General features: G+C 41.3%; 1 protein-coding gene across 1 annotated transcript; it reads left to right on the forward strand.

Annotated features, from left to right (window-relative positions):
• The first annotated feature begins 19457 nt into the window (after window positions 1–19457).
• Window positions 19458–59635, forward strand: LOC124020646 (phosphoribosyl pyrophosphate synthase-associated protein 2-like). The gene is made up of 9 exons (XM_046335887.1): window positions 19458–19544; window positions 35750–35910; window positions 36118–36170; window positions 41656–41722; window positions 45743–45915; window positions 46521–46636; window positions 47741–47796; window positions 59317–59531; window positions 59625–59635. The coding sequence occupies exons 2-9, from the start codon at window positions 35828–35830 to the stop codon at window positions 59633–59635; spliced, it is 774 nt and encodes a 257-aa protein (XP_046191843.1). The 5' UTR covers window positions 19458–19544; window positions 35750–35827.
• Window positions 59636–61400: the final 1765 nt, after the last annotated feature.

A 61400-nucleotide genomic window follows, 5' to 3' on the forward strand; every position in this document is an offset into this window, starting at 1 on the left:
TAGGAAGGGCCAGTCTCTCCAGACTGATATCTGACCTGCTGTTAGAATAGTGGGTAGGAAGGGCCAGTCTCTCCAGACTGATATCTGACCTGCTGTTAGATTAGTGGGTAGGAAGGTCTCTCCAGACTGATATCTGACCTGCTGTTAGATTAGTGGGTAGGAAGGTCTCTCCAGACTGATATCTGACCTGCTGTTAGATTAGTAGGTAGGAAGGTCTCTCCAGACTGATATCTGACCTGCTGTTAGATTAGTAGGTAGGAAGGTCTCTCCAGACTGATATCTGACCTGCTGTTAGATTAGTGTGTAGGAAGGTCTCTCCAGACTGACATCTGACCTGCTGTTAGAATAGTAGGTAGGAAGGGCCAGTCTCTCCAGACTGATATCTGACCTGCTGTTAGATTAGTAGGTAGGAAGGTCTCTCCAGACTGATATCTGACCTGCTGTTAGAATAGTTGGTAGGAAGGGCCAGTCTCTCCAGACTGATATCTGACCTGCTGTTAGATTAGTAGGTAGGAAGGTCCAGTCTCTCCAGACTGACATCTGACCTGCTGTTAGAATAGTAGGTAGGAAGGTCTCTCCAGGCTGATATCTGACCTGCTGTTAGATTAGTAGGTAGGAAGGTCCAGTCTCTCCAGACTGATATCTGACCTGCTGTTGGATTAGTGGGTAGGAAGGTCCAGTCTCTCCAGACTGATATCTGACCTGCTGTTAGATTAGTGGGTAGGAAGGTCCAGTCTCTCCAGACTGATATCTGACCTGCTGTTAGAATAGTGGGTAGGAAGGGCCAGTCTCTCCAGACTGATATCTGACCTGCTGTTGTATTAGTGGGTAGGAAGGGCCAGTCTCTCCAGACTGATATCTGACCTGCTGTTAGATTAGTGGGTAGGAAGGGCCAGTCTCTCCAGACTGATATCTGACCTGCTGTTAGATTAGTGGGTAGGAAGGTCCAGTCTCTCCAGACTGATATCTGACCTGCTGTTAGATTAGTGGGTAGGAAGGTCCAGTCTCTCCAGACTGATATCTGACCTGCTGTTAGAATAGTGGGTAGGAAGGGCCAGTCTCTCCAGACTGATATCTGACCTGCTGTTGTATTAGTGGGTAGGAAGGGCCAGTCTCTCCAGACTGATATCTGACCTGCTGTTAGATTAGTGGGTAGGAAGGGCCAGTCTCTCCAGACTGATATCTGACCTGCTGTTAGATTAGTGTGTAGGAAGGTCTCTCCAGACTGATATCTGACCTGCTGTTAGATTAGTGGGTAGGAAGGGCCAGTCTCTCCAGACTGATATCTGACCTGCTGTTAGATTAGTGGGTAGGAAGGTCCAGTCTCTCCAGACTGATATCTGACCTGCTGTTAGATTAGTGTGTAGGAAGGTCTCTCCAGACTGATATCTGACCTGCTGTTAGATTAGTGGGTAGGAAGGTCTCTCCAGACTGATATCTGACCTGCTGTTAGATTAGTAGGTAGGAAGGGCCAGTCTCTCCAGACTGATATCTGACCTGCTGTTAGATTAGTAGGTAGGAAGGTCTCTCCAGACTGATATCTGACCTGCTGTTAGATTAGTAGGTAGGAAGGGCCAGTCTCTCCAGACTGATATCTGACCTGCTGTTAGATTAGTGGGTAGGAAGGGCCAGTCTCTCCAGACTGATATCTGACCTGCTGTTAGAATAGTGGGTAGGAAGGGCCAGTCTCTCCAGACTGATATCTGACCTGCTGTTAGATTAGTGGGTAGGAAGGTCTCTCCACACTGATATCTGACCTGCTGTTAGATTAGTGGGTAGGAAGGTCTCTCCAGACTGATATCTGACCTGCTGTTAGAATAGTAGGTAGGAAGGGCCAGTCTCTCCAGACTGATATCTGACCTGCTGTTAGAATAGTAGGTAGGAAGGGCCAGTCTCTCCAGACTGATATCTGACCTGCTGTTGGATTAGTGGGTAGGAAGGGCCAGTCTCTCCAGACTGATATCTGACCTGCTGTTAGATTAGTGGGTAGGAAGGTCTTCCAGACTGATATCTGACCTGCTGTTAGATTAGTAGGTAGGAAGGGCCAGTCTCTCCAGACTGATATCTGACCTGCTGTTAGATTAGTGGGTAGGAAGGTCTCTCCAGACTGATATCTGACCTGCTGTTGGATTAGTGGGTAGGAAGGTCTCTCCAGACTGATATCTGACCTGCTGTTAGAATAGTAGGTAGGAAGGTCTCTCCAGACTGATATCTGACCTGCTGTTAGATTAGTGTGTAGGAAGGGCCAATCTCTCCAGACTGATATCTGACCTGCTGTTAGAATAGTAGGTAGGAAGGTCTCTCCAGACTGATATCTGACCTGCTGTTAGATTAGTGGGTAGGAAGGGCCAGTCTCTCCAGACTGATATCTGACCTGCTGTTAGATTAGTGGGTAGGAATCTCCAGACTGATATCTGACCTGCTGTTAGAATAGTGGGTAGGAAGGTCTCTCCAGACTGATATCTGGCCTGCTGTTAGATTAGTGGGTAGGAAGGTCTCTCCAGACTGATATCTGACCTGCTGTTAGATTAGTGGGTAGGAAGGGCCAGTCTCTCCAGACTGATATCTGACCTGCTGTTAGATTAGTGGGTAGGAAGGTCCAGTCTCTCCAGACTGATATCTGACCTGCTGTTAGATTAGTGTGTAGGAAGGTCTCTCCAGACTGATATCTGACCTGCTGTTAGATTAGTGGGTAGGAAGGTCTCTCCAGACTGATATCTGACCTGCTGTTAGATTAGTAGGTAGGAAGGGCCAGTCTCTCCAGACTGATATCTGAACTGCTGTTAGATTAGTGGGTAGGAAGGTCTCTCCAGACTGATATCTGACCTGCTGTTAGATTAGTAGGTAGGAAGGGCCAGTCTCTCCAGACTGATATCTGAACTGCTGTTAGATTAGTAGGTAGGAAGGTCTCTCCAGACTGATATCTGACCTGCTGTTAGATTAGTAGGTAGGAAGGGCCAGTCTCTCCAGACTGATATCTGACCTGCTGTTAGATTAGTGGGTAGGAAGGGCCAGTCTCTCCAGACTGATATCTGACCTGCTGTTAGAATAGTGGGTAGGAAGGGCCAGTCTCTCCAGACTGATATCTGACCTGCTGTTAGATTAGTGGGTAGGAAGGTCTCTCCACACTGATATCTGACCTGCTGTTGGATTAGTGGGTAGGAAGGTCTCTCCAGACTGATATCTGACCTGCTGTTAGATTAGTGGGTAGGAAGGTCTCTCCAGACTGATATCTGACCTGCTGTTAGAATAGTAGGTAGGAAGGGCCAGTCTCTCCAGACTGATATCTGACCTAGAATAGTAGGTGTCCAGACTGATATCTGACCTGCTGTTAGATTAGTAGGTAGGAAGGGCCAGTCTCTCCAGACTGATATCTGACCTGCTGTTAGATTAGTGGGTAGGAAGGTCTCTCCAGACTGATATCTGACCTGCTGTTGGATTAGTGGGTAGGAAGGTCTCTCCAGACTGATATCTGACCTGCTGTTAGAATAGTAGGTAGGAAGGTCTCTCCAGACTGATATCTGACCTGCTGTTAGATTAGTGTGTAGGAAGGGCCAGTCTCTCCAGACTGATATCTGACCTGCTGTTAGAATAGTAGGTAGGAAGGCCAGTCTCTCCAGACTGATATCTGACCTGCTGTTAGATTAGTGGGTAGGAAGGGCCAGTCTCTCCAGACTGATATCTGACCTGCTGTTAGATTAGTGTGTAGGAAGGTCTCTCCAGACTGATATCTGACCTGCTGTTAGATTAGTGGGTAGGAAGGTCTCTCCAGACTGATATCTGACCTGCTGTTAGATTAGTAGGTAGGAAGGTCTCTCCAGACTGATATCTGACCTGCTGTTAGATTAGTAGGTAGGAAGGTCTCTCCAGACTGATATCTGACCTGCTGTTAGATTAGTAGGTAGGAAGGGCCAGTCTCTCCAGACTGATATCTGACCTGCTGTTAGATTAGTGGGTAGGAAGGGCCAGTCTCTCCAGACTGATATCTGACCTGCTGTTAGAATAGTGGGTAGGAAGGGCCAGTCTCTCCAGACTGATATCTGACCTGCTGTTAGATTAGTGGGTAGGAAGGTCTCTCCAGACTGATATCTGACCTGCTGTTAGATTAGTGGGTAGGAAGGTCTCTCCAGACTGATATCTGACCTGCTGTTAGAATAGTAGGTAGGAAGGGCCAGTCTCTCCAGACTGATATCTGACCTGCTGTTAGAATAGTAGGTAGGAAGGGCCAGTCTCTCCAGACTGATATCTGACCTGCTGTTGGATTAGTGGGTAGGAAGGGCCAGTCTCTCCAGACTGATATCTGACCTGCTGTTAGATTAGTGGGTAGGAAGGTCTCTCCAGACTGATATCTGACCTGCTGTTAGATTAGTAGGTAGGAAGGGCCAGTCTCTCCAGACTGATATCTGACCTGCTGTTAGATTAGTGGGTAGGAAGGTCTCTCCAGACTGATATCTGACCTGCTGTTGGATTAGTGGGTAGGAAGGTCTCTCCAGACTGATATCTGACCTGCTGTTAGAATAGTAGGTAGGAAGGTCTCTCCAGACTGATATCTGACCTGCTGTTAGATTAGTGTGTAGGAAGGGCCAGTCTCTCCAGACTGATATCTGACCTGCTGTTAGAATAGTAGGTAGGAAGGTCTCTCCAGACTGATATCTGACCTGCTGTTAGATTAGTGGGTAGGAAGGGCCAGTCTCTCCAGACTGATATCTGACCTGCTGTTAGATTAGTGGGTAGGAAGGTCTCTCCAGACTGATATCTGACCTGCTGTTAGAATAGTGGGTAGGAAGGTCTCTCCAGACTGATATCTGACCTGCTGTTAGATTAGTGGGTAGGAAGGTCTCTCCAGACTGATATCTGACCTGCTGGGTCCAGACTGATATCTGACCTGCTGTTAGATTAGTGGGTAGGAAGGTCCAGTCTCTCCAGACTGATATCTGACCTGCTGTTAGATTAGTGTGTAGGAAGGTCTCTCCAGACTGATATCTGACCTGCTGTTAGATTAGTGGGTAGGAAGGTCTCTCCAGACTGATATCTGACCTGCTGTTAGATTAGTGGGTAGGAAGGGCCAGTCTCTCCAGACTGATATCTGACCTGCTGTTAGATTAGTGGGTAGGAAGGTCTCTCCAGACTGATATCTGACCTGCTGTTGATTATATCTGACCTGCTGTTAGATTAGTAGGTAGGAAGGTCTCTCCAGACTGATATCTGACCTGCTGTTAGATTAGTAGGTAGGAAGGGCCAGTCTCTCCAGACTGATATCTGACCTGCTGTTAGATTAGTGGGTAGGAAGGGCCAGTCTCTCCAGACTGATATCTGACCTGCTGTTAGAATAGTGGGTAGGAAGGGCCAGTCTCTCCAGACTGATATCTGACCTGCTGTTAGATTAGTGGGTAGGAAGGTCTCTCCAGACTGATATCTGACCTGCTGTTAGATTAGTGGGTAGGAAGGTCTCTCCAGACTGATATCTGACCTGCTGTTAGAATAGTAGGTAGGAAGGGCCAGTCTCTCCAGACTGATATCTGACCTGCTGTTAGAATAGTAGGTAGGAAGGTCTCTCCAGACTGATATCTGACCTGCTGTTAGATTAGTAGGTAGGAAGGGCCAGTCTCTCCAGACTGATATCTGACCTGCTGTTAGATTAGTGGGTAGGAAGGTCTCTCCAGACTGATATCTGACCTGCTGTTGGATTAGTGGGTAGGAAGGTCTCTCCAGACTGATATCTGTTAGAATAGTAGGTAGGAAGGTCTCTCCAGACTGATATCTGACCTGCTGTTAGATTAGTGGGTAGGAAGGGGTCTCTCCAGACTGATATCTGACCTGCTGTTAGAATAGTAGGTAGGAAGGTCTCTCCAGACTGATATCTGACCTGCTGTTAGATTAGTGGGTAGGAAGGGCCAGTCTCTCCAGACTGATATCTGACCTGCTGTTAGATTAGTGGGTAGGAAGGTCTCTCCAGACTGATATCTGACCTGCTGTTAGAATAGTGGGTAGGAAGGTCTCTCCAGACTGATATCTGGCCTGCTGTTAGATTAGTGGGTAGGAAGGTCTCTCCAGACTGATATCTGACCTGCTGTTAGATTAGTGGGTAGGAAGGGCCAGTCTCTCCAGACTGATATCTGACCTGCTGTTAGATTAGTGGGTAGGAAGGTCCAGTCTCTCCAGACTGATATCTGACCTGCTGTTAGATTAGTGTGTAGGAAGGTCTCTCCAGACTGATATCTGACCTGCTGTTAGATTAGTGGGTAGGAAGGTCTCTCCAGACTGATATCTGACCTGCTGTTAGATTAGTAGGTAGGAAGGGCCAGTCTCTCCAGACTGATATCTGAACTGCTGTTAGATTAGTAGGTAGGAAGGTCTCTCCAGACTGATATCTGACCTGCTGTTAGATTAGTAGGTAGGAAGGGCCAGTCTCTCCAGACTGATATCTGACCTGCTGTTAGATTAGTGGGTAGGAAGGGCCAGTCTCTCCAGACTGATATCTGACCTGCTGTTAGAATAGTGGGTAGGAAGGGCCAGTCTCTCCAGACTGATATCTGACCTGCTGTTAGATTAGTGGGTAGGAAGGTCTCTCCAGACTGATATCTGACCTGCTGTTAGATTAGTGGGTAGGAAGGTCTCTCCAGACTGATATCTGACCTGCTGTTAGAATAGTAGGTAGGAAGGGCCAGTCTCTCCAGACTGATATCTGACCTGCTGTTAGAATAGTAGGTAGGAAGGGCCAGTCTCTCCAGACTGATATCTGACCTGCTGTTGGATTAGTGGGTAGGAAGGGCCAGTCTCTCCAGACTGATATCTGACCTGCTGTTAGATTAGTAGGTAGGAAGGGCCAGTCTCTCCAGACTGATATCTGACCTGCTGTTAGAATAGTGGGTAGGAAGGTCTCTCCAGACTGATATCTGACCTGCTGTTAGAATAGTAGGTAGGAAGGTCTCTCCAGACTGATATCTGACCTGCTGTTAGATTAGTGTGTAGGAAGGGCCAGTCTCTCCAGACTGATATCTGACCTGCTGTTAGAATAGTAGGTAGGAAGGTCTCTCCAGACTGATATCTGACCTGCTGTTAGATTAGTGGGTAGGAAGGGCCAGTCTCTCCAGACTGATATCTGACCTGCTGTTAGATTAGTGGGTAGGAAGGTCTCTCCAGACTGATATCTGACCTGCTGTTAGAATAGTGGGTAGGAAGGTCTCTCCAGACTGATATCTGGCCTGCTGTTAGATTAGTGGGTAGGAAGGTCTCTCCAGACTGATATCTGACCTTCTGTTAGATTAGTGGGTAGGAAGGGCCAGTCTCTCCAGACTGATATCTGACCTGCTGTTAGATTAGTGGGTAGGAAGGTCTCTCCAGACTGATATCTGACCTGCTGTTAGATTAGTGGGTAGGAAGGTCCAGTCTCTCCAGACTGATATCTGACCTGCTGTTAGATTAGTGGGTAGGAAGGTCCAGTCTCTCCAGACTGATATCTGACCTGCTGTTAGATTAGTAGGTAGGAAGGGCCAGTCTCTCCAGACTGACATCTGACCTGCTGTTAGAATAGTAGGTAGGAAGGGCCAGTCTCTCCAGACTGATATCTGACCTGCTGTTAGAATAGTAGGTAGGAAGGTCTCTCCAGACTGATATCTGACCTGCTGTTAGATTAGTAGGTAGGAAGGTCTCTCCAGACTGATATCTGACCTGCTGTTAGATTAGTAGGTAGGAAGGTCTCTCCAGACTGATATCTGACCTGCTGTTAGATTAGTGTGTAGGAAGGTCTCTCCAGACTGACATCTGACCTGCTGTTAGAATAGTAGGTAGGAAGGGCCAGTCTCTCCAGACTGATATCTGACCTGCTGTTAGATTAGTAGGTAGGAAGGTCTCTCCAGGCTGATATCTGACCTGCTGTTAGATTAGTAGGTAGGAAGGTCCAGTCTCTCCAGACTGACATCTGACCTGCTGTTAGAATAGTAGGTAGGAAGGTCTCTCCAGGCTGATATCTGACCTGCTGTTAGATTAGTAGGTAGGAAGGTCCAGTCTCTCCAGACTGATATCTGACCTGCTGTTGGATTAGTGGGTAGGAAGGTCCAGTCTCTCCAGACTGATATCTGACCTGCTGTTAGATTAGTGGGTAGGAAGGTCCAGTCTCTCCAGACTGATATCTGACCTGCTGTTAGATTAGTGGGTAGGAAGGGCCAGTCTCTCCAGACTGATATCTGACCTGCTGTTAGATTAGTGTGTAGGAAGGTCTCTCCAGACTGATATCTGACCTGCTGTTAGATTAGTGGGTAGGAAGGTCTCTCCAGACTGATATCTGACCTGCTGTTAGATTAGTGGGTAGGAAGGGCCAGTCTCTCCAGACTGATATCTGACCTGCTGTTAGATTAGTGGGTAGGAAGGTCCAGTCTCTCCAGACTGATATCTGACCTGCTGTTAGATTAGTGTGTAGGAAGGTCTCTCCAGACTGATATCTGACCTGCTGTTAGATTAGTGGGTAGGAAGGTCTCTCCAGACTGATATCTGACCTGCTGTTAGAATAGTGGGTAGGAAGGGCCAGTCTCTCCAGACTGATATCTGACCTGCTGTTAGAATAGTGGGTAGGAAGGTCTCTCCAGACTGATATCTGACCTGCTGTTAGAATAGTAGGTAGGAAGGTCTCTCCAGACTGATATCTGACCTGCTGTTAGATTAGTAGGTAGGAAGGGCCAGTCTCTCCAGACTGATATCTGACCTGCTGTTAGATTAGTGGGTAGGAAGGGCCAGTCTCTCCAGACTGATATCTGACCTGCTGTTAGAATAGTGGGTAGGAAGGGCCAGTCTCTCCAGACTGATATCTGACCTGCTGTTAGATTAGTGGGTAGGAAGGTCTCTCCAGACTGATATCTGACCTGCTGTTAGATTAGTGGGTAGGAAGGTCTCTCCAGACTGATATCTGACCTGCTGTTAGAATAGTAGGTAGGAAGGGCCAGTCTCTCCAGACTGATATCTGACCTGCTGTTAGAATAGTAGGTAGGAAGGGCCAGTCTCTCCAGACTGATATCTGACCTGCTGTTGGATTAGTGGGTAGGAAGGGCCAGTCTCTCCAGACTGATATCTGACCTGCTGTTAGATTAGTAGGTAGGAAGGGCCAGTCTCTCCAGACTGATATCTGACCTGCTGTTAGATTAGTGGGTAGGAAGGTCTCTCCAGACTGATATCTGACCTGCTGTTGGATTAGTGGGTAGGAAGGTCTCTCCAGACTGATATCTGACCTGCTGTTAGAATAGTAGGTAGGAAGGTCTCTCCAGACTGATATCTGACCTGCTGTTAGATTAGTGTGTAGGAAGGGCCAGTCTCTCCAGACTGATATCTGACCTGCTGTTAGAATAGTAGGTAGGAAGGTCTCTCCAGACTGATATCTGACCTGCTGTTAGATTAGTGGGTAGGAAGGGCCAGTCTCTCCAGACTGATATCTGACCTGCTGTTAGATTAGTGGGTAGGAAGGTCTCTCCAGACTGATATCTGACCTGCTGTTAGAATAGTGGGTAGGAAGGTCTCTCCAGACTGATATCTGGCCTGCTGTTAGATTAGACGGTAGGAAAGTCTCTCCAGACTGATATCTGACCTTCTGTTAGATTAGTGGGTAGGAAGGGCCAGTCTCTCCAGACTGATATCTGACCTGCTGTTAGATTAGTGGGTAGGAAGGTCTCTCCAGACTGATATCTGACCTGCTGTTAGATTAGTGGGTAGGAAGGTCCAGTCTCTCCAGACTGATATCTGACCTGCTGTTAGATTAGTGGGTAGGAAGGTCCAGTCTCTCCAGACTGATATCTGACCTGCTGTTAGATTAGTGGGTAGGAAGGGCCAGTCTCTCCAGACTGATATCTGACCTGCTGTTAGATTAGTGGGTAGGAAGGTCTCTCCAGACTGATATCTGACCTGCTGTTGGATTAGTGGGTAGGAAGGTCCAGTCTCTCCAGACTGATATCTGACCTGCTGTTAGATTAGTGGGTAGGAAGGTCCAGTCTCTCCAGACTGATATCTGACCTGCTGTTAGATTAGTGGGTAGGAAGGGCCAGTCTCTCCAGACTGATATCTGACCTGCTGTTAGATTAGTGTGTAGGAAGGTCTCTCCAGACTGATATCTGACCTGCTGTTAGATTAGTGGGTAGGAAGGTCTCTCCAGACTGATATCTGACCTGCTGTTAGATTAGTGGGTAGGAAGGTCTCTCCAGACTGATATCTGACCTGCTGTTAGATTAGTGGGTAGGAAGGTCCAGTCTCTCCAGACTGATATCTGACCTGCTGTTAGATTAGTGTGTAGGAAGGTCTCTCCAGACTGATATCTGACCTGCTGTTAGATTAGTAGGTAGGAAGGTCCAGTCTCTCCAGACTGATATCTGACCTGCTGTTGGATTAGTGGGTAGGAAGGTCCAGTCTCTCCAGACTGATATCTGACCTGCTGTTAGATTAGTGGGTAGGAAGGTCCAGTCTCTCCAGACTGATATCTGACCTGCTGTTAGATTAGTGGGTAGGAAGGGCCAGTCTCTCCAGACTGATATCTGAACTGCTGTTAGATTAGTAGGTAGGAAGGTCTCTCCAGACTGATATCTGACCTGCTGTTAGATTAGTAGGTAGGAAGGGCCAGTCTCTCCAGACTGATATCTGACCTGCTGTTAGATTAGTGGGTAGGAAGGGCCAGTCTCTCCAGACTGATATCTGACCTGCTGTTAGAATAGTGGGTAGGAAGGGCCAGTCTCTCCAGACTGATATCTGACCTGCTGTTAAATTAGTGGGTAGGAAGGTCTCTCCAGACTGATATCTGACCTGCTGTTAGATTAGTGGGTAGGAAGGTCTCTCCAGACTGATATCTGACCTGCTGTTAGAATAGTAGGTAGGAAGGGCCAGTCTCTCCAGACTGATATCTGACCTGCTGTTAGAATAGTAGGTAGGAAGGGCCAGTCTCTCCAGACTGATATCTGACCTGCTGTTGGATTAGTGGGTAGGAAGGGCCAGTCTCTCCAGACTGATATCTGACCTGCTGTTAGATTAGTAGGTAGGAAGGGCCAGTCTCTCCAGACTGATATCTGACCTGCTGTTAGATTAGTGGGTAGGAAGGTCTCTCCAGACTGATATCTGACCTGCTGTTGGATTAGTGGGTAGGAAGGTCTCTCCAGACTGATATCTGACCTGCTGTTAGAATAGTAGGTAGGAAGGTCTCTCCAGACTGATATCTGACCTGCTGTTATATTAGTGGGTAGGAAGGTCTCTCCAGACTGATATCTGACCTGCTGTTAGAATAGTAGGTAGGAAGGTCTCTCCAGACTGATATCTGACCTGCTGTTGGATTAGTGGGTAGGAAGGTCCAGTCTCTCCAGACTGATATCTGACCTGCTGTTAGATTAGTAGGTAGGAAGGGCCAGTCTCTCCAGACTGACATCTGACCTGCTGTTAGAATAGTAGGTAGGAAGGGCCAGTCTCTCCAGACTGATATCTGACCTGCTGTTAGAATAGTAGGTAGGAAGGTCTCTCCAGACTGATATCTGACCTGCTGTTAGATTAGTAGGTAGGAAGGTCTCTCCAGACTGATATCTGACCTGCTGTTAGATTAGTAGGTAGGAAGGTCTCTCCAGACTGATATCTGACCTGCTGTTAGATTAGTGTGTAGGAAGGTCTCTCCAGACTGACATCTGACCTGCTGTTAGATTAGTAGGTAGGAAGGTCCAGTCTCTCCAGACTGATATCTGACCTGCTGTTAGATTAGTGTGTAGGAAGGTCTCTCCAGACTGACATCTGACCTGCTGTTAGATTAGTAGGTAGGAAGGTCCAGTCTCTCCAGACTGACATCTGACCTGCTGTTAGAATAGTAGGTAGGAAGGTCTCTCCAGGCTGATATCTGACCTGCTGTTAGATTAGTGGGTAGGAAGGTCTCTCCAGACTGATATCTGACCTGCTGTTGGATTAGTGGGTAGGAAGGTCCAGTCTCTCCAGACTGATATCTGACCTGCTGTTAGATTAGTGGGTAGGAAGGTCCAGTCTCTCCAGACTGATATCTGACCTGCTGTTAGATTAGTGGGTAGGAAGGGCCAGTCTCTCCAGACTGATATCTGACCTGCTGTTAGATTAGTGTGTAGGAAGGTCTCTCCAGACTGATATCTGACCTGCTGTTAGATTAGTGGGTAGGAAGGTCTCTCCAGACTGATATCTGACCTGCTGTTAGATTAGTGGGTAGGAAGGTCTCTCCAGACTGATATCTGACCTGCTGTTAGATTAGTGGGTAGGAAGGTCCAGTCTCTCCAGACTGATATCTGACCTGCTGTTAGAATAGTAGGTAGGAAGGGCCAGTCTCTCCAGACTGATATCTGACCTGCTGTTAGATTAGTAGGTAGGAAGGTCTCTCCAGACTGATATCTGACCTGCTGTTAGATTAGTAGGTAGGAAGGTCCAGTCTCTCCAGACTGATATCTGACCTGCTGTTAGATAGTAGGTAGGAAGGTCTCTCCAGGCTGATATCTGACCTGCTGTTAGATTAGTGGGTAGGAAGGTCTCTCCAGACTGATATCTGACCTGCTGTTGGATTAGTGGGTAGGAAGGTCCAGTCTCTCCAGACTGATATCTGACCTGCTGTTAGATTAGTGGGTAGGAAGGTCCAGTCTCTCCAGACTGATATCTGACCTGCTGTTAGATTAGTGGGTAGGAAGGGCCAGTCTCTCCAGACTGATATCTGACCTGCTGTTAGATTAGTGTGTAGGAAGGTCTCTCCAGACTGATATCTGACCGGCTGTTAGATTAGTGGGTAGGAAGGTCTCTCCAGACTGATATCTGATTGCTGTTAGATTAGTGGGTAGGAAGGTCTCTCCAGACTGATATCTGACCTGCTGTTAGATTAGTGGGTAGGAAGGTCCAGTCTCTCCAGACTGATATCTGACCTGCTGTTAGATTAGTGTGTAGGAAGGTCTCTCCAGACTGATATCTGACCTGCTGTTAGATTAGTAGGTAGGAAGGTCCAGTCTCTCCAGACTGATATCTGACCTGCTGTTGGATTAGTGGGTAGGAAGGTCCAGTCTCTCCAGACTGATATCTGACCTGCTGTTAGATTAGTGGGTAGGAAGGTCTCTCCAGACTGATATCTGAACTGCTGTTAGATTAGTAGGTAGGAAGGGCCAGTCTCTCCAGACTGATATCTGAACTGCTGTTAGATTAGTAGGTAGGAAGGTCTCTCCAGACTGATATCTGACCTGCTGTTAGATTAGTAGGTAGGAAGGGCCAGTCTCTCCAGACTGATATCTGACCTGCTGTTAGATTAGTGGGTAGGAAGGGCCAGTCTCTCCAGACTGATATCTGACCTGCTGTTAGATTAGTGTGTAGGAAGGTCTCTCCAGACTGATATCTGACCTGCTGTTAGATTAGTGGGTAGGAAGGTCTCTCCAGACTGATAGCTGACCTGCTGTTAGATTAGTGGGTAGGAAGGGCCAGTCTCTCCAGACTGATATCTGACCTGCTGTTAGATTAGTGGGTAGGAAGGTCCAGTCTCTCCAGACTGATATCTGACCTGCTGTTAGATTAGTGGTAGGAAGGTCTCTCCAGACTGATATCTGACCTGCTGTTAGATTAGTGGGTAGGAAGGTCTCTCCAGACTGATATCTGACCTGCTGTTAGATTAGTAGGTAGGAAGGGCCAGTCTCTCCAGACTGATATCTGAACTGCTGTTAGATTAGTAGGTAGGAAGGTCTCTCCAGACTGATATCTGACCTGCTGTTAGATTAGTAGGTAGGAAGGGCCAGTCTCTCCAGACTGATATCTGGCCTGCTGTTAGATTAGTAGGTAGGAAGGTCTCTCCAGACTGATATCTGACCTGCTGTTAGATTAGTGTGTAGGAAGGGCCAGTCTCTCCAGACTGATATCTGACCTGCTGTTAGAATAGTAGGTAGGAAGGTCTCTCCAGACTGATATCTGACCTGCTGTTAGATTAGTGGGTAGGAAGGGCCAGTCTCTCCAGACTGATATCTGACCTGCTGTTAGATTAGTGGGTAGGAAGGTCTCTCCAGACTGATATCTGACCTGCTGTTAGATTAGTGGGTAGGAAGGTCTCTCCAGACTGATATCTGACCTTCTGTTAGAATAGTAGGTAGGAAGGTCTCTCCAGACTGATATCTGACCTGCTGTTAGATTAGTGGGTAGGAAGGGCCAGTCTCTCCAGACTGATATCTGACCTGCTGTTAGAATAGTGGGTAGGAAGGTCTCTCCAGACTGATATCTGGCCTGCTGTTAGATTAGTGGGTAGGAAGGTCTCTCCAGACTGATATCTGACCTTCTGTTAGATTAGTGGGTAGGAAGGGCCAGTCTCTCCAGACTGATATCTGACCTGCTGTTAGATTAGTGGGTAGGAAGGTCTCTCCAGACTGATATCTGACCTGCTGTTAGATTAGTGGGTAGGAAGGTCTCTCCAGACTGATATCTGACCTGCTGTTAGAATAGTGGGTAGGAAGGTCTCTCCAGACTGATATCTGGCCTGCTGTTAGATTAGTGGGTAGGAAGGTCTCTCCAGACTGATATCTGACCTTCTGTTAGATTAGTAGGTAGGAAGGGCCAGTCTCTCCAGACTGATATCTGACCTGCTGTTAGATTAGTGGGTAGGAAGGTCTCTCCAGACTGATATCTGACCTGCTGTTAGATTAGTGGGTAGGAAGGGCCAGTCTCTCCAGACTGATATCTGACCTGCTGTTAGATTAGTGGGTAGGAAGGTCTCTCCAGACTGATATCTGACCTGCTGTTAGATTAGTGGGTAGGAAGGTCTCTCCAGACTGATATCTGACCTGCTGTTAGATTAGTGGGTAGGAAGGTCTCTCCAGACTGATATCTGACCTGCTGTTAGATTAGTGGGTAGGAAGGTCTCTCCAGACTGATATCTGACCTGCTGTTAGATTAGTGGGTAGGAAGGTCCAGTCTCTCCAGACTGATATCTGACCTGCTGTTAGATTAGTGGGTAGGAAGGGCCAGTCTCTCCAGACTGATATCTGACCTGCTGTTAGATTAGGGTAGGAAGGTCTCTCCAGACTGATATCTGACCTGCTGTTAGATTAGTGGGTAGGAAGGTCTCTCCAGACTGATATCTGAACTGCTGTTAGATTAGTAGGTAGGAAGGTCTCTCCAGACTGATATCTGACCTGCTGTTAGATTAGTAGGTAGGAAGGGCCAGTCTCTCCAGACTGATATCTGGCCTGCTGTTAGATTAGTAGGTAGGAAGGTCTCTCCAGACTGATATCTGACCTGCTGTTAGATTAGTGTGTAGGAAGGGCCAGTCTCTCCAGACTGATATCTGACCTGCTGTTAGAATAGTAGGTAGGAAGGTCTCTCCAGACTGATATCTGACCTGCTGTTAGATTAGTGGGTAGGAAGGGCCAGTCTCTCCAGACTGATATCTGACCTGCTGTTAGATTAGTGGGTAGGAAGGTCTCTCCAGACTGATATCTGACCTGCTGTTAGAATAGTGGGTAGGAAGGTCTCTCCAGACTGATATCTGGCCTGCTGTTAGATTAGTGGGTAGGAAGGTCTCTCCAGACTGATATCTGACCTTCTGTTAGATTAGTGGGTAGGAAGGGCCAGTCTCTCCAGACTGATATCTGACCTGCTGTTAGATTAGTGGGTAGGAAGGTCTCTCCAGACTGATATCTGACCTGCTGTTAGATTAGTGGGTAGGAAGGTCTCTCCAGACTGATATCTGACCTGCTGTTAGAATAGTGGGTAGGAAGGTCTCTCCAGACTGATATCTGGCCTGCTGTTAGATTAGTGGGTAGGAAGGTCTCTCCAGACTGATATCTGACCTTCTGTTAGATTAGTGGGTAGGAAGGGCCAGTCTCTCCAGACTGATATCTGACCTGCTGTTAGATTAGTGGGTAGGAAGGTCTCTCCAGACTGATATCTGACCTGCTGTTAGATTAGTGGGTAGGAAGGGCCAGTCTCTCCAGACTGATATCTGACCTGCTGTTAGATTAGTGGGTAGGAAGGTCTCTCCAGACTGATATCTGACCTGCTGTTGGATTAGTGGGTAGGAAGGTCTCTCCAGACTGATATCTGACCTGCTGTTAGATTAGTGGGTAGGAAGGTCTCTCCAGACTGATATCTGACCTGCTGTTAGATTAGTGGGTAGGAAGGTCTCTCCAGACTGATATCTGACCTGCTGTTAGATTAGTGGGTAGGAAGGTCCAGTCTCTCCAGACTGATATCTGACCTGCTGTTAGATTAGTGGGTAGGAAGGTCTCTCCAGACTGATATCTGACCTGCTGTTAGATTAGTGGGTAGGAAGGTCCAGTCTCTCCAGACTGATATCTGACCTGCTGTTAGATTAGTGGGTAGGAAGGGCCAGTCTCTCCAGACTGATATCTGACCTGCTGTTAGATTAGTGTGTAGGAAGGTCTCTCCAGACTGATATCTGACCTGCTGTTAGATTAGTGGGTAGGAAGGTCTCTCCAGACTGATATCTGACCTGCTGTTAGATTAGTGGGTAGGAAGGGCCAGTCTCTCCAGACTGATATCTGACCTGCTGTTAGATTAGTGGGTAGGAAGGTCCAGTCTCTCCAGACTGATATCTGACCTGCTGTTAGATTAGTGTGTAGGAAGGTCTCTCCAGACTGATATCTGACCTGCTGTTAGATTAGTGGGTAGGAAGGTCTCTCCAGACTGATATCTGACCTGCTGTTAGATTAGTAGGTAGGAAGGGCCAGTCTCTCCAGACTGATATCTGACCTGCTGTTAGATTAGTAGGTAGGAAGGTCCAGTCTCTCCAGACTGATATCTGACCTGCTGTTAGATTAGTGGGTAGGAAGGTCTCTCCAGACTGATATCTGACCTGCTGTTAGATTAGTGGGTAGGAAGGTCCAGTCTCTCCAGACTGATATCTGACCTGCTGTTAGATTAGTAGGTAGGAAGGTCTCTCCAGACTGATATCTGACCTGCTGTTAGATTAGTAGGTAGGAAGGGCCAGTCTCTCCAGACTGATATCTGACCTGCTGTTAGATTAGTGGGTAGGAAGGTCCAGTCTCTCCAGACTGATATCTGACCTGCTGTTAGAATAGTGGGTAGGAAGGTCTCTCCAGACTGATATCTGACCTGCTGTTAGATTAGTGGGTAGGAAGGGCCAGTCTCTCCAGACTGATATCTGACCTGCTGTTAGAATAGTGGGTAGGAAGGTCTCTCCAGACTGATATCTGACCTGCTGTTAGATTAGTGGGTAGGAAGGGCCAGTCTCTCCAGACTGATATCTGACCTGCTGTTAGAATAGTGGGTAGGAAGGTCTCTCCAGACTGATATCTGACCTGCTGTTAGAATAGTGGGTAGGAAGGTCTCTCCAGACTGATATCTGACCTGCTGTTAGAATAGTGGGTAGGAAGGTCTCTCCAGACTGATATCTGACCTGCTGTTAGATTAGTGGGTAGGAAGGTCTCTCCAGACTGATATCTGACCTGCTGTTAGAATAGTGGGTAGGAAGGTCCAGTCTCTCCAGACTGATATCTGACCTGCTGTTAGAATAGTGGGTAGGAAGGGCCAGTCTCTCCAGACTGATATCTGACCTGCTGTTAGAATAGTAGGTAGGAAGGGCCAGTCTGGTGCTCGATTACACTCTCAGTGTCTGTATACAACACATATGTGACACACACACACACACACACACACACACACACACACACACACACACACACACACACACACACACACACACACACACACACACACACACACACACACACACACACACACACACACACACACACACACACACACACACACACACACACACACACACACACACACACACACACACAGCACAGCTGGTGCCGTGATGAGTAAGACAACGTTAGCAGGATGGCGACACAACAAACTGAGATGGTTCTAGTTGGACAAGAGGTCGCTGATTTCACTCCAATCCCCCAATGATTTAATGGCACATCATAAACTGGGTGGTTTGAGCCCTGAATGCTGATTGGCTGACAGCCGTGTTAATATCAGACTGTATACCACGGGTTTGACATAACATGTATTTTTACTGCTCTAATTACATTGGTAACCAGATTATAATGGCAATAAGGCACCTCTGGGGTTTGTGGTATATGGACCAATATACCACAGTTAAGGGGCTGTATCCAGGCACTCCGTGTTGCGTCGTGCATAAGAACAGCCCTTAGCCGTGGTATATTGGCCGTATACCACACCTTCTCGTGCATTATTGCTTAATTATATAAAATATATCATCATCAAGCATAATGTTGTGTAGGGTAGATAGTGTTCAGCCCTGTCCCATGTCTGTCTCCTGTCCTGTTGTATAAACTGGACCCCAGGAAGAGTAGCTGCCGCCTTAGCAGGAATTAACGGGGATCCATAATAAACCCCAGGAAGAGTAGCATCTGCCTTGGCAGGAACTAATGGGGATCCATAATAAACTCCCAGGAAGAGTAGCTGCTGCCTTGGCAGGAACTAATGGAGATCCATAATAAACCCCAGGAAGAGTAGCTGCTGCCTTGGCAGGAACTAATGGGGATCCATAATAAACCCCAGGAAGAGTAGCTGCTGCCTTGGCAGGAACTAATGGGGATCCATAATAAACCCCAGGAAGAGTAGCTGCTACCTTGGCAGGAACTAATGGGGATCCATAATAAACCCCAGGAAGAGTAGCTGCTGCCTTGGCAGGAACTAATGGGGATCCATAATAAACCCCAGGAAGAGTAGCTGCTGCCTTGGCAGGAACTAATGATCCATAATAAACCCCAGGAAGAGTAGCTGCTACCTTGGCAGGAACTAATGGGGATCCATAATAAACCCCAGGAAGAGTAGCTGTTGCCTTGGCAGGAACTAATGGGGATCCATAATAAACCCCAGGAAGAGTAGCTGCTGCCTTGACAGGAACTAATGGGGATCCATAATAAACCCCAGGAAGAGTAGCTGTTGCCTTGGCAGGAACTAATGGGGATCCATAATAAACCCCAGGAAGAGTAGCTGCTGCCTTGGCAGGATGGGTCTGTCTGGTAAAAACAGAGACAGCAGTGACCTCTAGTGGTTGACCTAGGAGCATGCTCTCTGTCCTGATCTCTGCCGCGCTGAGGGATAAAGGCTGTTTGTAACCTTTCAAAAAAAACAAATGAAAAGTTAAAAAAAAAAAAGTTATCATAGCGACACGTTGACTACGTTAAAGGTGTAGAGATAGTATGTGCGTGCTGGACGCTACTATCGCTTTTTTCTTCCAGAAATATTATAACCCCTAGCACCACAAATCTGATCAACTTGGAATCTAGTCTTCTCAAGTCTGTGTGTAACCTGAACACACCCGACCAAACACCTAGCAAAATCGTTTTTGGGGGGGATGTAATAAATATTCAGAATCCAATTCAAATTTAATGTAGACGTGATGACGTCTTCCCTCTACGATCAACACGAGGGTTTGGGTGAACATTTTTATCCGTCGGGATTCCTGGTCTGTGATTGGCCGACACGCCTTGTCCATCATACTCAGTAGACCGGGCTTGGAGGAACATGTTGAGACGTTTACAAACTGCGAAATCATCCGACATCATACAACGCGTTTACACTACAAACACAAACTGGTGGGTACAGCAGGTCCGCCTGTGACGTTTCAATGTTGTGTTTTTTTTTGTGGTGTGGTTTTTAAACGTTGTATATGTTGTTGTGTTTACCGAGACTGAGCGCAAAACTAAATCTGTGCGTCCGTCCGCTCATCAGCAGACGGCGCGCTGAGCGCATCCGGGAGTCAGGAGAGGAACGCATGAATACTGAATACCGTTTATAATGGTGTCTCTGTTTTACAGGCCGTTATTATGTGGATGATGAGTCCTTCATTGCTTTCATACTGAACCATATTGTATGTTCTGTTTTCTTAGCTTTATGGTGTGATGCCATAACATGATATGATGCGTTATGTTATGATGTATTGTATTATGTATTATGATGTATTATGTTATGATGTATTATGTTATGATGTATTATGTTATGATGTATTATGTGTTATGATGTATTATGATGTATTATGTTATGATGTATTATGATGTATTATGTTATGATGTATTGTGTTATGATGTGTTATGATGTATTATGTTATGATGTATTATGTTATGATGTGTTATGATGTATTATGTATTATGATGTATTGTGTTATGATGTATTATGATGTATTATGTTATGATGTATTATGTTATGATGTATTATGTTATGATGTATTATGTTATGATGTATTATGTTATGATGTATTATGTTATGATGTATTATGTGTTATGATGTATTATGATGTATTATGTTATGATGTATTATGATGTATTATGTTATGATGTATTATGATGTATTATGATGTATTATGTTATGATGTATTATGATGATTATTATGATGTATTATGTTATGATGTATTATGTTATGATGTATTATGATTATTATGTTATGATGTATTATGATGTATTATGTTATGATGTATTATGTTATGATGTATTATGTTATGATGTATTATGTTATGATGTATTATGTTATGATGTGTTATGTTATGATGTATTATGTTATGATGTATTATGATGTGTTATGATGTATTATGATGTATTATGTTATGATGTATTATGTTATGATGTATTATGTTATGATGTATTATGATGTTATTGTGTTATGATGTATTATGTTATGATGTATTATGTTTATGTATTATGTATTATGATGTATTATGTTATGATGTATTATATGTATTATGATGTATTATGTTATGATGTATTATGATGTATTATGTTGCATTATGTTATGATGTATTATGTTATGATGTATTATGTTATGATGTATTATGATGTATTATGTTGCATTATGTTATGATGCATTATGTTATGATGTATTATGTTATGATGTATTGTGTTATGATGTATTATGTTATGATGTATTATGATGTGTTATGATGTATTATGTTATGATGTATTGTGTTATGATGTATTATGTTATGATGTATTATGATGTGTTATGATGTATTATGTTATGATGTATTATGTTATGATGTATTATGTTATGATGTATTATGTATTATGATGTATTATGTTATGATGTATTATGATTATGATGTATTATGTTATGATGTATTATGTTATGATGTATTATGTTATGATGTGTTATGATGTATTATGATGTATTATGTTATGATGTATTATGTATTATGATGTATTATGTTATGATGTTATTATGTATTATGATGTATTATGTTATGATGTATTATGTTATGATGTATTATGTTATGATGTATTATGTTATGATGTATTATGTTATGATGTATTATGTTATGATTATTATGATGTATTATGTTATGATGTATTATGTTATGATGTATTATGATGTATTATGTTATGATGTATTATGTTATATGTTATGATGTATTATGTTATGATGTATTGTGTTATGATGTGTTATGTTATGATGTATTATGTTATGATGTATTATGTTATGATGTATTATGTTATGATGTGTTATGATTATGTTATGATGTATTATGTTATGATGTATTATGTTATATTGTATTATGATGTATTATGTTATGATGTATTATGTTATGATGTATTATGTTATGATGTATTATGTTATGATGTGTTATGTTATGATGTATTATGTTATGATGTATTATGATGTGTTATGTTATGATGTGTTATGTTATGATGTGTTATGATGTATTATGTTATGATGTATTATGTTATGATGTGTTATGTTATGATGTGTTATGTTATGATGTATTATGTTATGATGTATTATGTTATGATGTGTTATGTTATGATGTATTATGTTATGATGTATTATGATGTGTTATGATGTGTTATGATGTATTATGTTATGATGTATTATGTTATGATGTATTATGATGTATTATGTTATGATGTATTATGATGTATTATGTTGCATTATGTTATGATGTATTATGATGTATTATGTTGCATTATGTTATGATGTATTATGTTATGATGTATTATGTTATGATGTATTATGATGTATTATGTTGCATTATGTTATGATGCATTATGTTATGATGTATTATGTTATGATGTATTATGTTATGATGTATTATGATGTGTTATGATGTATTATGTTATGATGTATTATGTTATGATGTATTATGTTATGATGTATTATGTTATGATGTATTATGTATTATGATGTATTATGTTATGATGTATTATGTATTATGATGTATTATGTTATGATGTATTATATTATGATGTATTATGTTATGATGTGTTATGATGTATTATATGATGTATTATGTTATGATGTATTATGTATTATGATGTATTATGTTATGATGTATTATGTATTATGATGTATTATGTTATGATGTATTATGTATTATGATGTATTATGTTATGATGTATTGTATTATGTATTATGATGTATTATGTTATGATGTATTATGTTATGATGTATTATGTTATGATGTATTATGTTATGATGTATTATGTATTATGATGTATTATGTTATGATGTATTATGTTATGATGTATTATGTTATGATGTATTATGTTATGATGTATTATGTTATGATGTATTATGTATTATGATGTTATTATGTTATGATGTATTATGTTATGATGTATTATGATGTATTATGTTGTATTATGTTATGATGTGTTATGTTATGATGTATTATGTTATGATGTATTATGTTATGATGTATTATGTATTATGATGTATTATGTTATGATGTATTATGTTATGATGTATTATGTTATGATGTATTATGTTATGATGTATTATGTTATGATGTATTATGTTATGATGTATTATGTTATGATGTATTATGTTATGATGTATTATGTTATGATGTATTATGTTATGATGTATTATGTATTATGATGTATTATGTTATGATGTATTATGTATTATGATGTATTATGTTATGATGTATTATATTATGTATTATGATGTATTATGTTATGATGTATTATGTTATTATGTATTATGTATTATGTTATGATGTATTATGTTATGATGTATTATGTTATGATGTATTATTATGATGTATTATGTTATGATGTATTATGTTATGATGTATTATATTATGATGTATTATGTTATGATGTATTATGTATATGTATTATGATGTATTATGTTATGATGTATTATGTTATGATGTATTATGTTATGATGTATTATGTTATGATGTATTATGTATTATGATGTATTATGTTATGATGTATTATGTTATGATGTATTATGTTATGATGTATTATGTTATGATGTATTATGTTATGATGTATTATGTATTATGATGTATTATGTTATTATGTATTATGATGTATTATGTTATGATGTATTATGTTATGATGTATTATGTTATGATGTATTATGTTATGATGTATTATGTTATGATGTTATGTTATGATATATTATGTATTATGATGTATTATGTTATGATGTATTGTATTATGTATTATGTATTATGTTATGATGTATTATGTTATGATGTATTATGTTATGATGTATTATATGTTATGATGTATTATATGTATTATGATGTATTATGTTATGATATATTATGTTATGATGTATTATGTTATGATGTATTATGATGTGTTATGATGTATTATGATGTATTATGTATTATGATGTATTATGTTATGATGTATTATGTTATGATGTATTATGTTATGATGTATTATGTTATGATGTATTATGTTATGATGTATTATGTTATGATGTATTATGTTATGATGTATTATGTTATGATGTATTATGTTATGATGTATTATGTTATGATGTATTATGATGTATTATGTTATGATGTATTATGATGTATTATGTTATGATGTATTATGTTATGATGTATTATGTTATGATGTATTATGTGTTATGATGTATTATGTTATGATGTATTATGTTATGATGTATTATGTTATGATGTATTATGTTATGATGTATTATGTTATGATGTATTATGTTATGATGTATATGTTATGATGTATTATGATGTATTATGTTATGATGTATTATGTTATGATGTATTATGTTATGATGTATTATGTTATGATGTATTATGTTATGATGTATTATGTATTATGATGTATTATGTTATGATGTATTATGTTATGATGTATTATGTTATGATGATTATGTTATGATGTATTATGTTATGATGTATTATGTTATGTATTATGTTATGATGTGTTATGATGTATTATGTTATGATGTATTATGTTATGATGTATTATGTTATGATGTATTATGATGTGTTATGATGTGTTATGATGTGTTATGATGTATTATGTTATGATGTGTTATGATGATGTTATGATATGTTATGATGTTATTGTGTTATGATGTATTATGTTATGATGTATTATGATGTGTTATGATGTATTATGTTATGATGTTATGATGTATTATGTTATGATGTATTATGTTATGATGTGTTATGTGTATTATGTTATGATGTGTTATGATGTATTATGTTATGATGTATTATGTTATGATGTATTATGTTATGATGTATTATGTTATGATGTATTATGTTATGATGTGTTATGATGTGTTATGATGTGTTATGATGTATTATGTTATGATGTGTTATGATTATTATGTATTATGTGTTATGATGTATTATGATGTATTATGTTATGATGTATTATGTTATGATGTATTATGTTATGATGTATTATGATGTATTATGATGTGTTATGATGTATTATGATGTATTATGTTATGATGTATTATGTTATGATGTATTATGTTATGATGTATTATGTTATGATGTATTATGTTATGATGTATTATGTTATGATGTATTATGTATTATGATGTATTATGTTATGATGTATTATGTTATGATGTATTATGTATTATGATGTGTTATGATGTATTATGTTATGATGTATTATGTTATGGTCTATTATGTTATGATGTGTTATGATGTATTATGTTATGATGTATTATGTTATGATGTGTTATGTTATGATGTATTATGATGTGTTATGATGTGTTATGATGTTATGATGTATTATGTTATGATGTGTTATGATGTGTTATGATGTGTTATGATGATGTGTTATGATGTGTTATGATGTATTATGTTATGATGTATTATGATGTGTTATGATGTATTATGTTATGATGTGTTATGATGTATTATGTTATGATGTATTATGTTATGATGTGTTATGGTGTATTATGTTATGATGTGTTATGATGTATTATGTTATGATGTATTATGTTATGATGTATTATGTTATGATGTATTATGATGTATTATGTTATGATGTATTATGTTATGATGTATTATGATGTATTATGTTATGATGTATTATGTTATGATGTATTATGATGTATTATGATGTGTTATGATGTATTATGTTATGATGTATTATGTTATGATGTGTTATGATGTGTTATGATGTGTTATGATGTATTATGTTATGATGTATTATGATGTGTTATGATGTATTATGTTATGATGTGTTATGATGTGTTATGATGTGTTATGATGTATTATGTTATGATGTGTTATGATGTATTATGTTATGATGTGTTATGATGTGTTATGATGTATTATGTTATGATGTGTTATGATGTATTATGTTATGATGTATTATGTTATGATGTGTTATGATGTATTATGATGTATTATGATGTGTTATGATGTATTATGATGTATTATGTTATGATGTGTTATGATGTGTTATGATGTATTATGTTATGATGTATTATGTTATGATGTATTATGTTATGATGTGTTATGATGTATTATGTTATGATGTGTTATGATGTATTATGATGTGTTATGATGTGTTATGATGTATTATGTTATGATGTATTATGTAATGATGTATTATGATGTATTATGTTATGATGTATTATGTTATGATGTGTTATGTTATGATGTGTTATGATGTATTATGATATGATGTATTATGTTATGATGTATTATGTTATGATGTATTATGTTATGATGTGTTATGATGTGTTATGATGTATTATGTTATGATGTGTTATGATGTATTATGTTATGATGTATTATGATGTATTATGATGTTATGATGTGTTATGATGTATTATGATGTGTTATGATGTATTATGTTATGATGTGTTATGATGTATTATGATGTATTATGTTATGATGTATTATGTTATGATGTGTTATGATGTGTTATGATGTATTGTGTTATGATGTATTATGTTATGTTGTGTTATGATGTATTATGATGTATTATGATGTGTTATGTTATGATGTATTATGTTATGATGTATTATGTTATGATGTGTTATGATGTGTTATGATGTGTTTTGATGTGTTATGATGTATTATGTTATGATGTATTATGTTATGATGTGTTATGTTATGATGTGTTATGATGTGTTATGATGTATTATGATGTGTTATGATGTATTATGTTATGATGTGTTATGATGTATTATGATGTGTTATGATGTATTATGATGTATTATGTTATGATGTGTTATGATGTATTATGTTATGATGTGTTATGATGTGTTATGATGTGTTATGATGTATTATGTTATGATGTATTATGTTATGATGTATTATGTTATGATGTATTATGATGTGTTATGATGTGTTGTGATGTGTTATGATGTGTTATGTTGTGTTATGATGTGTTATGATGTGTTATGATGTATTATGTTATGATGTATTATGTTATGATGTGTTATGATGTGTTATGATGTGTTATGATGTATTATGTTATGATGTATTATGTTATGATGTGTTATGATGTGTTATGATGTATTATGTTATGATGTTATGATGTGTTATGATGTGTTATGATGTATTATGTTATGATGTATTATGATGTGTTATGATGTGTTATGATGTGTTATGATGTATTATGTTATGATGTGTTATGATGTGTTATGTTATGATGTGTTATGATGTGTTATGTTATGATGTGTTATGATGTATTATGTTATGATGTGTTATGATGTATTATGTTATGATGTGTTATGATGTGTTATGATGTGTTATGATGTGTTATGATGTATTATGTTATGATGTATTATGTTATGATGTATTATGATGTGTTATGATGTGTTGTGATGTGTTATGATGTATTATGTTATGATGTGTTATGTTATGATGTGTTATGATGTGTTATGATGTATTATGTTATGATGTATTATGTTATGATGTGTTGTGATGTATTATGTTATGATGTGTTATGATGTGTTATGATGTGTTATGATGTTTTATGATGTATTATGTTATGATGTGTTATGATGTATTATGATGTGTTATGATGTGTTATGATGTATTATGTTATGATGTATTATGATGTGTTATGATGTGTTATGATGTATTATGATGTGTTATGATGTGTTATGATGTATTATGTTATGATGTATTATGATGTGTTATGATGTGTTATGATGTATTATGATGTGTTATGATGTGTTATGATGTGTTATGATGTGTTATGATGTGTTATGATGTGTTATGATGTATTATGTTATGATGCGTTATGATGTATTATGTTATGATGTGTTATGATGTGTTATGATGTGTTATGATGTGTTATGATGTATTATGTTATGATGTATTATGTTATGATGTATTATGATGTGTTATGATGTGTTGTGATGTGTTATGATGTATTATGTTATGATGTGTTATGTTATGATGTGTTATGATGTGTTATGATGTATTATGTTATGATGTATTATGATGTATTATGTTGCATTATGTTATGATGTGTTATGATGTATTATGTTATGATGTATCGTGTTATGATGTATTATGTTATGATGTATTATGTTATGATGTATTATGTTATGATGTATTATGTTATGATGTATTATGTTATGATGTATTATGTATTATGATGTATAATGTTATGATGTATTATGTATTATGATGTATTATGTTATGATGTATTATGTATTATGATGTATTATGTTATGATGTGTTATGATGTATTATGATGTATTATGTTATGATGAATTATGTATTATGATGTATTATGTTATGATGTATTATGTATTATGATGTATTATGTTATGATGTATTATGTATTATGATGTATTATGTTATGATGTATTATGTTATGGTGTATTATGTTATGATGTATTATGTTATGATGTATTATGTTATGATGTGTTATGTTATGATGTATTATGTATTATGATGTATTATGTTATGATGTATTGTATTATGTATTATGCTGTATTATGTTATGATGTATTATGTTATGATGTATTATGTTATGATGTATTATGTATTATGATGTATTATGTTATGATGTGTTATGATGTATTATGATGTATTATGTTATGATGTATTATGTATTATGATGTATTATGTTATGATGTATTATGTTATGATGTATTATGTTATGATGTATTATGTTATGATGTATTATGTATTATGATGTATTATGTTATGATGTATTATGTATTATGATGTATTATGTTATGATGTATTATGTTATGGTGTATTATGTTATGATGTATTATGATGTGTTATGTTATGATGTGTTATGTTATGATGTATTATGTTATGATGTATTATGTTATGATGTATTATGTTATGATGTATTATGTTATGATGTATTATGTTATGATGTATTATGATGTATTATTTTATGATGTATTATGTTATGATGTATTATGTTATGATGTATCATGTTATGATGTATTATGTATTATGATGTATTATGTTATGATGTATTATGTATTATGATGTATTATGTTATGATGTATTATGTATTATGATGTATTATGTTATGATGTATTATGTATTATGATGTATTATGTTATGATGTATTATGTATTATGATGTATTATGTTATGATGTATTATGTTATGGTGTATTATGTTATGATGTATTATGTATTATGATGTATTATGTTATGGTGTATTATGTTATGGTGTATTATGTTATGATGTATTATGTATTATGATGTATTATGTTATGATGTATTATGTATTATGATGTATTATGTTATGATGTATTATGTTATGGTGTATTATGTTATGATGTATTATGTTATGATGTATTATGTTATGATGTGTTATGTTATGATATATTATGTATTATGATGTATTATGTTATGATGTATTGTATTATGTATTATGCTGTATTATGTTATGATATATTATGTTATGATGTATTATGTTATGATGTATTATGATGTGTTATGATGTATTATGATGTATTATGCTGTATTATGTTATGATATATTATGTTATGATGTATTATGTTATGATGTATTATGATGTGTTATGATGTATTATGATGTATTATGTATTATGATGTATTATGTTATGATGTATTATGTTATGATGTATTATGTTATGATGTATTATGTTATGATGTATTATGTTATGATGTGTTATGTTATGATGTATTATGTTATGATGTATTATGTTATGATGTATTATGTTATGATGTATTATGTTATGATGTGTTATGTTATGATGTATTATGTTATGATGTATTATGATGTATTATGTTATGATGTATTATGTTATGATGTATTATGTTATGATGTATTATGTTATGATGTGTTATGATGTATTATGTTATGATGTATTATGTTATGATGTATTATGTTATGATGTATTATGTTATGATGTATTATGTTATGATGTGTTATGTTATGATGTATTATGTTATGATGTATTATGATGTATTATGTTATGATGTATTATGTTATGATGTATTATGTTATGATGTATTATGTTATGATGTATTATGTTATGATGTATTATGTATTATGATGTATTATGTTATGATGTATTATGTTATGATGTATTATGTATTATGATGTGTTATGATGTATTATGTTATGATGTATTATGTTATGGTCTATTATGTTATGATGTGTTATGATGTATTATGTTATGATGTATTATGTTATGATGTGTTATGTTATGATGTATTATGATGTGTTATGATGTGTTATGATGTGTTATGATGTATTATGTTATGATGTGTTATGATGTGTTATGATGTGTTATGATGTGTTATGATGTGTTATGATGTATTATGTTATGATGTATTATGATGTGTTATGATGTATTATGTTATGATGTGTTATGATGTATTATGTTATGATGTATTATGTTATGATGTGTTATGGTGTATTATGTTATGATGTGTTATGATGTATTATGTTATGATGTATTATGTTATGATGTATTATGTTATGATGTATTATGTTATGATGTATTATGTTATGATGTGTTATGATGTGTTATGATGTGTTATGATGTATTATGTTATGATGTGTTATGATGTATTATGATGTGTTATGATGTATTATGATGTATTATGTTATGATGTATTATGTTATGATGTATTATGTTATGATGTATTATGATGTATTATGATGTGTTATGATGTATTATGATGTATTATGTTATGATGTATTATGTTATGATGTATTATGTTATGATGTATTATGTTATGATGTATTATGTTATGATGTATTATGTTATGATGTATTATGTATTATGATGTATTATGTTATGATGTATTATGTTATGATGTATTATGTATTATGATGTGTTATGATGTATTATGTTATGATGTATTATGTTATGGTCTATTATGTTATGATGTGTTATGATGTATTATGTTATGATGTATTATGTTATGATGTGTAATGTTATGATGTATTATGATGTGTTATGATGTGTTATGATGTGTTATGATGTATTATGTTATGATGTGTTATGATGTGTTATGATGTGTTATGATGTGTTATGATGTGTTATGATGTATTATGTTATGATGTATTATGATGTGTTATGATGTATTATGTTATGATGTGTTATGATGTATTATGTTATGATGTATTATGTTATGATGTGTTATGGTGTATTATGTTATGATGTGTTATGATGTATTATGTTATGATGTATTATGTTATGATGTATTATGTTATGATGTATTATGATGTATTATGTTATGATGTATTATGTTATGATGTATTATGATGTATTATGTTATGATGTATTATGTTATGATGTATTATGATGTATTATGATGTGTTATGATGTATTATGTTATGATGTATTATGTTATGATGTGTTATGATGTGTTATGATGTGTTATGATGTATTATGTTATGATGTATTATGATGTGTTATGATGTATTATGTTATGATGTGTTATGATGTGTTATGATGTGTTATGATGTATTATGTTATGATGTGTTATGATGTGTTATGATGTATTATGTTATGATGTGTTATGATGTATTATGTTATGATGTATTATGTTATGATGTGTTATGATGTATTATGATGTATTATGATGTGTTATGATGTATTATGATGTATTATGTTATGATGTGTTATGATGTGTTATGATGTATTATGTTATGATGTATTATGTTATGATGTATTATGTTATGATGTGTTATGATGTATTATGTTATGATGTGTTATGATGTATTATGATGTGTTATGATGTATTATGTTATGATGTATTATGTAATGATGTATTATGATGTATTATGTTATGATGTATTATGTTATGATGTGTTATGTTATGATGTGTTATGATGTATTATGATATGATGTATTATGTTATGATGTATTATGTTATGATGTATTATGTTATGATGTGTTATGATGTGTTATGATGTATTATGTTATGATGTGTTATGATGTATTATGTTATGATGTATTATGATGTATTATGATGTGTTATGATGTGTTATGATGTATTATGATGTGTTATGATGTATTATGTTATGATGTGTTATGATGTATTATGATGTATTATGTTATGATGTATTATGTTATGATGTGTTATGATGTGTTATGATGTATTGTGTTATGATGTATTATGTTATGTTATGATGTATTATGATGTATTATGATGTGTTATGTTATGATGTATTATGTTATGATGTATTATGTTATGATGTGTTATGATGTGTTATGATGTGTTTTGATGTGTTATGATGTATTATGTTATGATGTATTATGTTATGATGTGTTATGTTATGATGTGTTATGATGTATTATGATGTGTTATGATGTATTATGTTATGATGTGTTATGATGTATTATGATGTGTTATGATGTATTATGATGTATTATGTTATGATGTGTTATGATGTATTATGTTATGATGTTATGATGTGTTATGATGTGTTATGATGTATTATGTTATGATGTATTATGTTATGATGTATTATGATGATGTATTATGATGTTATGATGATGTGTTATGATGTGTTATGTTGTGTTATGATGTGTTATGATGTGTTATGATGTATTATGTTATGATGTATTATGTTATGATGTGTTATGATGTGTTATGATGTGTTATGATGTATTATGTTATGATGTATTATGTTATGATGTGTTATGATGTGTTATGATGTATTATGTTATGATGTGTTATGATGTGTTATGATGTGTTATGATGTATTATGTTATGATGTATTATGATGTGTTATGATGTGTTATGATGTGTTATGATGTATTATGTTATGATGTGTTATGATGTGTTATGTTATGATGTGTTATGATGTGTTATGTTATGATGTGTTATGATGTATTATGTTATGATGTGTTATGATGTATTATGTTATGATGTGTTATGATGTGTTATGATGTGTTATGATGTGTTATGATGTATTATGTTATGATGTATTATGTTATGATGTATTATGATGTATATGATGTGTTATGATGTATTATGTTATGATGTGTTATGTTATGATGTGTTATGATGTGTTATGATGTATTATGTTATGATGTATTATGTTATGATGATGTATTATGTTATGATGTGTTATGATGTGTTATGATGTGTTATGATGTTTTATGATGTATTATGTTATGATGTGTTTGATGTATTATGATGTGTTATGATGTGTTATGATGTATTATGTTATGATGTATTATGATGTGTTATGATGTGTTATGATGTATTATGATGTGTTATGATGTGTTATGATGTATTATGTTATGATGTATTATGTTATGTTATGATGTGTTTGATGTATTATGATGTGTTATGATGTGTTATGATGTGTTATGATGTGTTATGATGTGTTATGATGTGTTATGATGTATTATGTTATGATGTTATGATGTATTATGTTATGATGTGTTATGATGTGTTATGATGTGATGTGTTATGATGTATTATGTTATGATGTATTATGTTATGATGTATTATGATGTGTTATGATGTGTTGTGATGTGTTATGATGTATTATGTTATGATTATGTTATGATGTGTTATGATGTGTTATGATGTATTATGTTATGATGTGTTGTGATGTATTATGTTATGATGTGTTATGATGTGTTATGATGTGTTATGATGTTTTATGATGTATTATGTTATGATGTGTTATGATGTATTATGATGTGTTATGATGTGTTATGATGTGTTATGATGTATTATGATGTGTTATGATGTGTTATGATGTGTTATGATGTATTATGTTATGATGTGTTATGATGTGTTATGTTATGATGTGTTATGATGTATTATGTTATGATGTGTTATGATGTATTATGTTATGATGTGTTATGATGTATTATGTTATGATGTGTTATGATGTATTATGTTATGATGTATTATGTTATGATGTGTTATGATGTATTATGTTATGATGTGTTATGATGTGTTATGTTATGATGTGTTATGATGTATTATGTTATGATGTGTTATGATTATGTTATGATGTGTTATGATGTATTATGTTATGATGTGTTATGATGTGTTATGATGTGTTATGATGTGTTATGATGTATTATGATGTGTTGTGATGTATTATGTTATGATGTGTTATGATGTGTTATGATGTGTTGTGATGTATTATGATGTATTATGATGTGTTGTGATGTGTTATGTTATGATGTATTATGATGTGTTGTGATGTATTATGTTATGATGTGTTATGATGTGTTATGATGTGTTGTGATGTGTTATGTTATGATGTATTATGATGTGTTATGATGTGTTATGATGTGTTATGATGTGTTATGATGTGTTGTGATGTGTTATGTTATGATGTATTATGATGTGTTATGATGTGTTATGATGTGTTGTGATGTGTTATGTTATGATGTATTATGATGTGTTATGATGTATTATGATGTGTTGTGATGTGTTATGTTATGATGTATTATGATGTGTTATGATGTGTTATGATGTGTTATGATGTGTTATGATGTGTTATGATGTGTTATGATGTTATGTTATGATGTATTATGATGTGTTATGATGTGTTATGATGTATTATGTTATGATGTGTTATGATGTGTTGTGATGTATTATGTTATGATGTGTTATGATGTGTTATGATGTGTTATGATGTATTATGATGTGTTATGATGTGTTATGATGTGTTATGATGTGTTATGATGTATTATGATGTGTTATGATGTGTTGTGATGTGTTATGTTATGATGTGTTATGTTGTGTTATGATGTGTTATGTTATGATGTGTTATGATGTGTTATGATGTGTTGTGATGTGTTATGATGTGTTATGATGTGTTGTGATGTATTATGTTATGATGTTATGATGTGTTATGATGTATTATGTTATGATGTGTTATGTGTTATGATGTATTATGTGTTATGATGTGTTATGATGTGTTATGATGTGTTATGATGTGTTATGATGTGTTATGATGTTGTGATGTGTTATGTTATGATGTGTTATGATGTGTTATGATGTGTTATGATGTGTTATGATGTGTTGTGATGTGTTATGTTATGATGTATTATGATGTGTTATGATGTGTTATGATGTGTTGTGATGTATTATGTTATGATGTGTTATGATGTGTTGTGATGTATTATGTTATGATGTGTTATGATGTGTTATGATGTGTTATGATGTATTATGATGTGTTATGATGTGTTATGATGTATTATGATGTGTTATGATGTGTTATGTTATGATGTGTTATGATGTGTTATGATGTGTTGTGATGTGTTATGTTATGATGTATTATGATGTGTTATGATGTGTTATGATGTGTTGTGATGTGTTATGTTATGATGTATTATGATGTGTTATGATGTGTTATGATGTGTTATGATGTGTTATGATGTGTTATGATGTGATGTGTTATGATGTGTTATGTTATGATGTGTTATGATGTGTTATGATGTGTTATGATGTGTTATGTTATGATGTGTTATGATGTGTTGTGATGTATTATGTTATGATGTATTATGATGTGTTATGATGTGTTATGTTATGATGTGTTATGATGTGTTATGATGTGTTGTGATGTGTTATGTTATGATGTATTATGATGTGTTATGATGTGTTATGATGTGTTGTGATGTATTATGTTATGATGTGTTATGATGTGTTGTGATGTATTATGATGTTATGATGTGTTTGATGTATTATGATGTGTTATGATGTGTTATGATGTGTATTATTGTGATGTGTTGTGATGTTATGATGTATTATGATGTGTTATGATGTGTTATGATGTGTTGTGATGTGTTATGTTATGATGTATTATGATGTGTTATGATGTGTATTGATGTGTTATGATGTGTTATGTTATGATGTATTATGTTATGATGTGTTATGATGTTATGTGTTATGATGTGTTATGATGATGTATTATGATGTGTTGTGATGTTATGATGTATGTGTTATGATGTGTTATGATGTGTTATGATGTGTTATGATGTGTTATGTTATGATGTGTTATGATGTGTTATGATGTGTTATGATGTGTTATGTTGGTAGTAACACTGTTCCAGATTATGAGTGGATTGATTGATTAACTGTTGTGATTGATTGTGTGTGTGGGGTCCCTGGTTCCGCTGTAGGAAGGGCTGAGTGCAGCGTGGGTGCCCAGGGATAGGCCGTCTGAGGCTGGGGAGCAGAGTGGCCAGTCCCCCCCGGTTATGAACCACACCGAGGGAGGCCTGGTCATCTTCAGCGCCAACTCACACCCCTCCTCCAGGGAGATCAGCAAGAGGATAGGAGAGTCAGTACACACACGCACACGCACGCACACACACACACACACACACACACACACACACACACACACACACACACACACACACACACACACACACACACACACACACACACACACACACACACACACACACACACACACACACGCTGGCTTTTCATTGGTCAGCTCTCCCTGTGCTCTGTTTTCATTGGCTATGTCTCCCGTGTGCAGGCGTCTGGGGGTGGAGCTTGGGAAGGTTCAGGTGTACCAGGAAGACAACAGAGGTGAGACTCTGACCACTGACTTCTGACCTTCAGACCTCTCTGTCACACGCCATTACCCTCTTCTTCATTACCCTCTTCCCCATTACCCTCTCCCCCATTACACTCTCCTCCATTACCCTCTCCTCCAACAGTCTGATCCTCTCCTCCATCCCCCTCTCCCTCAGCACCATCGCGCCCTCCCAATCCTCCATCCCCCTCTCCCTCTCCTCCATTCCCCTCTCCCTCTCCTCCATCCCCCTCACCCTCTCCTCCATTCCCCTCACCCTCTCCTCCATCCCCCTCACCCTCTCCTCCATCCCCCTCACCCTCTCCTCCATTTCCCTCTCCCTCTCCTCCATCCCCCTCTCCCTCTCCTCCATCCCCCTCTCCCTCTCCTCCATTCCCCCCACCCTCTCCTCCATCCCCTTCAGGGGGTGTTGTTGTGCTGGACTGTTGTTTGGGTCTGTGCAGACTGGAGTGTTCCAGCTCCACCTGCCTTACCTCCAGCTGGGTGAATGTATCCTTCATTTCAATGAGGGAGTAGTAGTCCGTGCTGGGAGGTTGACTCTCCGCTGGGGGTGGCTCGTCTGTGGGGTTATACAATGAAGAGGTCTGGTCTGACCTGCTCGGGGTGGAGGGTATCTTTCTCAAGAGAGAGATTATCTTGCTGAGCTATCTCTATGATTATGTGAAAGTAAGCATTTCACATGTGCTGTTGAATTCAGCACGTGACAAATTAAAACATGTATTTGATTTTGATCTGATTGGGTTGATAATGTTACAGACGTGTCCAGGTTGATATCCTCGTTGTCTAGTATCCTGAGTTTCCACCCCTTCACTTAACACCCCCCCACCACCTCTTAGGATGGTACTGATAGAGATGGCACTGATGGAGATGGCACTAATAGAGATGGCACTGATAGACATGGCACTGATAGAGATGGCACTGATAGAGATGGTACTGATAGAGATGGTACTGATAGAGATGGTACTGATAGAGATGGCACTGATAGAGATGGTACTGATAGAGATGGTACTGATAGAGATGGTACTGATAGAGATGGTACTAATGGAGATGGCACTAATAGAGATGGTACTGATAGAGATGGTACTGATAGAGATGGTACTGATAGAGATGGTACTGATAGAGATGGTACTGATAGAGATGGCACCGATAGAGATGGTACTGATAGAGATGGTACTGATAGAGATGGTACTGATAGAGATGGTACTGATAGACATGGCACTGATAGAGATGGTACTGATAGAGATGGTACTGATAGAGATGGTACTGATAGAGATGGTACTGATAGAGATGGCACCGATAGAGATGGTACTGATAGAGATGGTACTGATAGAGATGGTACTGATAGAGATGGTACTGATAGAGATGGTACTGATAGAGATGGTACTGATAGACATGGCACTGATAGAGATGGTACTGATAGAGATGGCATTAATAGAGATGGCACTGATAGAGATGGCACTGATAGAGATGGTACTGATAGAGATGGCAGCTTTGCTTCTCGTCCTTAAAAGTTTTATCGAAGTTTTATCACATACAACCGGGAAGAGCTATTGGATATCAGAGAGATGTCAATTTACCAGCATAACCAGCATTACGACCAGGAATACGACCAGCACTACGACCAGGAATAAGACCAGCACGACAAACAGGAATACAACCAGCACTACGACCAGGAATAAGACCAGCACGACAAACAGGAATACGACCAGAACTACGACCAGGAATAAGTCCAGCACTACAAACAGGAATACGACCAGCACTACGACCAGGAATAAGTCCAGCACTACGACCAGGAATACGACCATCACTACGACCAGGAATAAGTCCAGCACTACAAACAAGAATACGACCAGCACTACGACCAGCACTACAAACAGGAATACGACCCGCACTACGCCCAGGAATACGACCAGCACTACGACCAGGAATACAACCAGCACTACGACCAGGAGGAAGACCAGCACTACAAACAGGAATACAACCAGCACTACGACCAGGAATAAGACCAGCACTACAAACAGGAATACAACCAGCACTACGACCAGGAATAAGTCCAGCACTACAAACAGGAATACGACCAGCACTACGACCAGGAATAAGTCCAGCACTACGACCAGGAATACGACCATCACTACGACCAGGAATAAGTCCAGCACTACAAACAAGAATACGACCAGCACTACGACCAGCACTACAAACAGGAATACGACCCGCACTACGACCAGCACTACGACCAGGAATACGACCAGGAATACGACCAACACTACGACCAGGAATACGACCAGGAATATGACCAGGAATACGACCAGGAATACCACCAGGAATACCACCAGGAATACCACCAGGAATACGACCATCACTAAAACCAGGAATACAACCAGCACTACGACCAGGAATACGACCAGGAATAAGACCAGCACTACGACCAGGAATACGACCAGGAATACAACCAGCACTACGACCAGGAATACGACCAGGAATACGACCAGCACTACGACCAGGAATACGACCAGCACTATGACCAGGAATACGACCAGCACCACGACCAGGAATACGACCAGGAATAAGACCAGCACTACAAACAGGAATACGACCAGCACGACGACCAGGAATACGACCAGCACTACGACCAGGAATACGACCAGCACTACGACCAGGATTACGACCAGGAATACGACCAGCACTACGACCAGGAATACGACCATCACTACGACCAGCACGACGACCAGGAATACGACCAAAACTACTACCAGCACTATGACCATCACCACGACCAGGAATACAACCAGCACCACTACCAGCACTATGACCAGCACTACTACCAGCACTATGACCAGCACTACTACCAGCACTACTACCAGCACTATGACCAGCACTACTACCAGCACTATGACCAGCACTACTACCAGCACTATGACCAGCACTACTACCAGCACTATGACCAGCACTACTACCAGCACTATGACCAGCACTACGACCAGCACTATGACCAGCACTACTACCAGCACTACGACCAGCACTACGACCAGCACTATGACCAGCACTACTACCAGCACTATGACCAGCACTACGACCAGCACTATGACCAGCACTATGACCAGCACTACTACCAGCACTATGACCAGCACTACGACCAGCACTACTACCAGCACTATGACCAGCACTACTACCAGCACTACGACCAGCACTACGACCAGCACTACGACCAGCACTATGACCAGCACTACTACCAGCACTATGACCAGCACTACTACCAGCACTACTACCAGCACTAAGACCAGCACTACGACCAGCACTATGACCAGCACTACGACCAGCACTATGACCAGCACTATGACCAGCACTACTACCAGCACTACTACCAGCACTACTACCAGCACAATGACCAGCACTATGACCAGCACTACTACCAGCACTATGACCAGCACTACTACCAGCACTACTACCAGCACTATGACCAGCACTACGACCAGCACTATGACCAGCACTACTACCAGCACTATGACCAGCACTACGACCAGCACTACGACCAGCACTACTACCAGCACTATGACCAGCACTACGACCAGCACTATGACCAGCACTACTACCAGCACTAGTACCAGCACTATGACCAGCACTACTACCAGCACTATGACCAGCACTACTACCAGCACTATGACCAGCACTACGACCAGGAATACAACCAGCACCACTACCAGCACTATAACCAGGAATACGACCAGCACTACTACCAGCACTACTACCAGCACTATGACCAGCACTACTACCAGCACTACGACCAGGAATACAACCAGGAATACGACCAGGAATATGACCAGCACTACGTGGAATAGCTTAGATATTACCTGTTAGATACTGATGCACTGTCGGATCTAGAAGCACAAGAATTTCACTACACTCACAATGACATCTGATAACCATGTGACCAATAACATCTGATAACCATGTGACCAATAACATCTGCTAACCATGTGACCAATAACATCTGCTAACCATGTGACCAATAACATCTGATAACCATGTGACCATTAACATCTGCTAACCATGTGACCAATAACATCTGCTAACCATGTGACCATTAACATCTGCTAACCATGTGACCATTAACATCTGATAACCATGTGACCAATAACATCTGATAACCATGTGACCAATAACATCTGCTCACCATGTGACCAATAACATCTGCTAACCATGTGTATGTGACCAATAACATCTGCTAACCATGTGACCAATAACATCTGCTAACCATGTGACCAATAACATCTGCTAACCATGTGACCAATAACATCTGCTAACCATGTGACCAATAACATCTGCTAACCATGTGACCAATAACATCTGTATGTGACCAATAACATCTGCTAACCATGTGACCAATAACATCTGCTAACCATGTGTATGTGAATAACATGTGACCAATAACATCTGCTAATCATGTGACCAATAACATCTGCTAACCATGTGACCAATAACATCTGCTAACCATGTGACCAATAACATCTGCTAACCATGTGACCAATAACATCTGCTAACCATGTGACCATTAACATCTGCTAACCATGTGACCAATACCATCTGCTAACCATGAACAGAGGGGTAGTGTTTTAATATAACACTGTGCCAGGGGATGGTCTGGTTAATATATCACTGTACCAGGGGATGGTCTGGTTAATATAGCACTGTACCAGGGGATGGTCTGGTTAATATAACACTGTACCAGGGGATGGTCTGGTTAATATAACACTGTACCAGGGGTCTGTGTGGAAGTGGAAGTTGCTTACCAACGGGAACAGTCACTAAAACGTGTTTCTTGATTGTCCACAAGGAGCTTATTTTTGTACTCTCTCCTTGTCATTTTATAAGGGGTACTGTATTTTAATGACCTCTGCACAGAGGGAGGGGTCTCCAAAGGCCTCTCCATTTGGGTGGGGGGAGGCTGTGTGACTCTCCTGCCATTGCTGGGCTCAAGGGCTTTGACACTTCCCAAACTAGGCTCGTCATTTAACAAGCAATTCTGTTAAACAAAACACATTTAGATTAAAAAATAAAAAAGTTTATGTTCAAATTCTTCCTCTCACCCCCTCTGTCTCTCTCTCTCTCTCTCTCTGTTTCTCTCTCTGTTTCTCTCTCTGTCTCTCTCTCTCTCTCTCTGTCTCTCTCTGTCTCTCTCTCTGTCTCTCTCTCTCTCTCTCTCTCTCTCTCTGTGTCTCTCTCTGTGTCTCTCTCTCTCTTTCTCTCTCTATGTCTCTCTGTCTCTCCCTCTCTCTCTCTCTCTCTCTCTGCCTCTGTCTCCCTGTCTCTCTGTCTCTCTGTCTCTGTTTCTCTCTCTGTCTCTCCCTCTCTCTCTCCCTCTCTCTCTCTTTCTCTCTCTCTCTCTCCCCCTCCCCCTCTCATCCTCTCTTGCTCTCTCTCTCTCTTTCTCTCTCTCTCTCCCCCTCCCCCCTCTCACCCTCTCTCTCTCTCTTTGTGTAGAAACGCGTGTGCAGATCCAGGAGTCGGTTCGAGGCAAAGATGTCTTCATCATCCAGACAGTGTCTAAGTACGAACACAGAGCCCTCAAACCTCTCTATCAAACACTCTATCACACAGACCCAGACTACTGGCTATAACAGAGCCCTCGAACCTCTCTATCAAACACTCTATCACACAGACCCACACTGCTGGCTATAACAGAGCCATCGAACCTCTCTATTGAACACTCTATCACACAGACCCAGACTGCTGGCTATAACAGAGCCCTCGAACGTCTCTACCAAACACACTATCACACAGACCCAGACTACTGGATACAACAGAGCCCTCAAACCTCTCTATCAAAACACCCACACTACTGGCTATAACAGAGCACTCAAACCTCTCTATCAAACTATCTATCAAACACACTACTGGCTATAACAGAGCACTCAAACCTCTCTATCAAACACACTACTGGCTATAACAGAGCCATCTCTATAAAACTTTCTATCCAACATCCCTCTCCAGGGATGTGATCACTACCATTATGGAGTATCTCTCTCTCTCTCTCTCTCTCTCTCTCTCTCTCTCTCTCTCTCTCTCTCTCTCTCTCTCTCTCTCTCTCTCTCTCTTCAGGGATGTGAACACATTTACATTTACATTTAAGTCATTTAGCAGACGCTCTTATCCAGAGCGACTTATCATGGTGTATCTCTCTCTCTCTCTCTTCAGGGATGTGATCACTACCATCATGGTGTATATCTCTCTCTCTCTCTTCAGGGATGTGAACACTACCATCATGGAGTTTTTGATCATGGTGTATATCTCTCTCTGTCTCCAGGGATGTGAACACTACCATCATGGTGTATATCTCTCTATCTCTCTCCAGGGACGTGAACACTACCATCATGGTGTATCTCTCTCTCTGTCTCCAGGGATGTGAACACTACCATCATGGTGTATATCTCTCTCTGTCTCCAGGGATGTGAACACTACCATCATGGTGTATATCTCTCTCTCTCTGTCTCCAGGGATGTGAACACTACCATCATGGTGTATATATCTCTCTGTCTCCAGGGATGTGATCACTACCATCATGGTGTATCTCTCTCTCTCTCTCTCTCTCTCTCTCTCTCTCTCTCTCTCTCTCTCTCTCTCTCTCTCTCTCCCTCTCTCTCTCTCCAGGGATGTGAACACTACCATCATGGTGTATATCTCTCTCTCTCTCTCTCTCTCTCTCTCTCTCTCTCTCCAGGGATGTGAACACTACCATCATGGTGTATATCTCTCTCTCTCTCTCTCTCTCTCTCTCTCTCTCTCTCTCTCTCTCTCTCTCTCTCTCTCTCTCTCTCTCTCTCTCTCCAGGGATGTGAACACTACCAACATGGTGTATATCTTCTCTCTCTCTCCAGGGATGTGAACACTACCATCATGGTGTATATATCTCTCTCTCTCTCTCTCTCTCTCTCTCTCTCTCTCTCTCTCTCTCTCTCTCTCTCTCTCTCTCTCTCTCTCTCCCTGTCTCCAGGGATGTGAACACTACCATCATGGTGTATATCTCTCTCTCTCTGTCTCCAGGGATGTGAACACTACCATCATGGGGTATATCTATCTCTGTCTCTAGGGATGTGAACACTACCATCATGGTGTATATCTCTCTCTGTCTCCAGGGATGTGATCACTACCATCATGGTGTATATCTCTCTCTATCTCTCTCCAGGGATGTGATCACTACCATCATGGTGTATATCTCTCTCTCTCTATCTCTCTCCAGGGATGTGATCACTACCATCATGGTGTATATCTCTCTCTCTCTATCTCTCTCCAGGGATGTGAACACTACCATCATGGTGTATATCTCTCTCTGTTTCCAGGGATGTGATCACTACCATCATGGTGTATATCTCTCTCTATCTCTCTCCAGGGATGTGATCACTACCATCATGGTGTATCTCTCTCTGTCTCCAGGGATGTGAACACTACCATCATGGAGTTGTTGATCATGGTGTATAACTCTCTCTGTCTCCAGGGATGTGAACACTACCATCATGGTGTATATCTCTCTCTGTCTCCAGGGATGTGATCACTACCATCATGGAGTATATATCTCTCTGTCTCCAGGGATGTGATCACTACCATCATGGTGTATCTCTCTCTCTCTCTCTCTCTCTCTCTCTCTCTCTCTCTCTCTCTCTCTCTCTCTCTCTCTCTCTCTCTCTCCAGGGATGTGAACACTACCATCATGGTGTATATCTCTCTCTCTCTCTCTCTCTCTCTCTCTCTCTCTCTCTCTCTCTCTCTCTCTCTCTCCAGGGATGTGAACACTCTCTCTCTCTCCAGGGATGTGAACACTACCATCATGGTGTATATCTCTCTCTCTCTCTCTCTCTCTCTCTCTCCTCTCTCTCTCTCTCTCTCTCTCTCTCTCTCTCTCTGAACACTCTCTCTCTCTCTCTCTCTCCAGGGATGTGAACACTACCAACATGGTGTATATCTTCTCTCTCTCTCCAGGGATGTGAACACTACCATCATGGTGTATCTCTCTCAGGGATGTGAACACTACCATCTGTATCTCTCTCTCTCTCCCTGTCTCCAGGGATGTGAACACTACCATCATGGTGTATATCTCTCTCTCTCTGTCTCCAGGGATGTGAACACTACCATCATGGGGTATATCTATCTCTGTCTCTAGGGATGTGAACACTACCATCATGGTGTATATCTCTCTCTGTCTCCAGGGATGTGATCACTACCATCATGGTGTATATCTTTCTCTATCTCTCTCCAGGGATGTGATCACTACCATCATGGTGTATATCTCTCTCTCTCTATCTCTCTCCAGGGATGTGATCACTACCATCATGGTGTATATCTCTCTCTCTCTATCTCTCTCCAGGGATGTGAACACTACCATCATGGTGTATATCTCTCTCTGTTTCCAGGGATGTGATCACTACCATCATGGTGTATATCTCTCTCTATCTCTCTCCAGGGATGTGATCACTACCATCATGGTGTATATCTCTCTCTGTCTCCAGGGATGTGAACACTACCATCATGGAGTTGTTGATCATGGTGTATAACTCTCTCTGTCTCCAGGGATGTGAACACTACCATCATGGTGTATATCTCTCTCTGTCTCCAGGGATGTGATCACTACCATCATGGAGTATATCTCTCTCTGTCTCCAGGGATGTGAACACTACCATCATGGTGTATATCTCTCTCTGTCTCCAGGGATGTGAACACTACCATCATGGAGTTGTTGATCATGGTGTATATCTCTCTCTGCCTCCAGGGACGTGAACACTACCATCATGGAGTTGTTGATCATGGTGTATATCTCTCTCTGTCTCCAGGGATGTGAACACTACCATCATGGTGTATATCTCTCTCTGTCTCCAGGGATGTGATCACTACCATCATGGAGTTGTTGATCATGGTGTATGAACACTACCATCATGGAGTTCTCTGTCTGTCCAGGGATGTGAACACTACCATCATGGTGTATATCTCTCTCTGTCTCCAGGGATGTGAACACTACCATCATGGAGTTGTTGATCATGGTGTATCTCTCTCTCTATCTCTCTCTGTCTCCAGGGACGTGAACACTACCATCATGGAGTTGTTGATCATGGTGTATATATCTCTTTGTCTCCAGGGATGTGAACACTACCATCATGGTGTATATCTCTCTCTGTCTCTCTCCAGGGATGTGATCACTACCATCATGGTGTATATCTCTCTCTGTCTCCAGGGACGTGAACACTACCATCATGGAGTATCTCTCTCTGTCTCCAGGGATGTGAACACTACCATCATGGTGTATATCTCTCTGTCTCCAGGGATGTGAACACTACCATCATGGAGTATATCTCTCTCTGTCTCCAGGGATGTGATCACTACCATCATGGAGTTGTTGATCATGGTGTATATCTCTCTCTGTCTCCAGGGATGTGATCACTACCATCATGGAGTTGTTGATCATGGTGTATATCTCTCTCTGTCTCCAGGGATGTGAACACTACCATCATGGTGTATATCTGTCTCTGTCTCCAGGGATGTGATCACTACCATCATGGTGTATATCTCTCTCTGTCTCCAGGGATGTGAACACTACCATCATGGAGTTGTTGATCATGGTGTATGCGTGCAGGACTTCCTGTGCCAGGAGTATCACAGGGGTAATCCCCTACTTCCCTTACAGTAAACAGTGTAAGATGAGGAAGAGAGGGTCTATCGTCTCCAAGCTGCTGGCCTCCATGATGTGTAAAGCAGGTGAGGACACACACCTCGGGGGGGGGGGGGGGGACACACACCACAAAACACACAGAGACACATACATCACAGATACACACAGAGAGACACACAGAGACACACAGACACACATACATCACAGATATACACAGAGAGAGACACAGAGACACACAGAGACACATACATCACAGATACACGCAGAGAGACACACAGAGACACACAGAGACACATACATCACAGATACACACAGAGAGACACACAGAGACACACACATCACAGATACACACAGAGAGACACACAGAGACACATACATCACATATACACACAGAGAGACACACAGAGAGACACACAGAGACACAGAGACACAGAGACACACAGAGACACATACATCACAGACCCACAGAGACACACACATCGCAGATACACACAGAGAGACACACAGAGACACAGAGACACACAGAAAGACACAGATTCACACAGAAAGACACAGAGACATAAAGTCTGGTCCTCATACTGAACAGAGTGCTCTCTCCTTGTTCTGAATGTGTCTGTCTGTCTGTCCGTCTGTCCGACCTTCTGTCTCTCTGTCCGTTTGTCTGTCTGTCCGTCTTTCTGTGTGTGTGTAGGTCTGACCCATCTCATCACTATGGATCTTCATCAGAAGGAGATTCAGGGCTTCTTCAACATCCCAGTAGACAACCTGAGAGCTTCTCCCTTCCTACTGCAGTACATTCAGGAGGAGGTAGGACTACACTACCCACAACCCCCTCCTGCTGCAGTACATACAGGAGGAGGTAGGACTACACTGCCCACAACCCCCTCCTGCTGCAGTACATACAGGAGGAGGTAGGACTACACTACCCACAACCCCCTCCTGCTGCAGTACATACAGGAGGGGGTAGGACTACACTACCCACAACCCCCTCCTGGTGTAGTACATACAGGAGAAGGTAGGACTACACTACCCACAACCCCCTCCTGCTGCAGTACATACAGGAGGAGGTAGGACTACACTACCCACAACCCCCTCCTGCTGCAGTACATACAGGAGGGGCTAGGACTACACTACCCACAACCCCCTCCTACTGCAGTACATACGGGAGGAGGTAGGACTACACTACCCACAACCCCCTCCTGCTGCAGTACATACAGGAGGAGGTAGGACTACACTACCCACAACCCCCTCCTACTACAGTACATACAGGAGGAGGTAGGACTACACTACCCACAACCCCCTCCTGCTGCAGTACATACAGGAGGGGGTAGGACTACACTACCCACAACCCCCTCCTACTACAGTACATACAGGAGGAGGTAGGACTACACTACCCACAACCCCCTCCTACTGCAGCACATACAGGAGGAGGTAGGACTACACTACCCACAACCCCCTCCTACTGCAGTACATACAGGTGAAGGTAGGACTGACCTACCCACAACCCCCTCCTGCTGCAGTACATACAGTAGGAGGTAGGACTACACTACCCACAACCCCCTCCTACTGCAGTACATACAGGAGGAGGTAGGACTACACTACCCACAACCACCCAGTACATACAGGAGAAGATAAACCACACTACCCCCAACCCCTTATGGAGGATATCAACTACTTTACACATAACCCCCAGTACATACAGAAAGCTGTCAACTATATTACTCACAACCCCCCAGTACATACAGAAAGCTGTCAACTATATTACCCACAACCCCCCAGTACATACAGAAAGCTGTCAACTATATTACCCACAACCCCCCAGTACATACAGGAGGAGGTAGGACTACATTTTCCACAACCCCCTCCTACTGCAGTATTTACAGTAATAGGAGATGTCGTTTTCTTCAACAGATTCCTGACTATAGAAACGCAGTGATAGTGGCCAAATCTCCAGCCTCAGCCAAAAGGTACGCTACTGTCTGTGTTGAAGAGTTGACTGTAGCCGCTACTGTCTGTGTTGAAGAGTTGACTGTAGCTGCTACTGTCTGTATTATATAGTTGACTGTAGCTGTTAATGTCTGTATTGTATAGTTGACTGTAGCTGTTACTGTCTGTATTATATAGTTGACTGTAGCTGCTACTGTCTGTATTGTATAGTTGACTGTATGTAGCTGTTACTGTCTGTATTGTATAGTTGACTGTAGCTGTTACTGTCTGTATTGTATAGTTGACTGTAGCTGTTACTGTCTGTATTGTATAGTTGACTGTAGCTGCTACTGTCTGTATTATATAGTTGACTGTAGCTGCTACTGTCTGTATTATATAGTTGACTGTATGTAGCTGTTACTGTCTGTATTGTATAGTTGACTGTAGCTGTTACTGTCTGTATTGTATAGTTGACTGTAGCTGCTACTGTCTGTATTATATAGTTGACTGAGGCTGCTACTGTCTGTATTGTATAGTTGACTGTATGTAGCCGTTACTGTCTGTATTGTATAGTTGACTGTAGCTGTTACTGTCTGTATTGTATAGTTGACTGTATGTAGCTGTTACTGTCTGTATTGTATAGTTGACTGTCTATATTGTATAGTTGACTGTAGCTGTTACTGTCTGTATTATATAGTTGACTGTAGCTGTTACTGTCTGTATTATATAGTTGACTGTATGTAGCTGTTACTGTCTGTATTATATAGTTGACTGTATGTAGCTGTTACTGTCTGTATTGTATAGTTGACTGTCTATATTGTATAGTTGACTGTAGCTGTTACTGTCTGTATTATATAGTTGACTGTAGCTGTTACTGTCTGTATTGTATAGTTGACTGTATGTAGCCGTTACTGTCTGTATTGTATAGTTGACTGTAGCTGTTACTGTCTGTATTGTATAGTTGACTGTATGTAGCTGTTACTGTCTGTATTGTATAGTTGACTGTCTATATTGTATAGTTGACTGTAGCTGTTACTGTCTGTATTATATAGTTGACTGTAGCTGTTACTGTCTGTATTATATAGTTGACTGTATGTAGCTGTTACTGTCTGTATTGTATAGTTGACTGTAGCTGCTACTGTTTGTATTGTATAGTTGACTGTAGCTGCTACTGTCTGTATTGTATAGTTGACTGTAGCTGCTACTGTCTGTATTGTATAGTTGACTGTAGCTGTTACTGTCTGTATTGTATAGTTGACTGTAGCTGTTACTGTTTGTATTGTATAGTTGACTGTATGTAGCTGTTACTGTTTGTATTGTATAGTTGACTGTAGCTGTTACTGTCTGTATTGTATAGTTGACTGTAGCTGCTACTGTCTGTATTGTATAGTTGACTGTAGCTGTTACTGTCTGTATTGTATAGTTGACTGTATGTAGCTGTTACTGTTTGTATTGTATAGTTGACTGTATGTAGCTGTTACTGTCTGTATTATATAGTTGACTGTAGCTGTTACTGTCTTTATTGTATAGTTGACTAGCTGCTACTGTCTGTATTATATAGTTGACTGTATGTAGCTGTTACTGTCTGTATTGTATAGTTGACTGTCTATATTGTATAGTTGACTGTAGCTGTTACTGTCTGTATTGTATAGTTGACTGTATGTAGCTGTTACCGTCTGTATTGTATTGTTGACTGTAGCTCTTACTGTCTGTAGTGTATAGTTGACAGAATGTAGTTATTACAGTGAAATAATACCAGGCTATTTTTTAAGGAAAGTGCACAGTTTTAAAAGTTACATTTGGGCAGTCTTGATACAACAATTTGAACAGAAAGGCAATGGTTCATTGGATTAGTCTAAAACTTTGCACACTGCTGCCATCTAGTGTCCAAAATCTAAATTGCAGCTGGGCTGGAATAATACATTATGGCCTTTCTCTTGTATTTCAAAGATGACAGAACAAAAATGATATTAAAAAACGGTTGTTTTTTTCTTTGTATTATCTTGTACCAGATCTAATGTGTTATATTTTCCTACATTCATTTCACACGTTTCCTTTCAAATGGTACCAATAATATCCATATACTCCTCTTTAACTACAGTCTGGGTTAGGGTGGTCCCTCTACAGTCTGGGTTAGGGTGGTTCCTCTACAGTCTGGGTTAGGGTGGTTCCTCTTTAACTACAGTCTGGGTTAGGGTGGTCCCTCTACAGTCTGGGTTAGGGTGGTTCCTCTACAGTCTGGGTTAGGGTGGGTCCTCTACAGTCTGGGTTAGGGTGGGTCCTCTACAGTCTGGGTTAGGGTGGGTCCTTTAACTACAGTCTGGGTTAGGGTGGGTCCTCTTTAACTACAGTCTGGGTTAGGGTGGTTCCTCTACAGTCTGGGTTAGGGTGGTTCCTCTACAGTCTGGGTTAGGGTGGTTCCTCTACAGTCTGGGTTAGGGTGGTTCCTCTACAGTCTGGGTTAGGGTGGTTCCTCTACAGTCTGGGTTAGGGTGGTTCCTCTACAGTCTGGGTTAGGGTGGTTCCTCTTTAACTACAGTCTGGGTTAGGGTGGTTCCTCTACAGTCTGGGTTAGGGTGGGTCCTCTTTAACTACAGTCTGGGTTAGGGTGGGTCCTCTTTAACTACAGTCTGGGTTAGGGTGGGTCCTCTACAGTCTGGGTTAGGGTGGGTCCTCTTTAACTACAGTCTGGGTTAGGGTGGTTCCTCTACAGTCTGGGTTAGGGTGGTTCCTCTACAGTCTGGGTTAGGGTGGTTCCTCTACAGTCTGGGTTAGGGTGGGTTCCTCTTTAACTACAGTCTGGGTTAGGGTGGTTCCTCTTTAACTACAGTCTGGGTTAGGGTGGTTCCTCTTTAACTACAGTCTGGGTTAGGGTGGGTCCTCTTTAACTACAGTCTGGGTTAGGGTGGTTCCTCTACAGTCTGGGTTAGGGTGGTTCCTCTACAGTCTGGGTTAGGGTGGTTCCTCTTTAACTACAGTCTGGGTTAGGGTGGTTCCTCTACAGTCTGGGTTAGGGTGGTTCCTCTACAGTCTGGGTTAGGGTGGTTCCTCTTTAACTACAGTCTGGGTTAGGGTGGGTCCTCTATAGTCTGGGTTAGGGTGGTTCCTCTACAGTCTGGGTTAGGGTGGTTCCTCTTTAACTACAGTCTGGGTTAGGGTGGGTCCTCTACAGTCTGGGTTAGGGTGGTTCCTCTACAGTCTGGGTTAGGGTGGGTCCTCTTTAACTACAGTCTGGGTTAGGGTGGTTCCTCTACAGTCTGGGTTAGGGTGGTTCCTCTTTAACTACAGTCTGGGTTAGGGTGGTTCCTCTACAGTCTGGGTTAGGGTGGTTCCTCTTTAACTACAGTCTGGGTTAGGGTGGGTCCTCTACAGTCTGGGTTAGGGTGGTTCCTCTACAGTCTGGGTTAGGGTGGTTCCTCTTTAACTACAGTCTGGGTTAGGGTGGTTCCTCTACAGTCTGGGTTAGGGTGGTTCCTCTTTAACTACAGTCTGGGTTAGGGTGGGTCCTCTACAGTCTGGGTTAGGGTGGTTCCTCTACAGTCTGGGTTAGGGTGGTTCCTCTTTAACTACAGTCTGGGTTAGGGTGGTTCCTCTACAGTCTGGGTTAGGGTGGGTCCTCTACAGTCTGGGTTAGGGTGGGTCCTCTTTAACTACAGTCTGGGTTAGGGTGGTTCCTCTACAGTCTGGGTTAGGGTGGTTCCTCTTTAACTACAGTCTGGGTTAGGGTGGGTCCTCTACAGTCTGGGTTAGGGTGGTTCCTCTACAGTCTGGGTTAGGGTGGTTCCTCTTTAACTACAGTCTGGGTTAGGGTGGGTCCTCTACAGTCTGGGTTAGGGTGGGTCCTCTACAGTCTGGGTTAGGGTGGTTCCTCTTTAACTACAGTCTGGGTTAGGGTGGTTCCTCTACAGTCTGGGTTAGGGTGGTTCCTCTTTAACTACAGTCTGGGTTAGGGTGGTTCCTCTACAGTCTGGGTTAGGGTGGGTCCTCTTTAACTACAGTCTGGGTTAGGGTGGGTCCTCTTTAACTACAGTCTGGGTTAGGGTGGGTCCTCTACAGTCTGGGTTAGGGTGGGTCCTCTTTAACTACAGTCTGGGTTAGGGTGGGTCCTCTACAGTCTGGGTTAGGGTGGGTCCTCTTTAACTACAGTCTGGGTTAGGGTGGGTCCTCTACAGTCTGGGTTAGGGTGGGTCCTCTTTAACTACAGTCTGGGTTAGGGTGGGTCCTCTTTAACTACAGTCTGGGTTAGGGTGGTTCCTTTTTAACTACAGTCTGGGTTAGGGTGGTTCCTCTTTAACTACAGTTTGGGTTAGGGTGGGTCCTCTACAGTCTGGGTTAGGGTGGGTCCTCTTTAACTACAGTCTGGGTTAGGGTGGTTCCTCTTTAACTACAGTCTGGGTTAGGGTGGGTCCTCTACAGTCTGGGTTAGGGTGGGTCCTCTTTAACTACAGTCTGGGTTAGGGTGGGTCCTCTTTAACTACAGTCTGGGTTAGGGTGGTTCCACTTTAACTACAGTCTGGGTTAGGGTGGTTCCTCTTTAACTACAGTCTGGGTTAGGGTGGGCCCTCTTTAATAACAGTCTGGGTTAGGGTGGTTCCTCTTTAACTACAGTCTGGGTTAGGGTGGTTCCTCTACAGTCTGGGTTAGGGTGGGTCCTCTACAGTCTGGGTTAGGGTGGGTCCTCTTTAACTACAGTCTTGGTTAGGGTGGTTCCTCTTTAACTACAGTCTGGGTTAGGGTGGTGCCTCTTTAACTACAGTCTGGGTTGGGGTGGTTCTCTACAGTCTGGGTTAGGGTGGGTCCTCTTTAACTACAGTCTGGGTTAGGGTGGGTCCTCTTTAACTACAGTCTGGGTTAGGGTGGGTCCTCTTTAACTACAGTCTGGGTTAGGGTGGTTCCTCTTTAACTACAGTCTGGGTTAGGGTGGGTCCTCTTTAACTACAGTCTGGGTTAGGGTGGGTCCTCTTTAACTACAGTCTGGGTTAGGGTGGGTCCTCTACAGTCTGGGTTAGGGTGGTTCCTCTTTAACTACAGTCTGGGTTAGGGTGGTTCCTCTTTAACTACAGTCTGGGTTAGGGTGGGTCCTCTTTAACTACAGTCTGGGTTAGGGTGGGTCCTCTTTAACTACAGTCTGGGTTAGGGTGGTTCCTTTTTAACTACAGTCTGGGTTGGGGTGGTTCCTCTTTAACTACAGTCTGGGTTAGGGTGGTTCATCTTTAACTACAGTCTGGTTTAGGGGGGTTTCCTCTTTAACTACAGTCTGGGTTGGGGTGGGTCCTCTTTAACTACAGTCTGGGTTAGGGTGGGTCCTCTTTAACTACAGTCTGGGTTAGGGTGGGTCCTCTTTAACTACAGTCTGGGTTAGGGTGGGTCCTCTTTAACTACAGTCTGGGTTAGGGTGGGTCCTCTTTAACTACAGTCTGGGTTAGGGTGGTTCCTCTTTAACTACAGTCTGGGTTAGGGTGGGTCCTCTTTAACTACAGTCTGGGTTGGGGTGGTTCCTCTTTAACTACAGTCTGGGTTAGGGTGGTTCCTCTTTAACTACAGTCTGGGTTAGGGTGGTTCCTCTACAGTCTGGGTTAGGGTGGTTCCTCTACAGTCTGGGTTAGGGTGGGTCCTCTACAGTCTGGGTTAGGGTGGGTCCTCTTTAACTACAGTCTGGGTTAGGGTGGGTCCTCTTTAACTACAGTCTGGGTTAGGGTGGGTCCTCTTTAACTACAGTCTGAGTTAGGGTGGGTCCTCTTTAACTACAGTCTGGGTTAGGGTGGTTCCTCTTTAACTACAGTCTGGGTTAGGGTGGTTCATCTTTAACTACAGTCTGGGTTAGGGTGGTTCATCTTTAACTACAGTCTGGGTTAGGGTGGTTCCTCTACAGTCTGGGTTAGGGTGGTTCCTCTTTAACTACAGTCTGGGTTAGGGTGGTTCATCTTTAACTACAGTCTGGGTTAGGGTGGTTCATCTTTAACTACAGTCTGGGTTAGGGTGGTTCCTCTACAGTCTGGGTTAGGGTGGGTCCTCTTTAACTACAGTCTGGGTTAGGGTGGGTCCTCTTTAACTATAGTCTGGGTTAGGGTGGTTCCTCTACAGTCTGGGTTAGGGTGGGTCCTCTTTAACTATAGTCTGGGTTAGGGTGGTTCCTCTACAGTCTGGGTTAGGGTGCGTCCTCTTTAACTACAGTCTGGGTTAGGGTGGGTCCTCTACAGTCTGGGTTAGGGTGGGTCCTCTTTAACTACAGTCTGGGTTAGGGTGGGTCCGCTTTAACTACAGTCTGGGTTAGGGTGGTTCCTCTTTTACTACAGTCTGGGTTAGGGTGGTTCCTCTTTAACTACAGTCTGGGTTAGGGTGGGTCCTCTTTAACTACAGTCTGGGTTAGGGTGGTTCCTCTTTAACTACAGTCTGGGTTAGGGTGGGTCCTCTTTAACTACAGTCTGGGTTAGGGTGGGTCCTCTTTAACTACAGTCTGGGTTAGGGTGGGTCCTCTACAGTCTGGGTTAGGGTGGTTCCTCTTTAACTACAGTCTGGGTTAGGGTGGTTCCTCTTTAACTACAGTCTGGGTTAGGGTGGGTCCTCTTTAACTACAGTCTGGGTTAGGGTGGGTCCTCTTTAACTACAGTCTGGGTTAGGGTGGTTCCTTTTTAACTACAGTCTGGGTTGGGGTGGTTCCTCTTTAACTACAGTCTGGGTTAGGGTGGTTCATCTTTAACTACAGTCTGGTTTAGGGGTTCCTCTTTAACTACAGTCTGGGTTGGGGTGGGTCCTCTTTAACTACAGTCTGGGTTAGGGTGGGTCCTCTTTAACTACAGTCTGGGTTAGGGTGGGTCCTCTTTAACTACAGTCTGGGTTAGGGTGGGTCCTCTTTAACTACAGTCTGGGTTAGGGTGGGTCCTCTTTAACTACAGTCTGGGTTAGGGTGGTTCCTCTTTAACTACAGTCTGGGTTAGGGTGGGTCCTCTTTAACTACAGTCTGGGTTGGGGTGGTTCCTCTTTAACTACAGTCTGGGTTAGGGTGGTTCCTCTTTAACTACAGTCTGGGTTAGGGTGGTTCCTCTACAGTCTGGGTTAGGGTGGTTCCTCTACAGTCTGGGTTAGGGTGGGTCCTCTACAGTCTGGGTTAGGGTGGGTCCTCTTTAACTACAGTCTGGGTTAGGGTGGGTCCTCTTTAACTACAGTCTGGGTTAGGGTGGGTCCTCTTTAACTACAGTCTGAGTTAGGGTGGGTCCTCTTTAACTACAGTCTGGGTTAGGGTGGTTCCTCTTTAACTACAGTCTGGGTTAGGGTGGTTCATCTTTAACTACAGTCTGGGTTAGGGTGGTTCATCTTTAACTACAGTCTGGGTTAGGGTGGTTCCTCTACAGTCTGGGTTAGGGTGGTTCCTCTTTAACTACAGTCTGGGTTAGGGTGGTTCATCTTTAACTACAGTCTGGGTTAGGGTGGTTCATCTTTAACTACAGTCTGGGTTAGGGTGGTTCCTCTACAGTCTGGGTTAGGGTGGGTCCTCTTTAACTACAGTCTGGGTTAGGGTGGGTCCTCTTTAACTATAGTCTGGGTTAGGGTGGTTCCTCTACAGTCTGGGTTAGGGTGGGTCCTCTTTAACTATAGTCTGGGTTAGGGTGGTTCCTCTACAGTCTGGGTTAGGGTGCGTCCTCTTTAACTACAGTCTGGGTTAGGGTGGGTCCTCTACAGTCTGGGTTAGGGTGGGTCCTCTTTAACTACAGTCTGGGTTAGGGTGGGTCCGCTTTAACTACAGTCTGGGTTAGGGTGGTTCCTCTTTTACTACAGTCTGGGTTAGGGTGGTTCCTCTTTAATAACAGTCTGGGTTAGGGTGGGTCCTCTACAGTCTGGGTTAGGGTGGGTCCTCTACAGTCTGGGTTAGGGTGGGTCCGCTTTAACTACAGTCTGGGTTAGGGTGGTTCCTCTTTAACTACAGTCTGGGTTAGGGTGGTTCCTCTACAGTCTGGGTTAGGGTGGTTCCTCTACAGTCTGGGTTAGGGTGGGTCCTCTACAGTCTGGGTTAGGGTGGGTCCTCTTTAACTACAGTCTGGGTTAGGGTGGGTCCTCTTTAACTACAGTCTGGGTTAGGGTGGGTCCTCTTTAACTACAGTCTGGGTTAGGGTGGGTCCTCTTTAACTACAGTCTGGGTTAGGGTGGTTCCTCTTTAACTACAGTCTGGGTTAGGGTGGTTCATCTTTAACTACAGTCTGGGTTAGGGTGGTTCATCTTTATCTACAGTCTGGGTTAGGGTGGGTCCTCTTTAACTACAGTCTGGGTTAGGGTGGTTCCTCTACAGTCTGGGTTAGGGTGGTTCCTCTTTAACTACAGTCTGGGTTAGGGTGGGTCCTCTACAGTCTGGGTTAGGGTGGTTCCTCTACAGTCTGGGTTAGGGTGGTTCCTCTTTAACTACAGTCTGGGTTAGGGTGGGTCCGCTTTAACTACAGTCTGGGTTAGGGTGGTTCCTCTTTTACTACAGTCTGGGTTAGGGTGGTTCCTCTTTAATAACAGTCTGGGTTAGGGTGGGTCCTCTACAGTCTGGGTTAGGGTGGGTCCTCTACAGTCTGGGTTAGGGTGGGTCCTCTACAGTCTGGGTTAGGGTGGTTCCTCTTTTACTACAGTCTTTGTTAGGGTGGGTCCTCTACAGTCTGGGTTAGGGTGGGTCCTCTTTAACTACAGTCTGGGTTAGGGTGGGTCCTCTTTAACTACAGTCTGGGTTAGGGTGGGCCCTCTTTAACTACAGTCTGGGTTAGGGTGGGCCCTCTTTAATAACAGTCTGGGTTAGGGTGGTTCCTCTTTAACTACAGTCTGGGTTAGGGTGGGTCCTCTTTAACTACAGTCTGGGTTAGGGTGGGTCCTCTTTAACTACAGTCTGGGTTAGGTGGGTCCTCTTTAACTACAGTCTGGGTTAGGGTGGGTCCTCTTTAACTACAGTCTGGGTTAGGGTGGGTCCTCTTTAACTACAGTCTGGGTTAGGGTGGGTCCTCTTTAACTACAGTCTGGGTTAGGGTGGTTCCTCTTTAACTACAGTCTGGGTTAGGGTGGGTCCTCTTTAACTACAGTCTGGGTTAGGGTGGTTCCTCTTTAATAACAGTCTGGGTTAGGGTGGGTCCTCTTTAACTACAGTCTGGGTTAGGGTGGTTCCTCTACAGTCTGGGTTAGGGTGGTTCCTCTTTAACTACAGTCTGGGTTAGGGTGGTTCCTCTACAGTCTGGGTTAGGGTGGTTCCTCTTTAACTACAGTCTGGGTTAGGGTGGGTCCTCTACAGTCTGGGTTAGGGTGGTTCCTCTACAGTCTGGGGTGGGTCCTCTTTAACTACAGTCTGGGTTAGGGTGGGTCCTCTTTAACTACAGTCTGGGTTAGGGTGGTTCCTCTTTAACTACAGTCTGGGTTAGGGTGGTTCCTCTTTAACTACAGTCTGGGTTAGGGTGGGTCCTCTACTCTTTAGGGTGGGTCCTCTACAGTCTGGGTTAGGGTGGGTCCTTTAACTACAGTCTGGGTTAGGGTGGTTCCTCTTTTACTACAGTCTTTGTTAGGGTGGGTCCTCTACAGTCTGGGTTAGGGTGGGTCCTCTTTAACTACAGTCTGGGTTGGGGTGGGTCCTCTTTAACTACAGTCTGGGTTAGGGTGGGCCCTCTTTAACTACAGTCTGGGTTAGGGTGGGCCCTCTTTAATAACAGTCTGGGTTAGGGTGGTTCCTCTTTAATAACAGTCTGGGTTAGGGTGGGTCCTCTTTAACAGTCTGGGTTAGGGTGGGTCCTCTTTAACTACAGTCTGGGTTAGGGTGGGTCCAGTCTTTAGTCTGGGTTAGGGTGGGTCCTCTACAGTCTGGGTTAGGGTGGGTCCTCTTTAACTACAGTCTGGGTTAGTCTGGGTGGGTCCTCTTTAACTACAGTCTGGGTTAGGGTGGTTCCTCTGGGTTAACTACAGTCTGGGTTAGGGTGGGTCCTCTTTAACTACAGTCTGGGTTAGGGTGGGTCCTCTACAGTCTGGGTGGGTCTACAGTCTGGGTTAGGGTGGGTCCTCTTTAACTACAGTCTGGGTTAGGGTGGGTCCTCTACAGTCTGGGTTAGGGTGGTTCCTCTTTAACTACAGTCTGGGTTAGGGTGGTTCCTCTACAGTCTGGGTTAACTATAGTCTGGGTTAGGGTGGGTCCTCTTTAACTACAGTCTGGGTTAGGGTGGTTCCTTTTTAACTACAGTCTGGGTTAGGGTGGGTCCTCTTTAACTACAGTCTGGGTTAGGGTGGGTCCTCTACAGTCTGGGTTGGGGTGGTTCCTTTTTAACTACAGTCTGGGTTAGGGTGGTTTCTCTTTAACTACAGTCTGGGTTAGGGTGGGTCCTCTTTAACTACAGTCTGGGTTAGGGTGGTTCCTCTAACAGTCTGGGTTAGGGTGGGTCCTCTTTAACTACAGTCTGGGTTAGGGTGGGTCCTCTACAGTCTGGGTTAGGGTGGGTCCTCTTTAACTACAGTCTGGGTTAGGGTGGTTCCTCTTTAACTACAGTCTGGGTTAGGGTGGGTCCTCTACAGTCTGGGTTGGGGTGGTTCCTTTTTAACTACAGTCTGGGTTAGGGTGGTTCCTCTACAGTCTGGGTTAGGGTGGTTCCTCTTTAACTACAGTCTGGGTTAGGGTGGTTCCTCTACAGTCTGGGTTAGGGTGGTTCCTCTACAGTCTGGGTTAGGGTGGTTCCTCTTTAACTACAGTCTGGGTTAGGGTGGTTCCTCTACAGTCTGGGTTAGGGTGGTTCCTCTTTAACTACAGTCTGGGTTAGGGTGGTGCCTCTTTAACTACAGTCTGGGTTAGGGTGGTTCCTCTTTAACTACAGTCTGGGTTAGGGTGGGTCCTCTTTAATAACAGTCTGGGTTAGGGTGGGTCCTCTTTAATAACAGTCTGGGTTAGGGTGGGTCCTCTACAGTCTGGGTTAGGGTGGTTCCTCTTTAACTACAGTCTGGGTTAGGGTGGTTCCTCTTTAACTACAGTCTGGGTTAGGGTGGTTCCTCTACAGTCTGGGTTAGGGTGGGTCCTCTTTAACTACAGTCTGGGTTAGGGTGGTTCCTCTTTAACTATAGTCTGGGTTAGGGTGGTTCCTCTTTAACTACAGTCTGGGTTAGGGTGGTTCCTCTACAGTCTGGGTTAGGGTGGTTCCTCTTTAACTACAGTCTGGGTTAGGGTGGTTCCTCTTTAACTATAGTCTGGGTTAGGGTGGTTCCTCTTTAACTACAGTCTGGGTTAGGGTGGGTCCTCTTTAACTACAGTCTGGGTTAGGGTGGGTCCTCTTTAACTACAGTCTGGGTTAGGGTGGGTCCTCTTTAACTACAGTCTGGGTTAGGGTGGGTCCTCTACAGTCTGGGTTGGGGTGGTTCCTCTTTAACTACAGTCTGGGTTAGGGTGGTTCCTCTTTAACTACAGTCTGGGTTAGGGTGGTTCCTCTTTAACTACAGTCTGGGTTAGGGTGGGTCCTCTTTAACTACAGTCTGGGTTAGGGTGGTTTCTCTTTAACTACAGTCTGGGTTAGGGTGGTGCTGTTAGGATGCTCTTTACTGTGTGTGTACTTTGTGTGTGTGTGTGTGTTTAGGGCCCAGTCGTTTGCAGAGAGGTTGCGTCTGGGTATTGCAGTGATCCATGGAGAGGCCCAGGATGCAGAGTCAGACCTGGTGGATGGAAGACACTCCCCTCCTACTGTCAAGATACCACGTAACACACACACTCCCCTCCTACTGTCAAGATACCACGTAACACACACACACTCCCCTCCTACTGTCAAGATACCAGGTAACACACACGCACACACTCCCCTCCTACTGTCAAGATACCACGTAACACACACACTCCCCTCCTACTGTCAAGATACCACGTAACACACACACTCCTCCTACTGTCAAGCTACCACGTAACACACACACTCCCCTCCTAGTGTCAAGATACCACGTAACACACACACTCCCCTCCTACTGTCAAGATACCACGTAACACACACACTCCCCTCCTAGTGTCAAGATACCACGTAACACACACACTCCCCTCCTACTGTCAAGATACCACGTAACACACACACTCCCCTCCTACTGTCAAGATACCACGTAACACACACACTCCCCTCCTAGTGTCAAGATACCACGTAACACACACACACACACTCCCCTCCTACTGTTAAGATACCACGTAACACACACACACACACACACACACACACACACACACACACACACACACACACACACACACACACACACACACACACACACACACACACACACACACACACACTCCCCTCCTACTGTCAAGATACCACGTAACACACACACACACACACACACACACACACACACACACACACACACACACACACACACACACACACACACACACACACACACACACACACTCCCCTCCTACTGTCAAGATACCACGTAACACACACACTCCCCTCCTACTGTCAAGATACCACGTAACACACACACTCCCCTCCTACTGTCAAGCTACCACGTAACACACACACTCCCCTCCTAGTGTCAAGATACCACGTAACACACACACTCCCCTCCTACTGTCAAGATACCACGTAACACACACACTCCCCTCCTACTGTCAAGATACCACGTAACACACACACACACACTCCCCTCCTACTGTCAAGATACCACGTAACACACACACACACACTCCCCTCCTACTGTCAAGATACCAGGTAACACACACACTCCCCTCCTACTGTCAAGATACCACGTAACACACACACTCCCCTCCTACTGTCAAGATACCACGTAACACACACACTCCCCTCCTACTGTCAAGATACCACGTAACACACACACCCCTCCTAGTGTCAAGATACCACGTAACACACACACACACACACACTCCTCCTACTGTTAAGATACCACGTACACACACACACACACACACACACACACACACACACACACACACACACACACACACACACACACACACACACACACACACACACACACTCCCCTCCTACTGTCAAGATACCACGTAACACACACACACACACACACACACACACACACACACACACACACACACACACACACACACACACACACACACACACACACACACACACACACACACACACACACACACACTCCCCTCCTACTGTCAAGATACCACCTAACACACACTCTCCCCTTCTACTGTCATGATATCACGTAACACACACACTCCCCTCCTACTGTTAAGTGTGTATAGTGTGTATTGTGTGTAGTGTATAGTGTGTATTGTGTGTAGTGTATAGTGTGTGTAGTGTGTATAGTGTGTGTAGTGTGTATAGTGTGTATAGTGTATAGTGTGTGTGTATTGTGTGTGTATTGTGTGTAGTGTGTATTGTGTGTGTATTGTGTGTGTATTGTGTGTAGTGTGTAGTGTGTATAGTGCGTATAGTGTGTGTAGTGTGTATAGTATGTATAGTGTGTAGTGTGTGTGTATAGTGTGTATAGTGTGTAGTGTGTATAGTGTGTATAGTGTGTAGTGTGTATAGTGTGTAGTGTGTATAGTGTGTGTAGTGTGTATAGTGTGTATAGTGTATAGTGTGTATTGTGTGTGTATAGTGTGTAGTGTGTGTGTATAGTGTGTATAGTGTGTATAGTGTGTATTGTGTGTGTATAGTGTGTATAGTGTGTATAGTGTGTGTAG

Source organism: Oncorhynchus gorbuscha, unplaced genomic scaffold, assembly GCF_021184085.1.
Source record: "Oncorhynchus gorbuscha isolate QuinsamMale2020 ecotype Even-year unplaced genomic scaffold, OgorEven_v1.0 Un_scaffold_872, whole genome shotgun sequence".
Classification (NCBI taxonomy): domain Eukaryota; kingdom Metazoa; phylum Chordata; class Actinopteri; order Salmoniformes; family Salmonidae; genus Oncorhynchus; species Oncorhynchus gorbuscha.

Excerpts from the sequence above, each read along its gene's own strand:
- LOC124020646 (XM_046335887.1), top strand. The coding sequence starts at position 35,828 with ATGAACCACACCGAGGGAGGCCTGGTCATCTTCAGCGCCAACTCACAC. Across the intron at positions 36,171-41,655 it reads GTACCAGGAAGACAACAGAG|AAACGCGTGTGCAGATCCAG; the intron begins GTGAGACTCTGA and ends CTCTTTGTGTAG. Across the intron at positions 45,916-46,520 it reads CTCCATGATGTGTAAAGCAG|GTCTGACCCATCTCATCACT; the intron begins GTGAGGACACAC and ends GTGTGTGTGTAG.